General features: G+C 43.2%; 1 protein-coding gene across 2 annotated transcripts; it reads right to left on the bottom strand.

The window, feature by feature from the left end:
• Positions 1-21705: 21705 nt before the first annotated feature.
• On the bottom strand, positions 21706-66293 carry LOC306767020 (zinc finger E-box-binding homeobox 2-like). Of its 2 annotated transcripts, XM_079254915.1 has the most exons (8): positions 66101-66293; positions 65851-65919; positions 64054-64248; positions 53230-53444; positions 46374-46482; positions 31187-33039; positions 27366-27546; positions 21706-22572 (listed from the first exon to the last, which is right to left on the bottom strand). In XM_079254915.1, exons 4-8 carry the CDS (start codon positions 53257-53259, stop codon positions 21974-21976), a joined length of 2772 nt encoding a protein of 923 aa, XP_079111041.1. In that variant the 5' UTR covers positions 53260-53444; positions 64054-64248; positions 65851-65919; positions 66101-66293; the 3' UTR covers positions 21706-21973. The 2 variants fall into 2 exon arrangements, with proteins under 2 accessions (XP_079111041.1, XP_079111042.1); XM_079254916.1 differs by lacking the exons at positions 64054-64248; positions 65851-65919.
• Between the last annotated feature and the right edge of the window lie 5796 nt (positions 66294-72089).

Below are 72089 nucleotides of genomic sequence, written 5' to 3'. Positions count from 1 at the left end.
AGTCCTATAATTAGGGATCATTAGCTAACAAACTATCCCTTTGTTATGCTGCGATAGGTTTAGACTGCTGAGGGACATTTCCTGGTACACAAGGGCTGCTAACTTTCCAAAAACCTTGGAGTAAGATTTAATGAAGACAATCCAAATTTTTCTGTATACAGAACATACACACACACACACACATATATATATATGTATATATATATATATATATATATATATATATATATATATATATATATATATATATATATATATATATATATATATATGTATGTATATATATATAATTTGTGTGTGTATATATATGTGTATTAGTGTTAATTTAGGTTTATTTTATTCTTCATTCATTCTTTGTTAAATGTAATGTCTTCTCCCCACTTGTCTCATGATTGTCCTTTGTGCAGTACATTAAATCCTCCAGCGCTCTGCTTCGTTACTCATATATGAAGCTACGCTTTTTTTCTACTTCTACTTTTTAATCCTGTGTTGCCTCTACTGGGTTCTTGGTGTACAGGAATAATTCTAATAATAATATCATAATAATTCTAACAATTCACTTGCATTCAGGAGATTATTCACTGTGTTAATATTATTTATCAACCAATTATGCAGAAAAGTGGGGGTTTTTTTTAGTGTGTAATATATACGCGTTGTTCCACAAAAGAGTTTTGTGGGGAAACTACGTTGACGCTGCAACAAAACTCGACAGCGGAGACCCATCCAATATGGCGCTGGTTCACTCTCCAGCGCTCAATGAGGCGTCTACGTATATATGATGTCTATGCTGCTCCACTGGCAATGGGGCTTGGCAACGTGACATCACGATGCTGGCCCCGCAGTGGCTGATGGGAAAAGCTGCCATTGTTTGAGGCCATAGAGAAGGATTGCAGTAAATATGAGAATAACTTGCTGTGTAGTCGGCTGCATTGTCCGAGCACACGATCCATTGGGAATAAAATAGATCACGGCTCGTCTTTTAACTCGTTTCCTACATGGAAGAAGAACCAAGGGAGTCTTGTATCTGATGTAACCCGGAGGAGACGGATGGATATCTGCCGTTAGACGCACCGGCTTAAGTTTTACTAACATCCCAACATCTCTGAAAGTCTGCTCCCGACATTTTCATTAAGTGTGACTGTTTTATGTAATTCGATTATTTTGTTCTTATTTTGTTCTGATTTCAATCAAATAACCCGAAGCTACTGGAAGAGCATCTGTTGACATAGTGGCTAGCAAGCTAGCATGCTAAGTGAATGCTAACGCAAAGATCACATAATAATCGTGATAAATGATTAGATATATATGGCACCTTACAAGGCATTATAGCGCTTTACTTTTAATCCATCCCTCATTCATACTTGGTGACAGTAAGCAACATGTGTAGCTACAGCTGTCCTGCAGCGCACTGATGGAAACCAAGCAGCCGAGGTCCGCCAGCGGACTCTCTGGCTCTCACAGATAAATAAAACCCAAACAACACCCAGCCGTTAGTTGTTAGTTTTTAATTTGAAATAGTTTATTAATAAACTTTTATCTGACTTAACCAATAAATGATTAGTGGGACCTGAAGCTGAACGGTGTTTCGAGTCTGATGCATTCACAGCATACTTTGGATGTTAATATGTCCTCATGTGAATTCTTTTGCCCCCCCGAAGGTAAACCAGCAGATGAGATGGAGGAGTCACATCCAGACTGGGCTCCAACATCTGGGTCAGTCTGAGGTGAAAGCCTCAGTCTCAGACCGCCAGACCTGCAGACGGCGCAGATGTGGAGAATCCATAGGAAGAGGCAATAATAAACAAATGTGCATGAATGGAAATGAGAGAGGTGGAATCCAAGCGGATGCAGGAGCTGTAGGAGAGGAGCTACTTCAACATCAAGCTGATGCTAAAGATGTTAAAGATACTTGTGTTTTAGCCCACCTGAGGAGACATGTAGAAAGAGTGATAGGCAGCTTGTGCAACAAGTACACACCGTTACACAAAACACTACCAATAAGTTTGTTGTTTCCCTGTGAGGAGGAAGAATTTACTCTTCTGGATAAGATTGTTAATGTTTGTTGTATACTTGTAATCATGTGTCCAAGTGTTGTTGTAAGACCGGATGCAAGTGAGATGTGTGCATGTTGAAGAGTGTCTATAACGGTGTAAAACCACTTCTATAGATCATTTAAAACTCACAAGGGTCCTGTCTGATGTAGAACTAAAAGCCCTGAAATGTCTGATTCTTCTATAAAAAAATTAAACTTATTAAAACTTTCACAGAGTGAAACTCAGGTTCATTTAGTACTTATTACTGAATACTGATTCAACTAAAAAGAATGGATGTATGTGTGTGTACATATGTAGATATACATATAACAGTAAAACTACAGCAGTCAGTCTGTACACTGCCTGGAAATGATAAATAAGGTACACTTAGTGACAGTAGAAGTATTTATTAATACAAAGTATAATGTACAAAATGTAATAGTTGCAAAACAAAGTTAAAATCTTGTATTCAAGCTGACTTTACTCGATGGGCTCCACGGCCTTAGTGTAATATTTAGCAAGTAGCTCTGGAAGCACACCCTCCTAAAGAAGACTTGTGCTTCTGTAAGATAGTTTTCCAGAAGTCCCTGTCTGGGAAGATGCACCGCTACAAAGTCCTGTTCTGTCCAAACAACCAGGTCAGTCATCTGACTGAGTAACTAAAGTCTGATATATTCTGGTTGAATCTGTGTGTAGTTGCCGGGCAAAACCCAGTATGCTGCTCACAGTCTTCGTTCCACGGATGTGGACAGTTTCCTCCAGTTTAAACAGGAGTGCAGCTACATGCGTACAGGTGTCAGCTACTCCTGCCATGCAGGTGCAGCGGCCACATACTGCTCACCATCACCCAGGCAGAGAGGAGGCTCGTTCAGCCGCTGAGAGTGCAGAACTTGTGAGGACCCATGAACAGAGTTTATGAAAAAATAAATAAATAAAATAAAATAAATTTAAAAAAAAAAAAAAAAAAAAAAATATATATATATATATATATATATATATATATATATATATATATATATATATATATATATATATATATATATATATACATACATATATACATATATACATACATACATACATACATATATATACATACATATATATACATACATACATACATACATACATACATACATATATATACATACATACATACATACATATATATACATACATACATACATATATATACATACCTACATACATATATATATATATATATATATATATATATATACATACATATATATATATATATATATATATACACATACATATATATATATATATATATATACATACATATATATATATATATATATACATACATATATATATATATATATATACATACATACATACATACATACATACATATATATATATATATATATATATATATATATATATATATATATATATATATATATATATATATATGCATACATATATATTGGCATGCATTATTTTAGTCTGCATGCACACATAGTTCGCCTAATTATAACAACTTCATATCACTCGGTTGCGGTCGTCACCGTAGCAACACGTTAACCGGCTGGTTCAGACCCGCTGGCTTTCGTTAGGTGAATAAAAGAAACGCTTTAGCTTTTGGTTGACAGCAGTTGTTCAGCATAAAAATCACTGCTCTAATAACCTGCATCAATGATCATGTAATTCCTCAGGAATGGCCTCTAAAAATGGCACCGGTCTACTATTTACGTCACAGACCGCATTACGTCATCACGTCCGTTGCCAAGCCCTATGTATGGCATCTTACCCTGGGACAGTGGGGGACAGACCGGGTCTTTGGGATTCTGAGGAGGACCTGGTCCGAGGGCCATCTGTAACACGGAACCAGTCAGCAGAAAGTCAATCAGTAAGGGGACAGTAGATCCGTTGGAGGGACAAGGACACATTGAAGAACAGAGGATCGATTGGATGACAAAGAACCAGTTGGAGTGCGGTGGACCAGTTGGAGGACAGTGTACCAGTTAGAGTACAGAACCAGTTGGGGTTCAATGGACCAGTTGGAGGACAGGACTAGTTGGAGGACAGGACCAGTTGGAGAACACTGGACTAGTCGTAGGACAGGGGACCAGTTGGAGGACAGGACCAGTTGCAGGACAGAACCAGTTGGGGGACAGTGGACCAGTTGGAGGACAGTGGAACAGTTGGAGGATGTGACTAGTTGGAGGAAAGAACCAGTTGGAGGACAGTGGACCAGTTGGAAGACAGGACCAGTTGGAGAACAGGACTGGTTGGAAGAAAGTGGACCGATAGAGGACAAGACCAGTTGGAGGACAGGACCAGATGGAGAAAAGGACTAGTTGGAGAACAGAACTAGTTGGAGGACAGGACTAGTTGGAGTACACTGGACCAGTTGGAAGACAGGACCAGTTGGAGAACAGGACTGGTTGGAGGAAAGAGGACCAGATGGAGAACAGGACTAAGTGGAAGAAACAGTTGGAGGAAAGGACTTGTTGGAGGACAGTGGACCAGTTGGAGGTCAGGACTAGTTGGAGGACAGGGCCAGTTGGAGGACAGTGGACCAGTTGGAGAACAGTGGACTAGTTGTAGGACAGGGGACCAGTTGGAGGTCAGGACTAGTTGGAGGACAGGGCCAGTTGGAGAACAGTGGACTAGTTGTAGGACAGGGGACCAGTTTGAGGACAGGACTAGTTGGAGTACAGAACCAGTTGGGGGACAGTGGACCGGTTGGAGGACAGTGGACCAGTTGGAGAACAGTGGACTAGTTGTAGGACAGGGGACCAGTTTGAGGACAGGACTAGTTGGAGTACAGAACCAGTTGGGGGACAGTGGACCGGTTGGAGTACAGAACCAGTTGGGGTTCAATGGACCAGTTGGAGGACAGGACTAGTTGGAGGACAGGACCAGTTGGAGAACACTGGACTAGTCGTAGGACAGGGGACCAGTTGGAGGACAGGACCAGTTGCAGGACAGAACCAGTTGGGGGACAGTGGACCAGTTGGAGGACAGTGGAACAGTTGGAGGATGTGACTAGTTGGAGGAAAGAACCAGTTGGAGGACAGTGGACCAGTTGGAAGACAGGACCAGTTGGAGAACAGGACTGGTTGGAAGAAAGTGGACCGATAGAGGACAAGACCAGTTGGAGGACAGGACCAGATGGAGAAAAGGACTAGTTGGAGAACAGAACTAGTTGGAGGACAGGACTAGTTGGAGTACACTGGACCAGTTGGAAGACAGGACCAGTTGGAGAACAGGACTGGTTGGAGGAAAGAGGACCAGATGGAGAACAGGACTAAGTGGAAGAAACAGTTGGAGGAAAGGACTTGTTGGAGGACAGTGGACCAGTTGGAGGTCAGGACTAGTTGGAGGACAGGGCCAGTTGGAGGACAGTGGACCAGTTGGAGAACAGTGGACTAGTTGTAGGACAGGGGACCAGTTGGAGGTCAGGACTAGTTGGAGGACAGGGCCAGTTGGAGAACAGTGGACTAGTTGTAGGACAGGGGACCAGTTTGAGGACAGGACTAGTTGGAGTACAGAACCAGTTGGGGGACAGTGGACCGGTTGGAGGACAGTGGACCAGTTGGAGAACAGTGGACTAGTTGTAGGACAGGGGACCAGTTTGAGGACAGGACTAGTTGGAGTACAGAACCAGTTGGGGGACAGTGGACCGGTTGGAGTACAGAACCAGTTGGGGTTCAATGGACCAGTTGGAGGACAGGACTAGTTGGAGGACAGGACCAGTTGGAGAACATTGGACTAGTCGTAGGACAGGGGACCAGTTGGAGGACAGGACCAGTTGCAGGACAGAACCAGTTGGGGGACAGTGGACCAGTTGGAGGACAGTGGAACAGTTGGAGGATGTGACTAGTTGGAGGAAAGAACCAGTTGGAGGACAGTGGACCAGTTGGAAGACAGGACCAGTTGGAGAACAGGACTGGTTGGAAGAAAGTGGACCGATAGAGGACAAGACCAGTTGGAGGACAGGACCAGATGGAGAAAAGGACTAGTTGGAGAACAGAACTAGTTGGAGGACAGGACTAGTTGGAGTACACTGGACCAGTTGGAAGACAGGACCAGTTGGAGAACAGGACTGGTTGGAGGAAAGAGGACCAGATGGAGAACAGGACTAAGTGGAAGAAACAGTTGGAGGAAAGGACTTGTTGGAGGACAGTGGACCAGTTGGAGGTCAGGACTAGTTGGAGGACAGGGCCAGTTGGAGGACAGTGGACCAGTTGGAGAACAGTGGACTAGTTGTAGGACAGGGGACCAGTTGGAGGTCAGGACTAGTTGGAGGACAGGGCCAGTTGGAGAACAGTGGACTAGTTGTAGGACAGGGGACCAGTTTGAGGACAGGACTAGTTGGAGTACAGAACCAGTTGGGGGACAGTGGACCGGTTGGAGGACAGTGGACCAGTTGGAGAACAGTGGACTAGTTGTAGGACAGGGGACCAGTTTGAGGACAGGACTAGTTGGAGTACAGAACCAGTTGGGGGACAGTGGACCGGTTGGAGTACAGAACCAGTTGGGGTTCAATGGACCAGTTGGAGGACAGGACTAGTTGGAGGACAGGACCAGTTGGAGAACACTGGACTAGTCGTAGGACAGGGGACCAGTTGGAGGACAGGACCAGTTGCAGGACAGAACCAGTTGGGGGACAGTGGACCAGTTGGAGGACAGTGGAACAGTTGGAGGATGTGACTAGTTGGAGGAAAGAACCAGTTGGAGGACAGTGGACCAGTTGGAAGACAGGACCAGTTGGAGAACAGGACTGGTTGGAAGAAAGTGGACCGATAGAGGACAAGACCAGTTGGAGGACAGGACCAGATGGAGAAAAGGACTAGTTGGAGAACAGAACTAGTTGGAGGACAGGACTAGTTGGAGTACACTGGACCAGTTGGAAGACAGGACCAGTTGGAGAACAGGACTGGTTGGAGGAAAGAGGACCAGATGGAGAACAGGACTAAGTGGAAGAAACAGTTGGAGGAAAGGACTTGTTGGAGGACAGTGGACCAGTTGGAGGTCAGGACTAGTTGGAGGACAGGGCCAGTTGGAGGACAGTGGACCAGTTGGAGAACAGTGGACTAGTTGTAGGACAGGGGACCAGTTGGAGGTCAGGACTAGTTGGAGGACAGGGCCAGTTGGAGAACAGTGGACTAGTTGTAGGACAGGGGACCAGTTTGAGGACAGGACTAGTTGGAGTACAGAACCAGTTGGGGGACAGTGGACCGGTTGGAGGACAGTGGACCAGTTGGAGAACAGTGGACTAGTTGTAGGACAGGGGACCAGTTTGAGGACAGGACTAGTTGGAGTACAGAACCAGTTGGGGGACAGTGGACCGGTTGGAGGACAGTGGACCAGTTGGAGGACAGTGGACCAGTTGGAGGACGTGACTAGTTGGAGGAAAGAACCAGTTGGAGGACAGAGGACCAGATGGAGAAAATGACTAGTTGGAGAACAGAACTAGATGATAGACAGAACCAGTTGGAGGACTGTGGACCAGTTGGAGGACAGGACTAGTTGGAGTACAGAACCAGTTGGGGGACAGTGGACCGGTTGGAGGACGTGACTAGTTGGAGGAAAGAACCAGTTGGAGGACAGGACTGGTTGGAGGAAAGAACCAGTTGGAGGACAGGACTGGTTGGAGGAAAGAACCAGTTGGAGGACAGGACTGGTTGGAGGAAAGGACTACTTGCAGGACAGAGGACCAGATGGAGAAAATGACTAGTTGGAGAACAGAACTAGATGATAGACAGAACCAGTTGGAGGACAGTGGACCAGTTGGAGGGCAGGACTAGTTGGAGGACAGCAGACCAGTTGAAGGACAAGACCTGTTGGAGGAAAGATCCAGTTGGAGGACAGTGGCTGTACAAGGTATCGTTCTCTCCTCAGATGTAGCTGACTGAATGTGTGACTGCAGGGAACGAGGAAGAGTCTCTATCATCTTCATACTGCAGTACATAAATGGAGACAAAAGCTGCTTTATTAAAGGTTTATTTTGCTACATTTATTTAATGAATTCCAACCAAAATTAAAGTTTAAAATAATCATATTTCATTGTTGTGGTGGAATTATGCGTATAGAGTAGTTTTAATATGTTACTCATTTATTAAGTTATATTAAGATATATATTCTGCATAGTTAGAGTAGTTCAGTAAGCTTGCTTTAGTAGATTCATGCATAAAACTAAGTGTTCTGCTCAAGGCCTGTTTCAGCTTTGACTGTTGTTATCTCCAAGCTAGCAGTTGTTTTGACTAGTGCTGCCTGCAAGGGTTGTTTGTGTCTGCTTAAAGAACACTGTAGCACTCTGAGCGGGGGAGAGCTCTCGAGACCTCTCGCCCGCAACATCTGTACATGCCCAATAAATTGAACAGAAAACAGTTGATTTATAGATTTATTTCTCATTGGATAAATTCCACGACAATAAGGTGTCAGAAGTGGGATCCCATGTGTTTTTGCCGGGACCGGACTGAGGGGCAGGCTGCCAGAATCCAAACAGATTCATCTTCAAACCTCGAATAGGCCTTAAGAGTGACGAGGGCCACAGTCACCGGTTTCGGTCGATCACGAAGGGATCTCAACCCACGTGTGGATTTATCTGGTGAGAAGTATATTTTTCCAAATTATAATTTGATTGAAAGTCGTTTTTGATATAATATTATAGACTGAGTGATTCTTAATACTAATCAAACTGAAACAGTTTTGTTTATAAAATTGTCGACTGTTTTCATAATAATGGTGGTTGTGCTCCTTTTCCCCAGGACTGACTTTGACAATAAATAAAAATAAAGCAAAATTAAAACAAAAACAGAGATATAGACTCTACGAGATCAGGTTCCAAAAACGAAGCCCTGTGAGTACGAGATCAGGTTACTAAACGAAGCCCTGTGAGTAGAAATACGAGATCAGGTTCCAAAAAGAAGCCCTGTGAGTAGAAATACGAGATCAGGTTCCAAAACGAAGCCCTGTGAGTACAAGATCAGGTTACTAAACGAAGCCCTGTGAGTAGAAATACGAGATCAGGTTCCAAAAAGAAGCCCTGTGAGTAGAAATATAAGACCAGGTGACGATGGGGACTATAGGGGGAAAGGAGGAGCAACCTAAACCAAATTTTATGAAGGTGTTTTTAAAGCAGCAATATGTAAGTAAACTATTTAACGTTCTGCTGTGAAGAATGTGGGTTTCCAGAAGGAAGCTTTATGAGCATGCATCAGATGAAAAAGTTGGAACAGAAAAAAAAAAAAAAAAAAAAAAAAAGAGAAAAAGCAAAAATACATTAAAGTGTGGGCTGGTTCACTCTCCATAAGAGGAATTAAAAATAGAGGTCTGACCTGCTATTCTCTGGAGAGTTGTGTGGAAATATTGTAGGAGATTTTTGTTGTTTTTGGTGACTCTTTTCATGGGTGGATTAAAACTGTGATTGGCTGGCTTGGTTGACGTCACAGGGCCATAGCGGCCATTCACACAGAAATCAGTGTGTGTAAGTTTGCTTATATGGTGGCAAGTCCCGTGAAGGATCTGCAAATGGTAAAGAACAAGAATATATATATATATATATATATATATATATATATATATATATATATATATATATATATATATATATATATATATATATATATATATATATATATATATATATATATATATATATATATATTAAAGATTGAAAATCAGATCACGGGCATTTCTCCAAAAGATGACAGTAAAGCCTGGTTCAGGCAAAAAGAAAAGAGAGAATATTATCTTCCCTTAACAGTTTAGTGAAGAGGAGGTTAGAGATTAAATGAAAGACAAATATGTATTATTGCAAAGTTTAGCAAATTGTAAGAACTTCAGAAAGAACTGTTAGATGTAGAAGATGAGTTCAGAGCACATCTAACATGTTTACATGTATTTTACAAACAACTGAGTGAGGAAGGCAGAGCAAAGGAATGGAAAACATGAGAGAGGGGAGTGAGGAAGAAGAGTGTGTTCATTCAAGGCCTTATGCTCACTGAAGGGGATGATGTCATAGCATTTTTAGTTGTAACAACACATTGGATGAAGTAAAGAATAAACCGAAAGATGAGGGACGTGATGTGTGGCGTTGGGAGCTGATTCTGTTGGGTTGGTGTGCATTGCGTGGACTGGATGGGCTTGGGCTTCTATTTAATCCCTTTCAGACATTAAATGGTGACTTTTATTTCTTTAAGATTACAGTTATTTTTATGTTTGTTATGACTAAATAAACTGACGTTGACTGAAAATAAACGGAGAACGACTTTGGGCTGTGCTTGTTAAATACCCAGCTGAGAGAGATCTCAAGCTTTAAAACAGGAACGACACACCAACATCATCTTCATGTGTTAAAGCTGCGTTATCTTCTTGGCGAGGTCATGTTCAGCTTTCCCAGGGAAACACTGACTTATGGATCCACTGCCACTATAGTCTCACACAGATACAGTTATGATCCAAAGTCCAGGATTTTCACAGCACAGAACATGGTCCACATGATATGTTTAACAGTATTCAACAGAAGAACATTATAATTATGAGACTATAATCACACGACTAAATGATTCAGATGCAGCCTCAGAAGCTCATCTGCTGCACGGCGTCGACCACGGCAGCTCACCGCCCCTTTAACCCTTGTCAGCATGCACCATGGTCTCCACAGGGACCCCAACATGTTAACATGCCCGAGGGGGATTCAGGGGGTGGACTGGGGAAGGGGGAGTTCTTGGTCTGGACCACTGCAGAGTTCTGTTTGTCACACATGCTGTCAGTCAGGACACTGGAGCAGAAACGGTCCCTACAACATGCTGAAACACTCCACCTCCCTCCTGTGTCAGCTCTGAGTCCTGGAGCAGGACCTGATATGCAGATGTGACTGCAGGGACCCGGCCGCTGCTGATGGGGCCCGGGGATCCCAGAACCAGAGGGTCTGGCAGAGCCCTGCTGGTTGTGACTGTGAACAGTGTGGAAATGGATTTTATGGGGGACATGTGGGCTTGGTTTTCACCTTAGACCTCTGGAGGTGATGGATCCTCCTTGTCCTCAGACTGACTGTGGGATTTTCTGGAAGTAAGAGACTAACGGATGTGGCCGGCAGGCAGCACGAGTCCCACCCCGACTACAGAGTCAGATTATGTTTTCTGGAATAAGCTGCACCCTGATTCTGTCAGAAAGACGGTTGTGTTCACTCAGTTCTCTGTGGAAAACTTGGATCTGCTTCCTTGAACCTTTGGCCCCCTCCCTGATCCTTTACATGTCAGTCTTTATTAATTACACATATGAACCTGATTTATCAACCAGGAAGCTTTAATAGACATGTGTTGGGCACTTCCTGGCATAAATTTCTGCTTGTATGCTGATTGGTGGGGGGGGCGTGGTGACTGTAGTGGATCTGATTCCTGAGCAGACCGAGTGGTCCGAGCTGAATGATTACACCTACATATATTCCTGGCCTTGTATCCACATGACCAGGCCACACAATTAGGCCAAAGATCAAACATTTTCATTATTTCTGCTTAGCTTCATACTACACTTTGAACATGCATACAAAGTTCTGCAGTCCTGCAGACTTTTGCAACTGAACAAGGTCCCAGTATTTTCTCTGCTCTGCTGCTGTGAAGCAAAACATCAGTTCTTACAGACAAAACAACTTCTGGCACGCTCTACATCTCTAGCTGTGCCTTATCACAAAACATTTATCTTCAGTGTCTCTGACAAAACATGCACCAGGCAGCCGTTAAGGTGGCAAACCTGTTTAAAGACAGCACACAGATGATCTCTGAGTATTCCCGGCTCGTGTACATTTCTAAATTTTCAGCCCAGACAACATAAGGCTGCATTAACTGTATGACAATAAATAAGGTGGTAATTTCCTGGCTTCGGTGTACGCCACTCAGGTGCAATATGACCAATTGAAGAAGAATATTAGGGAGGGTTGGAATCCTCCATGTTTTTATTTGCTGACAGCCCGGTGTGTTAGTCCTGATCTGACTAAGTTAGTCCGATTAATTTCACATCAAGTGGTTTTATTTGACGAAGGGAAGCAACTCTTGTGAAGGCTGCCAGTAGACAGCCCGTTCTCTGGGTCAACATGCTCAACAAACAAATATTTGTACCCTGTAGGTCTTCAAAATACCATAAACGTGAGGCCGATCATCTGGGATAATATTGATCTTTCCAAGGTTAAGCTAGTTATGCTAGACCGTTAGCCTTGGCCTTTTCTGATACACACATTTGTGTTAAATCCAGTGGAGAAGTGTGTGTAACAGTGAAAAAACAACGTTCTCAAGAAGGAGGTGTTGCTGTGTGTGTGGGTGTGGGTGTGCACGTGTGTGTATGTGTGTGTGTGTGTGTGTGTGTGTGTGTGTGTGTGTGGGTCTTGTTGTAGTGGATGAAATCATCTTTAACATCAGTGTTGGATGTTTTATTCCTGATTTGACTGTCAATCGACACACAGTCCTACATCCAGCCTCTCTACTCCCGCTCCTGTCGATGACACGCTCCATGACTGTGTGGCTGGACTGGCCATCCTCTGCACCCCCAGACCTGACCTCTCTGACCGACCTCGAGTTGACCCTGACTTGATGGCTCCGCTCTCAGAACCCAGACTCAGGTGTGGGTTTTGGAGCGCTGTGGAAACACCGTGGTTTCCTGACATGTGATGGTGACCCAGTTCGTCACCGTCGCCTTATTGACTCCCTTCTTTCTGCCATTTTGCTCCCTTGACAGGTTGCTGTATGCACATGTGCACTGACTCTTCTGACCCTGTCTCTACAGGTGACTCTCCTGCAGATGAAGGCTGCGTCTCTGACCCACCCTCCTTTTGCAGCCTCTCACTTCCTCTTTTCTCTCACGGCCCACAGATGGAGAGATTTCCTCCTTGGTCTCTCTCAGGCCTTTTCAGGCCTCTTGGACCACAGCACTTCCTCTCGTGCTGTTGTCCATGCACATGCGTAAAAGGGGAGGACCAAATTGGTCCCCCCGTAAATTCTTTTTGCAGGTCCACCCGAATGGGCATGGGCCCCTCCGAGGCTCCCCCTCCTGGCACGACCCTGTGTGATAGTAATGTTTTAACATACTGTGCTGATCTCATGTGAACCTTTTCAGGCATTTGCTCTCAGGTTGCTGCAGACCTTCCTGAACCAGCGTCTAAGCAGCTCCGTTTACTTCAGCCTGGAGACTTTGTACTGATGAGAAGCTTCAAACGGAGGTTCCTGCACTGACCGTGGCTCCCCGGCTTGCTGCTGATCCTGACGCAGCAGTGTAACGCACCACCCGACAGAGGGCAGAATAATCCCTGTGGTAGCGTGGGTAGTGAGACAGTCTACTCTCACACCTGAAGACCAGCCACCGTTCTCAAGCAATCTCAGTGTGGAGTGTAATTAGCGTCCATCTGCAACAGTAGCGTGCCAAGCTCCAACGCAAGCTCCGCCCACCCGGCATCATGGAGAGAGATCGACCCTGGCGTCCATTTAGGGTTCATGTCTGATCATTAAAGAGCTCAATGTGTTGTTTGGTTATTTTAGCTATCATCATTGTGTTTCCTATTGTCTTCTTTAATCAATCTGCTTCACCCCCTGTTCACCCCGTCCATCTCTTTATACAGTCTGTGGTTCTAACAGGTAGACGCGCCGTCATGTATTTCCCTGCTAGCACTCTGAGGAGCCCCTGTGCGGTCTACTCTGTCATTATGATACATGCGCCATGTGTGTGCTCTGGTTCTTTGGATGGCATGGTGATCGGTGGACCAGTTGCCAGTCGTGTTTTTCTGATTCCACCTCTGCGTCTACTTGGGGGACCATTTTTTCCTAAACTGGAACTGACTGGTCTCCTTCCTCCTACGTGGATAATAAGAATTCTCGCAGGTGGTCTTGTGTGTTGAAATTAGACCTGACTAAGGCTACTTTGGTGTTCACGTTTAACACTACCTCTGAACCCCTTTTGTCACATCCTCCTCCTAGTCGATATCGGGGTGGTACTTTTAGTAACTCCTGTTGTCATGGGAGGTTATTTGTGTATGTTCTGGGCCCTCGCCGGGACCCGTTAGAAGATTTTCTCTTTGCAGTGATGTTGCGTTGTCGCCTCGTAGCTTGGCTGAGTCCTATGCTGATTTCCCTGTTGTAGGTCTTTTCCCGGGTCCCACGTCTGAACTTGAGAAGTAAGTGGATGATTGCTTTGAGATGATGACTGGCATGTCTGCTCAGAGTAATAATTGGATATTGCTGGCTGAGAAGGTAGACGTGTTTGTTGGAGTTGCCTGTGTGGTCTGCCTGGGGCCCAGACCTGTGCTGCATGTTGTTACCCCTCCACCTGAGTTTGACTCCACCTGTATGATTGTTTACTTTCTTCTGAAAACCCTATCCCTTTCAGATATGTATTTCCTTGGATGTTCCTTTCCTTGTTACCCGCACACAGTCCCCTCCTCTCTGGTTCAGGTGTGACGACGTGAGATTTTACTTGCTTCATGAGCTCCTCTCCGGGTTCTGGTTTTGTTGGGGTTTTGGTCCGTGCTTGGTGTGACAGTGTTTATGCTGTTAATTTTCTGTGGCCTGCGCCGGCCTTTGGTGGTGGTACGGTGGTCTGGTTCTTAGGGGCGTGCTGCCATCGAAGTGGGCTGGTATATATGCCCCTGTCACCCTTCTCTTGCCTACAGTTGTCTTCCTGGGTTTCCCATCTGCCCCCTTATCCGGTCACTCGGTCCAGAAACTCTGTTCATCCTGACGACTCAGCTGCTTCTGCCTACGTCAACGCTATTGGGGTTCCATTGCAGTATTTGCTGCCCTTTTTGTTCTGTGTTTGCTGTGTCGTCCCGTGTATCAGAGCCTTGTTGGTTGGGCTGATTGACTCTGCCTTAGGATGTCGCATTCCTCGGCTTGTTTATTACTCTCCCTGCTTCGGATCTCCCTCACTTTGATCCTTTTTCCTTCTTTTTTGATAGTGATGGCTTTTCTGATTCTGACTCTGACACATGAGTGTTTTTCCTTTCAGGATGATTTTCTTCAACCCTGCCAGGAGTGACCATTCTGATGTTTTAGTTTCCTGCATCTCTTTGGGTAGTTAGTGTTATTTTATGGGTTTGTTTTGTTGCTTTGTTATGTTCATAAATTGTGTTTCTTTTGTGTTGATCCTGAAAGGATCAAAAGGGGGGAATGTGGTGGAATTATGCGTATAGAGTAGTTTTAATATGTTACTCATTTATTAAGTTATATTAAGATATATATTCTGCATAGTTAGAGTAGTTCAGTAAGCTTGCTTTAGTAGATTCATGCATAAAACTAAGTGTTCTGCTCAAGGCCTGTTTCAGCTTTGACTGTTGTTATCTCCAAGCTAGCAGTTGTTTTGACTAGTGCTGCCTGCAAGGGTTGTTTGTGTATGCTTAAAGAACACTGTAGCACTCTGAGCGGGGGAGAGCTCTCGAGACCTCTCGCCCGCAACATCTGTACATGCCCAATAAATTGAACAGAAAACAGTTGATTTATAGATTTATTTCTCATCGGATAAATTCCACGACAATTGTCATCATCATCAGTCCTTCATACCTTTTTATTAGATTAATAGTTTAGTTTTTATTCCAAAAATACAGTTTACAGTCATATCAAAATTAAAAGTTAAATAAAATAAAAAATTAAAAAATAGAATAAAATAAACTTCCAAATTTTAAATTTCAGTAGTTTAAAAAAGAAAAAAATTGAAAAAAACAAAAACATTCAATCAAACATTTTATTTGTGCTCCAGTAATCCGGGACAGAAGTGTTTCCTACATTTATCTGAGAGGAGTGTCGACTACAGCAGGAATAAATAACAATACACACATAAATACAAGAAGTCTTCAGAGGTTTGCACTACGATGCTGGATGAGCCATCCCACAGATCTCCCTGTTAGCTGGTGGACTCACCCAGACATTCAGGATCTGGATAAGCAGTCCAACCAAGCTGCTCATCAACCCAGTCGTTCACGGGAAAAGGGGCAGAGCTTGCAGCCTCTGACCAATCGAGAACATGAAGAAACCCTGCAGGGCAGCTACGTCACCATGGACAAGCAGATATTCACAAATATGAAGAATTTAAACACATCATCATCCAGGCCCAAAGCAACCCTATTACCATAGCAACAGCTAGGAGAGAATGCTGGCAGAACATCATTTATGGGACAATATAAATGGACAGTATTCTCATTACTTTATTACAGGTTCTTCTTTGTATTTAAAATAATCCCGAGTCGTGACGACACAAGTAGCTGGTTGGTCTGCATGTGTGACATGATTATTATTATTAGGCCCGAGCAACAAAGGCGGTGCGAAGGCCTATTGAAATGCAAGCGTTTCTTCTTATTCTTATTCTTCCGTAAAATGAATGGCCTTTTTGGGTGCCTGAACATGCCCGAAAACTCACCAAATTTTGCGTACCCCCAATTAAAAAGTGAAAATTTACGTATTTTGACGTGCTCAGGACGATCCGGACAAAATTGAACAAGAGCGCCACCTATTCTTGGTGCCCCACCACTGCAGGTATTCAATCTTTATGAAAATATATAGACATGTCCTACATGAAAGGGCGAACAAAAAATCCTCTTAATGTCATCATGAAAAGTCGAAAGGAAGGCGGCTATTTTAGGTCAAAGTCGCCATTTTGGCGTTTGACTCACCTCGTATTTGAATGAACTCTTCCGAGGGCTTTTCATCCAACTGACACCAAAATTGGTCAGCATGCTCAGGAGGCATGTGGGATTAAAAACTGTGCTAATCGCCTTTGATCGCTACCAAACTTATGAATGTTTATGACAGTGATAGTGTCAACTGAGTCATGTAGCAAAATGCTGAAAAAGTCCCAATATGGTTGAATCGCGCCACCTAGAATATTTCAATCGATTAGCCCCGCCCACTCAAGTGACTGACATACATGAAATTTAATACACAAGTACTCTACATGAAGACCTACAAAAACCCCTCTTGGACCGATTGGCTAAATTAATCAGGAAGTCGGCCATTTTGAAAAAGATGCCATTTTGGCCTTATTCTTTGCCACGCATTTTAATGCACTCGTCCGAGGGCTTTAATTCCAACTGACACCAAAATTGCTCAGGATAGTCAGGAGGCATGTGTGATTAAAGTTGTGCTAATCGCTTACAGAATCCAAGGCATGTAGGAGGGGCGGGGCCTCAAAGTTTGAGGTCTTGCCATCAACAACAAATTCATATAACTTCCACATAAATCAACATATCTTCACCTAAGTTGATACATATGATGCCAGTCCCATCCTGAACACAACTGCATGTTATCAATTGGTTTACAAATAAGCCCCGCCCATCAGCAACAGGAAGTCTCCTATTTTAAGGGCATGGTCGCATTTTTTCTCTGATTTACAACACCAGATCTGACCCAAACAGGCCTTAGGTCAGTAAAGTGAAATGCTGACCACAAACATGTGTCTATATGACATCACCACCATGGCCACGCCCCCTGAAGACAGGAAGTCTCTGTTTTAAAGCCTAAATAAGCTGATGTGCAGTCTGGCTGCAGATGAGGGTGAGAAAAGCATCAAGTGAAGGATGTTACCAGGGGAGGCGGTGACAAAAGGCAGAGTGGCGCCGTAGGTACGAAGGCCTTAATCGCTGCTTGCGGCTTTCTAGTTATTATTATTATTCCAGATGCAGCCTTGTGGAGCGAAACAGAGCGCTAACAAGTCCAGAAGAACAAAAACATGCTTCAGAATTTTCTGACAAGACTTTCTTCATCAACAGGGTGAGTTTGTCTCCAATAACTCCTTCCATCCTCAGCGCCTCTCTGCACTACAATGTCGCAAGGATGGGCGGAATGATTTCCAGGGGATGTGACTGGTCAGAAGGTGGAGCTTTTATACTCACTGATCTCTTATCCAGAATGTAAACTGATCCGGTTAGCTGCTCAGCATAAGTTACCACTGTGATTTACTCTGGTGAGAAGTGAACCAACATTGTAGTTCGAAAACCCTGAAGTTTCCTCCATAAGAGGAAATCCAGCTTTGTAGTACATACCTCTGAAGAATACAAATATACAGGCCTAATACTGTCAACAACTATGTCAACAAGATACTGGCAAACAAACTGTCAACAAAATAATGTGAACAAAAGTTGCTGTCAACATAATTCTGTCATGGATTAAAGAGAATTTACAAGCAAACATGTAAACTAACAATCTATTGATGCTAAAACTGCTGAATTAAACAGGAAAGGATTTACTGGAACACTGCAGACCAACAGAGGACAGGTGAGACAGTTCAGGGATGGCACAGGTGAGCAGGTTTGCATATAAGGCTTCCTCTAATGAAAAACACTAAAAGAAGGTTCAGTTTTCTTCTTATATCATATTGCTATTTTCCACATCTTCTTTTTGAGACTGACATGGACATTCATGAGTAAAATCACACAGGTTTATCTTTATAAAAAGCAGGAGGCCTAAAATGAAAACAATAAGCAGGGAAAAAAGGTCACAGTAAGACAAAAATACAACCTGGACAGCAAGAGACAAGTGTCCAGGCTTAAGTCTCTTTTCACTTTTTTGTATTTAAATGTTTTCTTCATATCGGTTAAGGGATGCAAGTGCATTTTCCTGAAGTTGGTTTGATCCACAAGTCACAGCAGATGAGAACATTATAGCACCAGACAGTTTTTATAACATTGTACATTAAAAACAATAATTACTTCTGTGATTTCTTCTCACTTTTTTTCTTAATGTGAAATCTGAAATAATCCATCTTCAGGGACACTGTTGTCATCATGCTCCATCTCTGATGCAGAGACGTGTAATCCATGCAGCTAACAACTGATGGTGGCTAACAATATACCCTCCAAAACAACAAACATTTCTGACCTATGAATTAGCAGGTTCAAGCCAACAAACTAAAGTTAGACAACAAAGTTCCGGTTTATAAGAAATAACACCTTCACACTGCAGAAAAATTCCACCCTTAGAGACCACTTTGTGAGCAGATATCTTGGACAGGCTAGCTGCTAACAAGCTAACTGGTTACACTAAATTTAGTTGCTGACAGAAAATCCGGTTCATTAAGCTAACAGCTCCAGCTAGCATTAGCTGTGTAACAGATGCTCATGATGAGCAGTAAACCAAGATTTCTGATGCTTTGTTGTCACAACTGAACTTTAAGATGACAAAACTACAAACATAACCTGTTGTTTTTCCCCAACATGACTTAGCATAAATTCTGGAGTATGGTGACGATTAGCTTCCTGTCTGTTAACTGATGGCAAAGTTTGTTTTTGGAAATAATAAAAAAAGATGACTTCTCCTGGATTCTGGCTAACTTGCTACAACCACTAAAATCATGGACAGAGACGGGATGGACATGTCCCTGTCCAGCAACTCCTGAGTTGTCTCAACCATTTTCCTATCAGTTGAGAAAACAATGCTCTCCATTAGCGATGTCTCTACAATGAGCCTTGCATCAGACTTCTTGTCTATTTAAACTGTTCTGATTGGTTCTGCTAATTTGTTTCATTAAAATAAGATTGGCTGTCTTTGCCATAGACATATGTACGTAGACGCCTCATTGTATGCTGGGGAGTGAACCAACGTCACCGCTATATTGGACAGGTTGTCGCCTTATTGGATGGGTCTCTGCCATTTTGGATGGGTTGCCGCCATATTGGATGGGTCTCTGTTTTCGAGTCTTGCTGCAGAGCCAATGTGGTTTCCCCACATAACTGTTTTCTGTGGAACAACGCGTATATATTACACAGAAACAAAACACGTTTCTACATAACTGGTTTATAAATAATGTTAACACAGTGAAAAATCTACTAAGTGATCAATTTTACTCCTATGAGGTGTTTATGGAAAAACATGATATTGATGTTTCACAAAGAGAGTTTTACATGGTTTTACATGGTAGCAGGACCTCCACCAAGGAGGTCATGTTTTTACCGGCTTTGTCTGTTTGTGTTCAAGATAACTTAAAAAGTTATGAGCGGATTTTCATGAAATTTTCAGGACTTGTTGGAAACATAAAAAGGGAGAACTGATTTAATTTTGGTGGTGATCCGTATCACTGTTTGGATCCAGGAAGACTTAAAAGGTCTTGGCGGAGGTTTACGCTCTGAGTGTTTTTCTGGGTAACTTCTGGATTTCACAGTTTTGATACAATACTTTATTTTCAGACTTTGTACAACTGTATCTCTATACTAATAAATTAATAAATATAAATAAATGAAAGAGTCAACTGTAGTCAAGAGAAAGCCAGCAACAATTTCCGTAATTGGTTCAGCATACGGTTGCATTCATTCATTCATTCATTCATTTTCCTAACCGCTCAACCCAATTCAGTCTCGCGAGGAAACTGGAGCCTATCCCAGCAGTCTTTGGGTGAAAGGCAGGGAACACCCTGGACAGCTCACCAGTCCATCACAGGGCCATACGTTTGCAATAACCGGCGAAATATTGAAAGCAGATCGTGTGGAATTACATTTCACAAGGTTGAATAATAATGTATTAGACCAGATAAAAAGAGATAGATCCAAATACATCAATAAACAATCAAACATGTTAGTATCAAATTCATTAATACATTTATTTATGTTGTAGCTACCTTATGTCTTTGTTAAATAGCATTATAAAAATATTTTAGCACGTTTTTAATGTTTTACAGTGATCTGTATCATAGCAATATCTCTGCCCTTTGTAACAAACCAAACTGGGATAAAAATCAGGTAAAACTTGGTGAAGTTATTGTTGTGGTTGGACCTACACCTTACAGATAAATGCATTGGAGGCGCATGGAGACCCATCCAAGATGGCAGCACGATAAGACGTCAGCGCGTGTAGGCATCGTGATACAAGAGGTGTCTATGCATACATGATGTTGGTGTATATTGGTATATATGATGTCTATGGTCTCTGCTGCCACTTACTCTGTTGCACTAGCGCCTCTGGCTAGCACTTGCCCTTTTTGCTAGCAGTAGCTAGAATAGATTACTGTTAGTGTCGACATGATTAAAGTTTGATCAAGGTAATATATGATCATGAAGTGTTTACCAAATCTTCACATCCCATTTTACAGAATAAAAGAATGCTTTTGCTTGCTTTTTGCTTGCTTCCCTGAAAATTGACCATAATTAACATGTTTTTTAATTAAAATAAAAAAAAAATGTAAAAACAATCATTTTTTTTAATGTCACAGATTCTACATGAGTCAAAGTGACAACGTGTCTGTCATTATATCCTTTAGTGAACAAAATATTCTGCGTATAAACTTCTGGTATAACTTCTGGTATCGATTAAACCAGGTCTCACAACTTATAAACTTTCAACCAATCAAAATTAGAGCGAAAATAAAACAGATCTCCTGCACAAAATCGAGTAAAACATCAATGTTTAGGAGATACTCAAATACTGTGTACTCAGCATTTTTCTCTTCTGACTCATCTGTTTGAACAGTTTTCTACTCTGACTCTTTTGTTCTGACTCAGCTGTTTTTGTTCTGACTCAGCTGTTTTTGTTCTGACTCAGCAGTTTTCTTTTTTATTCAGCTGTTTTTGTTCTGACTCAGCTGTTTTTGTTCTGACTCAGCAGTTTTCTTTTTTATTCAGCTGTTTTTGTTCTGACTCAGCAGTTTTTGTTCTGACTCAGCAGTTTTCTTTTTTATTCAGCTGTTTTTGTTCTGACTCAGCTGTTTTTGTTCTGACTCAGCTGTTTGTGTTCTGACTCAGCAGTTTTTTTCTGATTCAGCAGTTTTTGTTCTGACTCAGCTGTTTTCTGATTTCCGTCCATGAAAAGTAAATTTGATGTCCTCTGAACATGGTGCAGCTAAATTTTTAGGAGACAGGACACGTATGAAAGTTTACACGGGGAGCTCGGTGTGAATTATGAATTCGGTGTCAGATCCACCACATGGACTACGTCCCCTCCGGATTTCAGTCTGCAAAAAAGTCTGGGCCAATGTCACAAACAAATCTTCCTGCTGGATCAGGCCTCCTGGTCTGACTTGCCGCTTGTCTTCCCTTCTTGTAAAATCTCGTCCATCATACCTAAGAAGTCTGCGCCCTCCTCATCCTTTATGGAGTTCACCTGCCTTCTGCTGTCTTCGTCTTCCTCCTCTTCTTGTTCCTTTTCTTCCCTGAAATGTTTCACCTCTCTGTCCTTCCCCTCCTGGCAAGTTTTGCTGCCCACTTCCCTCTCCTCCTGTCCTCCTTCCTCGCTGCCTTCCCTCCAGATCATGCCTCCTCTGTCCTCCTGCTGGTCCTCCAGGTGTCTGAGGGGCCCCAGACTCTGCAGGTAAGCCCTGCTCATCAGCAGCTCGGTAGACTCCAAACCTCCGGATCTTGTATCTCCGCCTCCCCTGTCCCTGGCCCCCTTCTGGGCTGCCTCCCGCTCCTCGGCCTCCCTCTTGCAGTAGGAGTATCGGTGGTTCATGTGCTGTGAGTATGAACCTGAGTGGGAAAAGCGTTTGCCGCACTTGTCACACTGGTAGGGTTTCTCTCCGGAGTGGAGGCGCGAGTGTTCGATCAGGTGGTGCTTGTGTTTAAAAGCTTTCTGACAGATCTGACACTGATGTGGTCGTTTACCTGCGGACACAGAGGACACATCAGACAACATCAGGACCAAGATCAGGACTACAGGGTCGAGACACAGAGAGGACAAACAATATGGAGAAGAGACAAGGAAGACAAACAACAAAACAATCAGCCAAATACCTTTAAATTAGCTGATAATGAAGTCGACTTCTACGTGTTGTTTAAAAGTATTGTGAATCAAAGTGTTTTTTCTAGTTTTTATCTGAATGTTTGAAGCATATCAATATTTTTTAAATATTTGCACTTTTTAAAAAAATCAAATTTAAAACATAAATTCTCTGTTTTTGCTCTGACTGAAACATAATTAAGTGATCAATATTATTAAAATAATTCAGTAGATTTTATGGGTAAAAGGACAGATGGTGGATTTTTTTTTTCAGAAATTTACTGAAACAGATCATTTGAAGCTCCATTTTGCTAAAATTGATGTAGAACATGTCCTCCATGTTGTTTGTCCTCCAGTCGTTGGTCCTCCATGTTGTTGGTCCTTTAAACAACATGGAAGACAAACAACGCAAAGGACCAACAACATGGAGGACCAACAACATGACGGACAAACAACATGGAGGACAAACAACATGGAGGACCAACAACATGACGGACAAACAACATGAAGGACAAACAACATGAAGGACAAACAATATGGGGGACCAACAACATGAAGGACAAACAACATGAAGGACAAACAACATGGGGGACCAACAACATAAAGGACAAACAACATGGAGGACCAACAACATGGAGGACCAACAACATGGGGGACAAACAACATGGAGGACAAACAACATGAAGGACAAACAACATGGGGGACCAACAACATGAAGGACAAACAACATGGAGGACAAACAACATGGGGGACCAACAACATGAAGGACAAACAACATGGAGGCCCAAGAACATGAAGGACAAACAACATGGAGGACAAACAACATGGGGGACCAACAACATGAAGGACAAACAACATGGAGGACAAACAACATGGGGGACAAACAACATGAAGGACAAACAACATGGAGGACCAACAACATGAAGGACAAACAACATGAAGGACAAACAACATGGGGGACCAACAACATGAAGGACAAACAACATGGAGGACAAACAACATGGGGGACCAACAACATGAAGGACAAAAAACATGGAGGACCAACAACATGAAGGACAAACAACATGGAGGACAAACAACACGGAGGACAAACAACATGAAGGACAAACAACATGGGGGACCAACAACATGAAGGACAAACAACATAGAGGGCAAACAACATGGGGGACCAACAACATGAAGGACAAACAACATGGAGGACCAACAACATGAAGGACAAACAACATGGAGGACAAACAACATGGAGGACAAACAACATGGGGGACCAACAACATGAAGGACAAACAACATGGAGGACCAACAACATGAAGGACAAACAACATGGAGGACCAACAACATGGAGGACCAACAACATGAAGGACAAACAACATGGAGGACAAACAACATGGGGGACCAACAACATGAAGGACAAACAACATGGAGGACCAACAACATGGAGGACCAACAACATGGGGGACCAACAACATGGAGGACAAACAACATGGAGGACAAACAACATGGGGGACAAACAACATGGGGGACCAACAACATGAAGGACAAACAACATGGAGGACCAACAACATGAAGGACAAACAACATGAAGGACCAACAACATGACGGACAAACAACATGGAGGACAAACAACATGGAGGACAAACAACATGGGGGACCAACAACATGAAGGACAAACAACATGGAGGACCAACAACATGAAGGACAAACAACATGGAGGACAAACAACATGGGGGACCAACAACATGAAGGACAAACAACATGGAGGACCAACAACATGAAGGACAAACAACATGGAGGACAAACAACATGGGGGACCAACAACATGAAGGACAAACAACATGAAGGACAAACAACATGGGGGACCAACAACATGAAGGACAAACAACATGGAGGACAAACAACATGGGGGACCAACAACATGAAGGACAAACAACATGGAGGACCAAAAACATGAAGGACAAACAACATGAAGGACAAACAACATGGGGGACCAACAACATGAAGGACAAACAACATGGAGGACAAACAACATGGAGGACAAACAACATGGGGGACCAACAACATGAAGGACAAACAACATGGAGGACCAACAACATGAAGGACAAACAACATGGAGGACAAACAACATGGGGGACCAACAACATGAAGGACAAACAACATGGAGGACAAACAACATGGGGGACCAACAACATGAAGGACAAACAACATGGAGGACCAAAAACATGAAGGACAAACAACATGAAGGACAAACAACATGGGGGACCAACAACATGAAGGACAAACAACATGGAGGACAAACAACATGGAGGACAAACAACATGGGGGACCAACAACATGAAGGACAAACAACATGGAGGACCAACAACATGAAGGACAAACAACATGGAGGACAAACAACATGGGGGACCAACAACATGAAGGACAAACAACATGAAGGACAAACAACATGGAGGACCAACAACATGAAGGACAAACAACATGGAGGACAAACAACATGGGGGACCAACAACATGAAGGACAAACAACATGAAGGACAAACAACATGGGGGACCAACAACATGAAGGACAAACAACATGGAGGACAAACAACATGGGGGACCAACAACATGGAGGACTAACAACATGGAGGACAAACAACATGGGTGACCAACAACATGAAGGACAAACAACATGGAGGACAAACAACATGGGGGACCAACAACATGGGGGACAAACAACATGGAGGACCAACAACATGAAGGACAAACAACATGGAGGACCAACAACATGAAGGACAAACAACATGGAGGACCAACAACATGAAGGACAAACAACATGAAGGACAAACAACATGGGGGACCAACAACATGAAGGACAAACAACATGGAGGACAAACAACATGGGGGACCAACAACATGAAGGACAAACAACATGGAGGACCAAAAACATGAAGGACAAACAACATGAAGGACAAACAACATGGGGGACCAACAACATGAAGGACAAACAACATGGAGGACAAACAACATGGGGGACCAACAACATGAAGGACAAACAACATGGAGGACCAAAAACATGAAGGACAAACAACATGAAGGACAAACAACATGGGGGACCAACAACATGAAGGACAAACAACATGGAGGACAAACAACATGGGGGACCAACAACATGAAGGACAAACAACATGGAGGACCAACAACATGAAGGACAAACAACATGGAGGACAAACAACATGGGGGACCAACAACATGAAGGACAAACAACATGAAGGACAAACAACATGGAGGACCAACAACATGAAGGACAAACAACATGGAGGACAAACAACATGGGGGACCAACAACATGAAGGACAAACAACATGAAGGACAAACAACATGGGGGACCAACAACATGAAGGACAAACAACATGGAGGACAAACAACATGGGGGACCAACAACATGGAGGACAAACAACATGGAGGACAAACAACATGGGTGACCAACAACATGAAGGACAAACAACATGGAGGACAAACAACATGGGGGACCAACAACATGGGGGACAAACAACATGGAGGACCAACAACATGAAGGACAAACAACATGGAGGACCAACAACATGAAGGACAAACAACATGGAGGACAAACAACATCCAGGATGCTTTTATGATGCTGATTTATGTGCGTTACTAACATGTTCTGGTCACATGACAAATTGGATCCTGGACTCGCTAGAAACCCGGATCTTGGATGGCTAAAAACCCAGATCCTGAACTTATTAGAAACCCGGATCCAGGACTCACTGGAAACCCGGATCCTGAACTTGCTAGAAACCCGGATCCTGGATTCACTAGAAATCTGTATCCTGGACTTGCTAAAAAAAAAAAACCTGGATGTTGGTTTGCGGATAAATCTGGATCCTGGTCTAACTCCAGTTGACCTCGACCACCCAGGTAGGCCACTGAGACACAAACACACACAGTCTCCATGTTTCCACACATCTTCCTGCTACTATCTACCTGCTGTCCTCACTGCAGCACCTCCACCTCAGCTGCATCCCAAACATCTTCCTGGCTTTATTCCAGCCATAGAGGATCATTATTTTCCTGCTTTTCTCATCACTTGTTGATCTTTGGCTGCTCCTGATTGGACGTTACCGTCAGTTTAAGCTCTGATTGGTGGAAAGTCTGACAGGAAGTGTCTTCATCATCATGTCCAGGTGAAAATAGAGGTCTCTTAGCAACATGGTAGTGATGGTGATGAAGATGTGATAAATAATGGTGGATTTACCATCTAGAGTCTCTGAATAAACACTACATGTTGTGTCTGGATTGTAAACCTCCTGGATGGATAGAAACGCTGGAAAACCTCCTTAGACCAGCTGGAGGGTCACATGACCATCCCAGTATGATGGAAGTGATCTAGATTTCCACCAGAACTCAGAAGATCCAGTCAGGCAGGGTTCTGGTCGTAGGTCAGCAGCTGGACTCGAGTCCAGAGGAAAATCGACTTATGACAAGTTAATGGATGTAAAAGTGAAATGTAACTTTATAAACAGAAACTACTTGGTCATATCTGAACCCCCCCCACCCCCACCCACCGCTGAAAAGAAAGGGACATGTTAGAGACCACCACTTTCAGCAGGACAACTGAGACACATCAGAAGAAGACACAAAAATGGGGGGGGGGGTAAAAAAGAAGTGTCCAAATGTGATATATACCTGTGTGTTCATATTTGTGTCTGAGGAGGGAACTGGTCTTCTGGAATGTTTTGTCGCACAAGTCACAGGCGTACATACCACTTTCAGTCTTCTTCATCTTCTTCCTGGACAGCAGAGAGTCGCTGTCCACCAGCTCGTCCAGGCTGGACAGATAGTCCGGCGTCCTGTCCAGCAGCCCCCCCTGAGAAACAGAGATCCAGTCATAATCCCACACCTGTCTGCTTCAGACCCCCACACACCTGGGACACGGGGGGGGGCGAGCCCACAGCTTTGTAGAGGAATCTCTGCACCAACGCAGAAGAAAATGTTTTTTATTTAACCTTTCTAGTCTGTCCTGCTCCTTTTTTAGATTTCTGTATGACACCAAAAGCTCATCTTGAAAGGGAAGTGACCTTTGCAACATGATTAGCCTTCATGTGTCATTTATTCAGGGATATTGGCTCAATAACCCAGTTTAATTCAACGCTTTAAATGTCATATATTCATCCTTTCTGGATAGTCGGACATCATGCCTGCAGACATATCTGTGTATCTACCTGTGTACTGTGTATCTATATCTACCATAAATCTACAATATTAAGATTATAAAAACATTTTATTTCCAGAGGAAATCATGGAAATGCAGCATTCAGACTAAATCACTTTATTAAAAATAAATGTTGCAGAATTTATATCAGGAAGCCTGGAAGCCCCCAACTGGATCCTAGCAGTCTGACCAGTAGTCTGACCAGTACTCCCAGCAGTCTGACCAGTACTCCCAGCAGTCTGACCAGCAGTCTGACCAGCAGTCTGACCAGTACTCCCAGCAGTCTGACCAGCAGTCTGACCAGTACTCCCAGCAGTCTGACCAGTACTCCCAGCAGTCTGACCAGCAGTCTGACCAGCAGTCTGACCAGCAGTCTGACCAGTACTCCCAGCAGTCTGACCAGCAGTCTGACCAGTAGTCTGACCAGTACTCCCAGCAGTCTGACCAGTAGTCTGACCAGCAGTCTGACCAGTACTCCCAGCAGTCTGACCAGCAGTCTGACCAGTACTCCCAGCAGTCTGACCAGTACTCCCAGCAGTCTGACCAGCAGTCTGACCAGTACTCCCAGCAGTCTGACCAGTACTCCCAGCAGTCTGACCAGCAGTCTGACCAGTACTCCCAGCAGTCTGACCAGCAGTCTGACCAGCAGTCTGACCAGTACTCCCAGCAGTCTGACCAGCAGTCTGACCAGTACTCCCAGCAGTCTGACCAGTAGTCTGACCAGTAGTCTGACCAGCAGTCTGACCAGTACTCCCAGCAGTCTGACCAGCAGTCTGACCAGCAGTCTGACCAGTACTCCCAGCAGTCTGACCAGCAGTCTGACCAGCAGTCTGACCAGTAGTCTGACCAGTAGTCTGACCAGTACTCCCAGCAGTCTGACCAGCAGTCTGACCAGTACTCCCAGCAGTCTGACCAGCAGTCTGACCAGCAGTCTGACCAGTACTCCCAGCAGTCTGACCAGTAGTCTGACCAGCAGTCTGACCAGTACTCCCAGCAGTCTGACCAGCAGTCTGACCAGCAGTCTGACCAGTACTCCCAGCAGTCTGACCAGTAGTCTGACCAGTAGTCTGACCAGCAGTCTGACCAGTACTCCCAGCAGTCTGACCAGCAGTCTGACCAGTACTCCCAGCAGTCTGACCAGCAGTCTGACCAGCAGTCTGACCAGTACTCCCAGCAGTCTGACCAGTACTTATCCACACCGGACCATCCTGTCTGACTGACTGCTTGCGTTGTTTGTCATGTCTGCTAAACGACAGCAGCAGTAGAGGAAAGAATCACACTGACAAATCTCTACATGAATCATGAAACACGTCAATCAGAATAAACTACAAGTGTTGGTCTAACCAGTAACATAACCTAGTTTAGTCTACTGGTCTGCTCTGTCCCTCCCAGTCTCCAACAGCAACCACCAAAAAAAACCAAAACAAAACAAAAAAAAACCCCAACAGGGATGCTGAAGCTGTTTTTATCTACAACACGACGCATACAGGTAGACTTGTCACAGTAGCAAACTCTGCCAGGCGATTAATTTTCTCAGAAATGACTGCGATAGATGATAATATAGATGATAATAGACGATAGACGATAATATTGCACTAAGCGATTATTGTTGTCATTTTGAAACAATTGCCAACTAAAATGACAATAATTCCATAATAATGCAAGTACATCCTTTCAAAGATCAACATACTTTTAATTTCTACAGAACATTTATCTGGATGTGCAGACTAGACTCTGCTGAAACAGATCTGGATTTCTCCTGAGGTTTTGGCAACGTGGTTACCTGGAACATCTGGTTTCTAAACACCTGAAAAATCCTTCGAGGCTTGACGAGAAACGTTCAGGGCTCGAGCCGGGAATGGCCAGGCCAGGAGACACCACTGGTCTGGGCCAACATCAGTCCCCTCGTACACAGTGATTATACTTCGTCATGGTTACTGCATGTACTTTTGTTGTTCACCGGCTGCAGTATTCTAACAGCCAGTCGGGGGGATTGTAGGGACCAGTTAGACCAGTAGAGGAAGGTATAAAGACCAGTTAGATCAATTGGAAGGTCACAGGGTAAAAATGTTGGACAGTTTACAGTTTAGAAGACCAGCCATAGCATGTCTTGTTTATGGACTTCGCATCCCTTCTCCGACACTGCTGTTATCTGTAGACCAACCAATCACTGCAGACTATTGTCTCCATGGTTACTGTCTTGTTTCCATCCTACAGATTCAGCATCTCTGGCTGGTCTGAGGTCTCTAATGCGCTCCCAGTGGAATCCACTGTTAATAACTGTAGCTAACAAGCAGGGAAGGGGACAGTTCAAGCAGCAACTTTCAGTTCCCCCATCATCCACTAGGGGCTCCAAAACAGAGCAAATCCCAATAGCCTCCCGTGTCAAAAAGGCCAACTTCACAGCAGAAATAAACATGTTTACAGCAGAAATAAACATGTAGCCTGGTATAAAAAACATTTTTGGTTTAATAGGTCAGGTTTATCTTCATAATAACGGTGGGGGGGAGTGAATTTTTTCTAACTCCTCCATTTAGTAATGTCACATCAAAATTCAGCATGATTAGGGGGCGTGTCCTTTTGACTGACAGGTACATAGTATCCCACTTCAAGAAGGCTGAGTGCAAAACAACCGCGGTTTTTAGCCAGCTAACAGCGTGATTTAGCCTTAACTCGCCTACCTCCATTAGCTTGATAGCTCTCGTTAGCTTTGGGTTAGTTCAGTTATCTCTTAGCTACAGGCAGGTTGGAGTTTGATAGATGACTATCATTCACCCATATGCTCTACTGCTCTAGCGCTTTGCTCATTTTTGTATCTTCTGGGATAATATATTAAAAGTTGAAAAGGAAAACTTTCTGTGTCAGAGGCTGAAATAAAATATTTGACTGTCGTATCTCTTCCTTTCTGAGGTCAAAGCCTCTTAAAGACAGTTATAAGAATGGTGATCATCCTGAGTTTGTTCTTCCATCTGAACCTAAAGGTCCTTTCAGGCCAATCCGTTAGCAGACTGACAACACAAAAAAGTAATCAAAGTCCTCTTGTGGATATTTGTCCCCATGTCCAGCTTGATAAAGTCTAATCATCATCATTGTGATGATGGTCAGATGTTCATAACCCTGATACTTCCTGAACCTTCAAAATAATGACCAGTAGAAACTACACCTCCTGCAGCGTCAGTAGAAATCCGTTTATCATTTCCATAACTGACATTATCTCCACTTCTCAACCAGAAGTAAGAGCCATGGTGAACCAGCAGAAGCAGTATCATGGTTAGAGGAAAAACACTAGTCTTACCTGGAAACCTGCTTTCTGCTGGTATTTTTTCCTCTGCTGCATTTCAGCAAATGTTGCAGCCCCAGTGGCATAGGTGTAAGCCATGGGGGGCAGGAAGCCCATGGGGTCAAGGCTTGGGTATGGTCTGAGGCCTGGGATGGTGGCCTGGGCAGGGGTCATGAAGGTTGGTGGTGGAAACGTCCCATGAGGTGGCAGGGAGGTGTAGATGGGGCCTCCAGCAAATGGATTAAACCCAAAGATGGGACTGGTGCTTTTCTCCAATGGGTGGCTTGAGTTCCCTTCACCATCAGAGCCCAGGACTTCGTTCTTGATGTTGACCAGGTCTACATCGGAACCTTGTTCCCGGAGCAAAACACCCCCTTTGCATTCAGTAGTGAATCCATTGGGTCTGGGTCGCTTCAGCGCCATATGTTTTGGCAGCGACAGATCCAGCGGGCTATCCCTGTGGGCATCTTCAGACGTGAGACTGTTCGGAGTGTAAGAGCTAGTCTGAGAGTTTTTGGAGGAGATGGAGGTAAGGTTGAGGGGGGATGAGGTGTTGCTTCTCAAGTGGTCCAGCAGTTCTAGTGGTTTATCTCCTGATGTTTGCCTATTGGCTGTTAATTGGGAGGTCTGGGGGAGTGTGTGGAAGGTGTCACCATTGGTGAAGTCACCTTGTAAATCAACAGCAGAAATCAACATTGGAGACGGACTGTGATCTAGTTCACTGTGGCCAGGAAGGGGAGACTTCTCTCTTCCTGTGTGGTGTCCTTGAATCTTCCACTGGGAAAACCACTCCTTGACAAACTCTTGAGGAAGACCAACAGCGAGGGAAATCTTGAGCAGCTCCTCTGAATTAGGCTCAGTATTCATGGCAAAGTAAGGCTTCAGCACTGATACATGGTCCTCAAAGAGGTTGGGGGGGGTATTTGGAGCCTTATTAAAGTCCAGTTCATCAGTTTCTGACCTCCGACAGCTGCCAGGACTGTTCTCTGCTGGCTGCAAGATGGCTTTAATGTCCTCGTTCATTTTGCACAGGTATCGCTCATGTTGATGCAACAGGATTGGCCCGGGGAAGGTTTCCTCGCAGTACTGGCAGGAGAAGGTTGGGAATTGGTTCTGACCACTGAGAGACTTTCCCTCACTGATATCAGCTGAGTGGTTTGGTTTTTCCCTCTTGATATCCACTGGTATATTAGACTCATTAATAAGACTCTTGGCTTCATTGACCTTCTCCAGCGTGTAGTCAATGATGCTTTTGGTGGAGCTGCTGTGATCAATCACCTGGAAGCTGGCCTGGGCCTCCATCTGGGACACCAGCTCCTTCACGTACACTCTCAGTTTGTTCATCTCCTCTGGACTTTGGTTGGTTTTCTGCCTGCACATTATGTTGCTCACAATCTGAAGCGCCTGATGCACCTTGCTCATGTTGTTCCCAACAGACCCCATGTAGCTCAGCAAGGGGAGATCTAACCCCATACCTCCAAGGGATTGAAGGGGACTCAGGGAAGAACTGTGAAGGCCCAGTGGACTTCTTCCATTTAGGTAGACCCCTGGACTCCCAAACCCGTGCTGCGAGGCCATAAGCTGTTGGTACTCATGAAAGTCCATTTGCTCAGCTTTGATGTCCACTTGACCATGGGGGTCTTGTGTGATGAGTGGACACTCATTTTCAAGTTTATTGCGGAGATGGGTAAAGGCGGGGCTTCCTGGCGATGAGGTGGTCGAGTTAGGGGAAGAGCCAGGTTTTCCGTTGCGGATTCGACCATTTAGGGCAATCATGCCAATGCATTTCTTGCTGCTGATGTGGGAACTGTAGGATCCGGAGTGAGAGAAGCGCTTCTTACAGTTGGAGCATTCATATGGTTTCTCACCTGCAACACATGACAACAATTACTCTATAACAAAGATTACTCTCACCCAGAAAAGATTGCCCTCAACCAAAACACTGATGCAAGTAATGCATTACTGAGTAATGCAGTGCAGCAATCTAATTACATTTTTAAATACAGTAATTAGTAATCTAATGCATTAGCATTTTCTATCCTGTATTTGGATTGGTTTTACATTACTCCTTATGTACTTTACTTATGTGTGTTGCTATCAGTTTGAAAGGACAAACGAAAACTCCAGCGTAAATGTGAAGAAGACTTCTCATTACGGCATGAGCTCGCAAACATGAATGCAAGACATGATTTAACTAAGCAAACCTCACTCATGATGCAAAAGACACTGTAGAATCAGAAGGATGCAGTTAGTTTTCTTCACTGAAACTAGACCTGCTGAGGAAAAGTTAATATAAACATGAATCATTCACTGCTCATAAGTTTATAAAAAAACAGTACTGAAAAGAAAGTAACCTGATGCATTCTGGTTGCTAAACCTAAATATGATAAATCTAGCTTGTTCATTTTTCATTTACATGAATTCATGAATGATGGCTAAGCAGAAGCACGAGATGAGTGATTTACAAAAAGAAGACTGAAAAGTAAAGTTTACCACAAAATAATTGCTTTTCTTTTTTAATTGTTGTTGGACGATTTGAAAAATAAACCAAAAATCTAACTTTAACTTGGTAATCAGTGAAATCATGAGACTCATTTTGAAAGCCTGTACCAGTAATCTGATTAATTTTTCAAGTAGATTGTGGCAACACTGCCACAGATTATCCTCCACCATATAACTCAGATTATCCTCCACCATATAACTCAGATTATCCTCCACACTGTAATACAGATTATCCTCCACCCTGTCATCCAGAGTATCCTCCACCCTACAACACAGTTTATCCTCAACCCTGTAATACAGATTATCCTCCACCCTATAACACAGATTATCCTCCATCATATAACACAGATTATCCTCCACCATGTAACTCAGATTATCCTCCACACTGTAACACAGATTATCCTCCACCCTACAACACAGTTTATCCTCAACCCTGTAATACAGATTATCCTCCACCCTATAACACAGATTATCCTCCATCATATAACACAGATTATCCTCCACCATGTAACTCAGATTATCCTCCACACTGTAACACAGATTATCCTCCACCATATATTGCAGATTATCCTCCACCCTACAACACAGTTTATCCTCAACCCTGTAATACAGATTATCCTCCACCCCATAACACAGATTATCCTCCACACTGTAATACAGATTATCCTCCACCATATAACTCAGATTATCCTCCACACTGTAATACAGATTATCCTCCACCCTGTCATCCAGATTATCCTCCACCCTATAACACAGATTATCCTCCACCCGATAACACAGATTATCCTCCACCCTATGACACATATTATCCTTCATCCCATAACACAGATTATCCTCCACCCTATAACACAGATTATCCTTCATCCCATAAAACAGATTATCCTCTACCCTATAACAGATTGCCATCCACCCTGTAATACAGATTATCCTCCACCATATAACAGATTATCCTCCACCCTATAACGCAGATTATCGTCCACCATATAACTCAGATTATCCTCCACCCTGTAATACAGATTATCCTCCACCATATAACTCAGATTATCCTCCACCCTATAACACAGATTATCCTCCACCCTATGACACAGATTATCCTCCACCCTATAACAGATTATCCTCCACCCTGTAATACAGATTATCCTCCACCCTATGACACTGATTATCCTCCACCATATAACTCAGATTATCCCCCACTCTGTATTACAGATTACCCTCCACCATATAACTCAGATTATCCTCCACCCTGTAATACAGATTACCCTCCACCATATAACGCAGATTATCCTCCACCCTATAATGCAGATTATCCTCCACCCTGTCATACAGATTATCCTCCACCATATAACTCAGATTATCCTCCACCCTGTAATACAGATTACCCTCCACCATATAACTCAGATTATCCTCCACCCTGTCATACAGATTATCCTCCACCATATAACTCAGATTATCCTCCACCCTGTAATACAGATTACCCTCCACCATATAACTCAGATTATCCTCCACCCTGTAATACAGATTATCCTCCACTATATAACTCAGATTATCCTCCACCCTATAACACAGATTATCCTGCACCCTATGACACAGATTATCCTCCACCCTATAACAGATTATCCCCCACCCTGTATTACAGATTATCCTCCACCATATAACTCAGATTATCCTCCACCCTGTAATACAGATTATCCTCCACCATATAACACAGATTAACCTCCACCCCGTAATACAGATTATCCTCCACCCTAAAACTCATAATATTCTCCACCCTTTCATGAAGATTATCCTCCACCATATAACAGATTATCCTCCACCCCATAACACAGATTATCCTCCACCCCATAACACAGATTATCCTCCACCCTGTATTACAGATTATCCTCCACCATATAACTCAGATTATCCTCCACCCTGTAATACAGATTACCCTCCACCATATAACTCAGATTATCCTCCACCCTGTAATACAGATTACCCTCCACCATATAACGCAGATTATCCTCCACCCTATAATGCAGATTATCCTCCACCCTGTCATACAGATTATCCTCCACCATATAACTCAGATTATCCTCCACCCTGTAATACAGATTACCCTCCACCATATAACTCAGATTATCCTCCACCCTGTAATACAGATTATCCTCCACTATATAACTCAGATTATCCTCCACCCTATAACACAGATTATCCTCCACCCTATGACACAGATTATCCTCCACCCGATAACATATTATCCTCCACCCTGTAATACAGATTATCCTCCACCCTATGACACAGATTATCCTCCACCATATAACTCTGATTATCCCCCACCCTGTATTACAGACTATCCTCCACCATATAACTCAGATTATTCTCCACCCTTTCATGAAGATTATCCTCCACCATATAACAGATTATCCTCCACCCCATAACACAGATTATCCTCCACCCCATAACACAGATTATCCTCCACCCTGTATTACAGATTATCCTCCACCATATAACTCAGATTATCCTCCACCCTGTAATACAGATTACCCTCCACCATATAACTCAGATTATCCTCCACCCTGTAATACAGATTACCCTCCACCATATAACTCAGATTATCCTCCACCCTGTAATACAGATTACCCTCCACCATATAACGCAGATTATCCTCCACCCTATAATGCAGATTATCCTCCACCCTGTCATGCAGATTATCCTCCACCATATAACTCAGATTATCCTCCACCCTGTAATACAGATTACCCTCCACCATATAACTCAGATCATCCTCCACCCTGTAATACAGATTATCCTCCACTATATAACACAGATTAACCTCCACCCCGTAATACAGATTATCCTCCACCCTAAAACTCAGAATATCCTCCACCCTTTCATGCAGATTATCCTCCACCATATAACACAGAGCATCCTCCACCCCATAACACAGATTAACCTCCAACCTGTTATGCAGATTATCCTCCACCCTATAAAACAGATTATCCTCCACCCTATGACACAGATTATCCTCCACCCTATAACAAGGTTTATCCGCCACCCTATGACACAGATTATCCTCCACCCTGTGATACAGATTACCCTCAACCATATAACTCAGATTATCCTCCACCCTGTAATACAGATTATCCTCCACTATATAACACAGATTAACCTCCACCCCGTAATACAGATTATCCTCCACCCTAAAACTCAGAATATCCTCCACCCTTTCATGCAGATTATCCTCCACCATATAACACAGAGTATCCTCCACCCCATAACACAGATTAACCTCCAACCTGTTATGCAGATTATCCTCCACCCTATAAAACAGATTATCCTCCACCCTATGACACAGATTATCCTCCACCCTATAACAAGGTTTATCCGCCACCCTATGACACAGATTATCCTCCACCCTGTAATACAGATTATCCTCCACCCTAAAACTCAGAATATCCTCCACCCTATAAAACAGATTATCCTCCACCCTATGACACAGATTATCCTCCACCCCATAACACATATTATCCTCCACCCTATAACACAGATTATCCTTCATCCCATAACACAGATCATCCTCCACCCTGTAATACATATTATCCTCCACCCTATAACACAGATTATCCTCCACCCTATAACACAAATTATCCTCCACCCCATAACACATATTATCCTCCACCCTATAACATAGATTATCCTCCACCCTATGACACAGACTATCCTCCACCCTATAACACAGATCATCCTCCACCCTGTAATACAGATTATCCTCCACCCTAAAACTCAGAATATCCTCCACCCTATAATACAGATTATGCTCCACCCTGTAATACAGATTATCCTCCACCCTGTAATACAGATTATCCTCCACCCTGTAACACAGATTATCCTCCACCCTGTAACACAGATCATCCTCCACCCTGTAACACAGAATATCCTCCACCCTGTAATACAGATTATCCTCTACCCTGTAATACAGATTATCCTCCACCCTTTAACACAGATTATCCTCCACCCTGTACTACAGATTATCCTCCACCCTATAACACAGATTATCCTCCACCCTGTAATACAGTTTATCCTCCACCATATAAAACAGATTATCCTAAATTCCTATGACACAGATTTTCCTCCACCCTATAACAAGGTTTATCCGCCACCCTATGACACAGATTATCCTCCACCCTGTAATACAGATTATCCTCCACCCTAAAACTCAGAATATCCTCCACCCTATAAAACAGATTATCCTCCACCCTATGACACAGATTATCCTCAACCCCACAACACATATTATCCTCCACCCTATAACACGGATTATCCTTCATCCCATAACACAGATCATCCTCCACCCTGTAATACAGATTATCCTCCACCCTGTAATACAGATTATCCTCCACCCTGTAACACAGATTATCCTACACCCTGTAATCTAGATTATCCTCCACCCTGTAATACAGATTATCCTCCACCCTGTAATACATATTATCCTCCACCCTGTAACACAGATTATCCTCCACCCTGTAATACAGATTATCCTCCACCCTGTAACACAGATTATCCTCCACCCTGTAATACAGATTATCCTCCACCCTGTAATACAGATTATCCTCCACCCTTTAACACAGATTATCCTCCAACCTGTAATACAGATTATCCTCCACCCTGTACTACAGATTATCCTCCACCCTGTAACACAGACTATCCTCCACCCTGTAACACAGATTATCCTCCACCCTGTAACACAGAATATCCTCCACCCTGTAATACAGATTATCCTCTACCCTGTAATACAGTTTATCCTCCACCCTTTAACACAGATTATCCTCCACCCTGTAATACAGATTATCCTCCACCATATAACGCAGATTATCCTCCACCCTGTAACACAGATTATCCTTCATCCCATAACACAGATCATCCTCCACCCTGTAATACATATTATCCTCCACCCTATAACACAGATTTTCCTCCACCCTATAACAAGGTTTATCCGCCACCCTATGACACAGATTATCCTCAACCCCACAACACATATTATCCTCCACCCTATAACACGGATTATCCTTCATCCCATAACACAGATCATCCTCCACCCTGTAATACAGATTACCCTCCACCATATAACTCAGATCATCCTCCACCCTGTGATACAGATTACCCTCAACCATATAACTCAGATTATCCTCCACCCTGTAATACAGATTATCCTCCACTATATAACACAGATTAACCTCCACCCCGTAATACAGATTATCCTCCACTATATAACACAGATTAACCTCCACCCCGTAATACAGATTATCCTCCACCCTAAAACTCAGAATATCCTCCACCCTTTCATGCAGATTATCCTCCACCATATAACACAGAGTATCCTCCACCCCATAACACAGATTAACCTCCAACCTGTTATGCAGATTATCCTCCACCCTATAAAACAGATTATCCTCCACCCTATGACACAGATTATCCTCCACCCTATAACAAGGTTTATCCGCCACCCTATGACACAGATTATCCTCCACCCTGTAATACAGATTATCCTCCACCCTATAAAACAGATTATCCTCCACCCTATGACACAGATTATCCTCCACCCCATAACACATATTATCCTCCACCCTATAACACAGATTATCCTTCATCCCATAACACAGATCATCCTCCACCCTGTAATACATATTATCCTCCACCCTATAACACAGATTATCCTCCACCCTATAACACAAATTATCCTCCACCCCATAACACATATTATCCTCCACCCTATAACATAGATTATCCTCCACCCTATGACACAGACTATCCTCCACCCTATAACACAGATCATCCTCCACCCTGTAATACAGATTATCCTCCACCCTAAAACTCAGAATATCCTCCACCCTATAATACAGATTATCCTCCACCCTGTAATACAGATTATCCTCCACCCTGTAATACAGATTATCCTCCACCCTGTAACACAGATTATCCTCCACCCTGTAACACAGATTATCCTCCACCCTGTAACACAGAATATCCTCCACCCTGTAATACAGATTATCCTCTACCCTGTAATACAGATTATCCTCCACCCTTTAACACAGATTATCCTCCACCCTGTACTACAGATTATCCTCCACCCTATAACACAGATTATCCTCCACCCTGTAATACAGTTTATCCTCCACCATATAAAACTGATTATCCTAAATTCCTATGACACAGATTTTCCTCCACCCTATAACAAGGTTTATCCGCCACCCTATGACACAGATTATCCTCCACCCTGTAATACAGATTATCCTCCACCCTAAAACTCAGAATATCCTCCACCCTATAAAACAGATTATCCTCCACCCTATGACACAGATTATCCTCAACCCCACAACACATATTATCCTCCACCCTATAACACGGATTATCCTTCATCCCATAACACAGATCATCCTCCACCCTGTAATACAGATTATCCTCCACCCTGTAATACAGATTATCCTCCACCCTGTAACACAGATTATCCTACACCCTGTAATCTAGATTATCCTCCACCCTGTAATACAGATTATCCTCCACCCTGTAATACATATTATCCTCCACCCTGTAACACAGATTATCCTCCACCCTGTAATACAGATTATCCTCCACCCTGTAACACAGATTATCCTCCACCCTGTAATACAGATTATCCTCCACCCTGTAATACAGATTATCCTCCACCCTTTAACACAGATTATCCTCCAACCTGTAATACAGATTATCCTCCACCCTGTACTACAGATTATCCTCCACCCTGTAACACAGACTATCCTCCACCCTGTAACACAGATTATCCTCCACCCTGTAACACAGCATATCCTCCACCCTGTAATACAGACTATCCTCTACCCTGTAATACAGTTTATCCTCCACCCTTTAACACAGATTATCCTCCACCCTGTAATACAGATTATCCTCCACCATATAACGCAGATTATCCTCCACCCTGTAACACAGGTTATCCTTCATCCCATAACACAGATCATCCTCCACCCTGTAATACATATTATCCTCCACCCTATAACACAGATTTTCCTCCACCCTATAACAAGGTTTATCCGCCACCCTATGACACAGATTATCCTCAACCCCACAACACATATTATCCTCCACCCTATAACACGGATTATACTTCATCCCATAACACAGATCATCCTCCACCCTGTAATACAGATTATCCTCCACCCTGTAATACAGATTATCCTCCACCCTGTAATACATATTATCCTCCACCCTGTAACACAGATTATCCTCCACCCTGTAATACAGATTATACTCCACCCTGTAACATAGATTATCCTCCACCCTGTAATACAGATTATCCTCCACCCTGTAATACAGATTATCCTCCACCCTTTAACACAGATTATCCTCCACCCTGTAATCTAGATTATCCTCCACCCTGTACTACAGATTATCCTCCACCCTGTAACACAGACTATCCTCCACCCTGTAACACAGATTATCCTCCACCCTGTAACACAGAATATCCTCAACCCTGTAATACAGATTATCCTCTACCCTGTAATACAGTTTATCCTCCACCCTTTAACACAGATTATCCTCCACCCTGTACTACAGATTATCCTCCACCCTGTAATACAGATTATCCTCCACCATATAACTCAGATTATCCTCCACCCTATAACACAGATTATCCTCCACCCTATGACACAGACTATCCTCCACCCTGTAACACAGAATATCCTCCATCCTGTAATACAGATTATCCTCTACCCTGTAATACAGTTTATCCTCCACCGTTTAACACAGATTATCCTCCACCCTGTACTACAGATTATCCTCCACCCTGTAACACAGATTATCCTCCACCCTGTAATACAGATTATCCTCCACCACATAACTCAGATTATCCTCCACCCTATGACACAGATTATCCACCACCCTATAACGCAGATTATCCTCCACCCTGTATTACAGATTATCCTCCACCCTATAACGCAGATTATCCTCCACCCTGTAACACAGATTATCCTTCGTCCCATAACACAGATCATCCTCCACCCTGTAATACATATTATCCTCCACCCTATAACACAGATTATCCTCCACCCTATAACACAGATTATCCTCCACCCTTTAACACAGATTATCCTCCACCCCAAAACACATATTATCCTCCACCCTATAACACAGATTGTCCTCAACCCTATGACACAGACTATCCTCCACCCTATAACACAGATTATCCTCCACCCTGTAATACAGTTTATCCTCCACCATATAAAACAGATTATCCTCCATCCTATGACACAGATTTTCCTCCACCCTATAACAAGGTTTATCCGCCACCTTATGACACAGATTATCCTCCACCCTGTAATACAGATTATCCTCCACCCTAAAACTCAGAATATCCTCCACCCTATAAAACAGATTATCCTCCACCCTATGACACAGATTATCCTCAATCCCACAACACATATTATCCTCCACCCTATAACACGGATTATCCTTCATCCCATAACACAGATCATCCTCCACCCTGTAATACATATTATCCTCCACCCTATAACACAGATTATCCTCCACCCTATAACACAGATTATCCTCCACCTCATAACACATATCCTCCACCCTATAACATAGATTATCCTAAACCCTATGACACAGACTATCCTCCACCCTATAACACAGAACATCCTCCACCCTGTAATACAGATTATCCTCCACCCTAAAACTCAGAATATCCTCCACCCTATAACACAGATTATCCTCCACCCTGTAATACAGTTTATCCTCCACCCTATAACACAGATTATCCTCCACCCTGTCATACAGATTATCCTCCACCTTGTAATACAGATTATCCTTCGCCCTTTAATACAGATTATCCTCCACCATATTACAGAGATTATCATCCACCCTGTAATACAGATTATCCTCCACCCTATAACACAGATTATACTCCACCCTGTCATACAGATTATCCTCCACCCTGTAATACAGATTATCCTCCGCCCTTTAATACAGATTATCCTCCACCATATTACAGAGATTATCATCCACCCTGTAATACAGATTATCCTCTACCCTGTAATACAGATTATCCTCCACCCTGTAATACAGATTATCCTCCACCCTGTAATACAGATTATCCTCCACCCTGTAACACAGATTATCCTCCACCCTGTAATCTAGATTATCCTCCACCCTGTAATCTAGATTATCCTCCACCCTGTAATACAGATTATCATCCACCCTGTAATACAGATTATCCTCTACCCTGTAATACAGATTATCCTCCACCCTGTAATACAGATTATCCTCCACCCTGTAATACAGATTATCCTCCACCCTGTAACACAGATTATCCTCCACCCTGTAATACAGATTATCCTCCACCCTGTAATACAGATTATCCTCCACCCTGTAATACAGATTATCCTCCAACCTGTAATACAGATTATCCTCCACCCTGTAATACAGATTATCCTCCACCCTGTAATACAGATTATCCTCCAACCTGTAATACAGATTATCCTCCACCCTGTACTACAGATTATCCTCCACCCTGTAATACAGATTATCCTCCACCCTTTTACACAGATTATCCTCCAACCTGTAATACAGATTATCCTGTACCAGAGATTATCCTCCACCCTGTAACGCAGATTATCCTCCACCCTGTAACACAGATTATCCTCCACCCTGTAACACAGATTATCCTCCACCCTGTAATACAGATTATCCTCTACCCTGTAATACAGTTTATCCTCCACCCTTTAACACAGATTATCCTCCACCCTGTACTACAGATTATCCTCCACCCTGTAACACAGATTATCCTCCACCCTGTAATACAGATTATCCTCCACCATATAACTCAGATTATCCTCCACCCTATAACACAGATTATCCTCCACCCTATGACACAGATTATCCACCACCCTATAACGCAGATTATCCTCCACCCTGTAATACAGATTATCCTCCACCCTGTAATACAGATTATCCTCCACCCTTTAACACAGATTATCCTCCAACCTGTAATACAGATTATCCTCCACCCTGTACTACAGATTATCCTCCACCCTGTAACACAGACTATCCTCCACCCTGTAACACAGATTATCCTCCACCCTGTAACACAGAATATCCTCCACCCTGTAATACAGATTATCCTCTACCCTGTAATACAGTTTATCCTCCACCCTGTAACACAGATTATCCTCCACCCTGTAATACAGATTATCCTCCACCCTGTAACATAGATTATCCTCCACCCTGTAATACAGATTATCCTCCACCCTGTAATACAGATTATCCTCCACCCTTTAACACAGATTATCCTCCACCCTGTAATCTAGATTATCCTCCACCCTGTACTACAGATTATCCTCCACCCTGTAACACAGACTATCCTCCACCCTGTAACACAGATTATCCTCCACCCTGTAACACAGAATATCCTCCACCCTGTAATACAGATTATCCTCTACCCTGTAATACAGTTTATCCTCCACCCTTTAACACAGATTATCCTCCACCCTGTACTACAGATTATCCTCCACCCTGTAACACAGATTATCCTCCACCCTGTAATACAGATTATCCTCCACCATATAACTCAGATTATCCTCCACCCTATAACACAGATTATCCTCCACCCTATGACACAGATTATCCACCACCCTATAACGCAGATTATCCTCCACCCTGTATTACAGATTATCCTCCACCCTATAACGCAGATTATCCTCCACCCTGTAACACAGATTATCCTTCATCCCATAACACAGATCATCCTCCACCCTGTAATACATATTATCCTCCACCCTATAACACAGATTATCCTCCACCCTATAACACAGATTATCCTCCACCCTATAACACAGATTATCCTCCACCCCATAACACATATTATCCTCCACCCTATAACACAGATTGTCCTCAACCCTATGACACAGACTATCCTCCACCCTATAACAGATTATCCTCCACCCTGTAACACAGATTATCCTCCACCCTTTAATACAGATTATCCTCCACCATATTACAGAGATTATCATTCACCCTGTAATACAGATTATCCTCCACCCTTTAATACAGATTATCCTCCACCATATTACAGAGATTATCCTCCACCCTGTAACAGATTATCCTCCACCCTGTAATACAGATCATCCTCTACCGTTTAATACAGATTATCCTCCACCCTGTAATACAGATTATCCTCCACCCTGTAATACAGATTATCCTCCACCCTGTAACACAGATTATCCTCTACCCTGTAATACAGATTATCCTCTACCCTTTAATACAGATTATCCTCCACCCTGTAATACAGATTATCCTCTACCCTATAATACAGATTATCCTCTACCCTTTAATACAGATTATCCTCCACCCTGTAATACAGATTATCCTCCACCCTGTAATACAGATTATCCTCCACCCTGTAATACAGATTATCCTCCACCCTGTAATACAGATTATCCTCCACCCTGTAACACAGATTATCCTCTACCCTGTAATACAGATTATCCTCTACCCTTTAATACAGATTATCCTCCACCCTGTAATACAGATTATCCTCTACCCTATAATACAGATTATCCTCTACCCTTTAATACAGATCATCCTCCACCCTTTAATACAGATTATCCTCCACCCTGTAATACAGATTATCATTCACCCTGTAATACAGATTATCCTCTACCCTTTAATACAGATTATCCTCTACCCTGTAATACAGATTATCCTCTACCCTGTAATACAGATTATCATTCACCCTGTAATACAGATTATCCTCCACCCTGTAATACAGATTATCCTCCACCCTGTAATACAGATTATCCTCTACCCTTTAATACAGATTATCCTCCACCCTGTAATACAGATTATCCTCTACCCTTTAATACAGATTATCCTCTACCCTGTAATACAGATTATCCTCTACCCTATAATACAGATTATCCTCCATCCCTGATATCAGTTTATTTTGTGCAGTTAGAAGTTTTTTTTAACTTTCTGTTGTTGATATTGGAGTCTGGTGGTTCTTTTCTTCATTGTATAATTTAGTTTTTTATATTTTATTTTATGAACGCAGCTACTATACACTGAAATAACTTCTTTTTTTATTTTACTAAGTTTTTTAAATACATTTCTGGTCATGTTACTTGAATACCCTGAAAACTTGTCAAACTTCCTGCTTCTTAAACTTTTCCTGGTAATTTTAATCCTTGAGCTGGAATCAGATTAATCAGTGTGTAAATGATGAATCATCAGCACCTGTGTCAGCTGACAGATCGCTTCATCACCTTTTGGGTTGATGTCCTGATGAACTGCTTTGTTGTATTCACCTCTGCTAACATGCTAACACATGGTGTGCTTAGACTCTAAACATGTTGTAGTTGAGTTTGCAACAGGAGTCCTCAGCTCTGGTCCTCGATGGCCACAATCCTGCAGCTTTTCAATACTTCCCTGCTCCAACACATCTAACTTAAACTAATCAGTCTTTACTGGCTGTTGGATCCGTTTCATGGAAGCCAGGTGTGTTGGAGCAGCGATACATGGGAAGCCTACAGGACAGCGGCCCTCAGTTCTGACTTTGGTTACCCCTGGTTTACAACATGTACATCATGCTGAAGTTGTAGTCATCAAAGCCACAGTCAGATGTTGGTAGCAAGTTTTCTGACTGGCATGGAGAACGTCTGAGTCCAGCTCCACTCACCACTGTGGATGCGAAGATGCTCCTTCAGGTGATGCTTGTACTTGAAGGCTTTTCCACACTCGTTGCATTTGAACTTGCGGTTTCCAGATGTGTCACTGAGCAGTGCCGGCTGAAAAGATAAAAGCAGATGGAGCAGAGAGGTTTTCTGAGAAACTGTGTGGGCCCACATTTTTCAGAGGAAACACTTTCTGGTGGAGGTCCATTCCCAACAAACAACAAACACAACATGGAGAACCATGACTACATGAGAACGATCAAACATCTGATCAATCAGCACCATTTGATCAATTGTCCCATTTAATTTACCATCAAGATCAGATTACTCTGATAACCAGATTATTCCGGAGTGATTTAACTTCCTGTTATTCTGTCGCAGCAGTGTTAGTGTTAGCTGCTAATTTAAGGATCTGTTCACTGATCAATACTCATAGGGCATTCACATTATTGAGTCCCTGTTCTTTCTATCTTCTTATTATTATATATTATTCCGCCGATTTTTGCTGTGCTACTAGTCCTGCACCGTTCAGATCACTTCAATCATTCAGATCTTAAACCCTGCAGCTCCTTCGGGACATGTATGTTACGACTTTTGTTGTTTCAAATCTTTGTAGTTTTTGAGATATTCAGCATTTTGTAAAAATGAATTCAGCCTTGTGATTGGATGAAAGTCTTTCAAACCTGCTGTGTATTGGACCTTACAAAGTTCCGGTCTGCGATTGGTCAGTTTTTGCATAATGAGCTGAAAACTCCTTCAACAGAGTTTCAGAGGTGAGTTAAATTTTTGCTTTCTTTTTTTTTTTTGTCTTGTCCAGCATTTAAGCAGGCAAAATGGATTTTCTGGATGCTCTACTCTGCTGTGCAAGTTTACTTTGCCAAGGGAAGCATCACAGATATAATGCTCACCTTGGTATTCAGATTTTTTTAAAATTTATTTTGTTTTTCAAAGTTTGTACCGCTGGACCGGACCGGAGAGGACAGAAGAGGGACAGAAAAAGAATTGAAAAGAAGAGAAAACAGAAAAACACCTTGTAGAGAGAAAAAGAGAGAAAGAAAAAAAAAAGAATGTTTGTTTGTCTGCCTGCCTGGATGGGGCGGGAGGAAGCCCACCGAGCTAGAGGGGGTGGGGGTATGACTGTGGGCAGCTTCCACATCTGGGAAGCTCCATCAATGCTGAGACATCTGCTCCCATCCAGACAACGTCCTGCCTTTCCTTTCATAAATCACTAGTAACTGGTCTCCTCACTTTGCTGATGCTAACAATGCTAAACGTCACCCTGGAACTACTTCTCCTAAATGCTAACAGCTGCTAACGATGCTAAGCAGCACGCTAGAACTACTTTTTCCACCTGATTATTAGATTAGAATGTAAAGATTAGATGAGATAAAACTCTAAAATCACCAACATGAGATGAACATGCCTGCAAAAGGTCGTTTATCGCTTCATAAAAAGGTACTTTTACCATGATTACATTATTACAATTACTATCATTACTCCCATTAACCCCATTACCACATTTAACTCCACCATTACCATTACAACCACAACCAGCATAAATACCATTACTACCATTACCAGCATTAACAAATAAAATCAAATGTTGTTAATAAAGCACTTTTCATGCAAGGGACAACCAACGGGCTTTACATGACAAAACCAATTCAGGCATTTTAAAATAAAACAAGCCTTTACCTACAAAAATGAATTACAAAGTAATTTAAAACACACTCATGTTCACTTTCACACATACGTTTACACACAAAGACAGCCTCCTGCCCCACACGCGATCATGACCACCTAACTTCTGTCTCTTAACTGAGTGTAGGTACAAATAAACAAGAAGAAAAAAAATTAAAATAAAATAGAAAAGTAATCTGGCTTGATGCTGAGGTGAAGAAACAATGGTTTTGGGATCCAGTCCTCCCACTTCCACAGCTACCACCCCGGTGAAAGCAGGCTGGGGTCCCCCCTTCAGCAGTAAGGCTGGAGCCCTGCCATCCAGACAGGGGATCACCATGGAAACAATCCCCCCACTGAGCCGGCAAAGCCCCCAGGATGGAGGATCGGTGTGTGAAGGTTACATAAGTAACCTTCGGAAACAACAAGAAAAAAAGAGCAACAATAATAAAATACGATAAATAATGAAGGACTTCATTAAATAATGTGCTAAAAAGAAGTAAAACTGAATAAAATTAAATTAAACAACATGAAATAAAATTATGGGCTGCACGGTGGTGTAGTGGTTAGCACTGTGGCCTCAGTTGTGGCTGGGAAGGGGTCTGGTCAGCGGCTTTTCTGTGTGGAGTTTGCATGTTCTCCCCATGTATACGTGGGTTCTCTCTGGGTTCTCTGGGTTCCTCCCACCGTCCAAAGACATGATGTTAGGTTAACTGGTTACTCTACATCGCCCCTAGGAGTGAGTGTGAGTGGTTGTTTGTCTCTGTGTGGCCGTGATGGACTGGCGATCTGTCTAGTGTGTACCCTGCCTTTACCCAAGAGACAGCTGGGATAGGCTCCAGCTTCCCCACGACCCTGAATTGGATAAAGCGGTTTAGAAAATGAATGAATGAAAATAAAATTATAACTGATGAAATTCAGTTAAAAGGTAAACTAAAAAAGTGTTGAAAAAACATCTACAGTGCCCTGAGATTCTCCGGCGGGTTGTTCCACAGTCGAGAGCCGTAATAATGGAACGAAGTCCCGCCTTACGTTTAAGTTCTGACCAGAGGAACATGCAAAAGGCGGGACCAGAGGACCTCAGCGTCCGAAAGGACTCATAACTAAAAAGCATGTCTCGTAAAAAAGAAGCCCAAAGACCATAAGGACATTTATAAATTATTTCAAAATTCTTACAATCAATTCTAGAATCCACAAGGAGCCAAAGCAGCCATTTTAAAACAGGTGTTATGTGTTCCCGCCCTCTGGTCCTTGTGAGGACTCGTACCGCTGAGTTCTGCAGTAACTGCAGGCTGGAAATGGACTTTTTAGGAAGACCAGAGAGCAGGGAGTTTCAGTAATCTGTTTTACTAGAAATAAAAGCGTCAGCACCTCCATACCGGACCATGTCATCCGCAAAAAGCAGGGACCCAATCCTGAGGCCACCAAGCCGGATCCCCTCAACACCTCGGCTGCACCTAGAAATTCTGTCCATATAAGTTATGAACAGAATCGGTGATAAAGCGCAGCCTTGGCGGAGTCCAACCCTCACTGGAAACGGATCCGACTTACTACCGGCAATGTGGACCAAGCTCTGACACCTGTCGTACAGGGACCGGACAGCCCTTACAAGGGGGTCCGGTACCCCATACTCCCGGAGTACCCCCCACAGGAGCCCCCGGGGGACACGGTCGAACGCCTTCTCCAGGTCCACAAAGAACATGTAGACTGGTTGGGCAAACTCCCATGCCCCCTCCAGGACCCCAAAGAGGGTATAGAGCTGGTCCACTGTTCCGCGACCAGGACAAAAACCACACTGTAGTGTGATTCCCCTGTAATTGGAACACACCCTCCGGTCCCCCTTCTTAAAAAGGGGGACCACCACCCCAGTCTGCCAATCCAGCGGCACTGCCCCCGATGTCCACGTGATGCTGCAGAGGCGTGTCAGCCAGGGCAGCCCCACAGCATCCAGAGCCTTAAGGAACTCCGGGCGGATCTCATCCACCCCCGGGGCCTTGCTGCCAAGGAGCTTTTTGACCACCTCAGCGACTTCAGCCCCAGAGATAGGAGAGTCCACCCCTGAGTCCACCAGCTCTGCTCCCTCATTGGAAGACGTGTTGGTAGGATTGAGGAGGTCTTTGAAGTATTCCTTCCACCGACCCACAACGTCCCGAGTTGAGGTCAGCAGCTCCCCACCTCCACTGTACAGAGTATTGATGGAGCACTGCTTCCCCCTCCTGAGCCGCCGGATGGTGGACCAGAATCTCCTCGAAGCCGTCCGGAAGTCTTTGTCCATGGCCTCGCCGAACCTCTCATGTTTCAGTCTTTGCCTTGGTGACAGCATCCTGCTTTGCCTCCTTCTTCATCTTGACGGCATCCCTCACTGTTGGTGTCCACCAACGAGTCCTGGGATTACCACCACGACAGGCACCAACAACCTTACAGCCACAGCTCCGGCCGGCCGCCTCAGCAATAGAGGCACGGAACACAGCCCATTCAGACTCAATGTCCCCCACCTCACTCGGGACATGGTTGAAGCTCTGCTGAAGGTGGGAGTTGAAGCTCGCTCTGACGGGGGACTCAGCCAGACGTTCCCAGCAGACCCTCACAACACGTTTGGGTCTGCCAGATCTGACCGGCTTCCTCCCCCACCATCTGAGCCAACTCACCACCAGGTGGTGATCAGTTGAAGCTCCGCCCCCCTCTTCACCCGAGTGTCCAAGGCATGTGGCCGCAAGCTAGACAATACAATTACAAAGCCAATAATCGAATTGCGGCCCCAACTCCAGAGTGGAAGATGGTCCAGCCCCTCTCGAGGGTTCTGGTTCCAGAGCCCAAGCCATGCGTCGAGGTGAGTCCAACTATATCTAGTCGGAACCGCTCAACCTCGCGCACAATCTCAGGCTCCTTCCCCACCAGAGAGGTGACGTTCCACGTCCCTAGAGCCAGCTTCTGCAGCCGGGGATCGGACCGCCAGGGTCCCCGCCCCTTGCTGCCGCCCAGCTCACACTGCACCCGACCCCTACGGCTCCTCCTGCAGATGGTGAGCCCGCGGGAGGTGGGGCCCATGTAACCCTTTCGGGCTGAGCCCGACCGGGCCCCATGGGTAAAGGCCCGGCCACCAGACGCTCGCTCTCGTACCCCGCCTCCAGGCCTGGCTCCAGAGGTGACCTGCGTTCGCCCATGGTCATCATCATCATGAGGGTCTTTGAGCCGTGCTTGGTCTGGTCCCTCCCCTAGACCCCTGTTTGCAATGGGTGACCCTACCAGGGGCATAAAGCCCCCGACAACATAGCTGCTAGGATCTTTGGGACACACAAACCCCTCCACCATGATAAGGTGACGGCTCTGGGAGGAGGTTTTTCTAAAATGGTGCTTATTCAAAACTCCATGTAATTAAATAAAAACAGCTTTTTCTATCATTTTGCTAAAAAACCGTAAGTTGGATACAGGTCAAAATTTATGTTTGGATCTAAACCAGTCTTCTTCAGAAGGAGCCTCACCCCTACCGTTTTACAGGCAGATGGAAAGACACCCGTCTGAAGAGAGTAGTTCACCTTGACTAAAAGCTCTGACTCAAAGAAACCATGAAACCTTTTTAACTGTGGATGTGGGAATGGGGTCTAAAAGCAGGCTGTTGGGTTTGACTGGGCGAAAACTCCACCAAGCATGTTTGCATCAACCAGGACAAAACTCTCCAGTGTTTCCTCTGATAAAAACGATGTTTCAGATCCCTTAAGGTCAACATTACCCAGAATAAAAGACTGGATCTAATAGCATGGATCTTACTTCTGAAGGGGTCTGCACAGTCCTCCATGCAGCCATCAGACGCTGCATGGAGGACTTGTTAATATCTGTGTTTATTAAAATATTAATGGTGTTAAAAAGAAATGTTGGATAATTTTTATTTGTGATGAGGTTGGAGAAATAGCATGTTCTTGCCTGTTTGATTTTGTTATGATAAATTTTGAGTTGTTCCTTTAAAATGTCATGATGGAGTGTTAGTTTTGTTTTCTTCCATGTCCTCTCTGCTCTCCTGTAGCTTATTCCTAACTCTTATTTCCTCGCTTTTCCATGGTGTTCTGAATTTTTTCAAAATATTTTTGTTTTAAACAGAGCTGCTGAGTCAGCTGCCGACTTTACTTTGTTGTTGAAATAAAATCACACGATGCAGGAAAAATCTGAGCAGGAGTTTCACATAAAATATCAATAAAATCTGCATCCACTTCAGAAGTAATATATTGTTTCCTCACAGTCCTCACTGAGGCGTCTCGCTGAATGAAAGTGGTAATGTTTGTCTGATACAGCCAGGTGAACAACAGAGGACACACCAGTGGACAGCCCATCAGTTCTGACCTGGTCCAGGGAGTGTCCTCTGTTCTGGACAGGCTGTGTAACATCGCTGCTGTAACCTTCAGTTATCAATGTAATGGTTAATAAAATCAGTTATTAAAATCTTGTTATATTTAATGTGTATGGCAGCTATAAACTCTGAAAATTCTTTAATAAAAACAAGATGGAGGGTGTGGTGGTTTTTTAAGTTGTGCTGGTAAAAACAGGGTTGCTGAAAATGAGTGATGCTCCAATGAGAAATAGCTTTGTAATGATAATATCTGTGCTGATGATTGTTGAGCAACTGAAGCTGTTCAATCACTTTTTTTGGCCTCTAAAACTACCATTAACTCCATTCTTACCAGTACTACCATTACCAGCATTAACACCATTAATACCACAAGCGGCATTTTCATTGGTGGCTGTAGCTCAGGAGGAAGAGCAGTCGTCCTCAACGGGAATGTTAGGGGATCGATTCCAGGCTGCATGCAGAAGTGTCCTTGGGCAAGACACTGAATCCCAAGCTGCCTCCCGTATCTGGGTATGGGTGAATTTGACAAGTTGTATGATGTGCTTCGAATGGTCAATATGACCGGAAAGATGGTAAGTAACCACCATTCGTACCACTAACTGCATTATTACCATCACTTACATTACCAACATGAATACTTACACACACTCCATTATTACAAACATGAGTTCCATTTCTACCATCATACCTATGGTTACTACTATTATAACCTTTACCACCATTACTTTTGAGCACCATCATTACAGCAATTCCTATTATTACTACCATTTCTACCGCTACTGCTGTTACTATCATGGCCACCACTACAAAATAAATAAAAACATGGTGTATTTGCCTACCTGGTCCCTGGTGGGCTTGTGTGTGGTCATGTGACGCTCCAGGTGAGAGCGCTGGGTGAAGGTTTCAGCACACAGAATGCAGGAAAAGCTCTCATCATTCTTCTTGTGCCGATACTTGATGTGTTCTTTCAGGGATGTCAGTCGCTTGTAGCCGCGCTCGCAGTAGGGACACGTTAGCAGCTGAGCGAATTCATCGGCAGTGCCATGCGCCAGGTCTGTGGGCAGGGTCAGAGTTCACCATGAACATGTCATGCTGTTTCAGTTCAACATCATGCACATTCTGAAAAGAGTTCAATCTAAGGGCAGGCCATAGGAAAACTCAAATCAAGAAATCTAACTGCACACTAGAAGCAGCTCCCAGTGTGATCCATTCTCCAGCAGTAAAAAGGAGGTTTCAGGCCGAGACCCTTCATCAGACTTAAGGAACGTGTGTTTAGCAATGTTAGAAACTCATTATTTTTATATTACACTCCAGTAAATTATGCATTTTATTTTGTCAAATTGTTATGTTGTCACTTGTGGTCATGTTGTCATGTTGTTGTCATGTTGTCATGTTGTTGTCATGTTGTCATGCTGTTGTCATGTTGTCATGCTGTTGTCATGTTGTCATGCTGTTGCCATATTGTTGTCATGTTGTTGTCATGTTGTCATGCTGTTGTCATGTTGTCATGTTGTTGTCATGTTGTCATGCTGTTGTCATGTTGTTGCCATATTGTCATGTTGTTGTCATGTTGTCATGTTGTCATGCTGTTGCCATATTGTTGTCATGTTGTTGTCATGTTGTCATGCTGTTGCCATATTGTCATGTTGTTGTCATGTTGTCATGCTGTTGTCATGTTGTCATGTTGTCATGCTGTTGTCATGTTGTCATGCTGTTGCCATATTGTCATGTTGTTGTCATGTTGTTGTCATGTTGTCATGCTGTTGTCATGTTGTCATGTTGTTGTCATGTTGTCATGCTGTTGTCATGTTGTCATGCTGTTGTCATGTTGTCATGCTGTTGCCATATTGTTGTCATGTTGTTGTCATGTTGTCATGCTGTTGTCATGTTGTCATGTTGTTGTCATGTTGTCATGCTGTTGTCATGTTGTTGCCATATTGTCATGTTGTTGTCATGTTGTCATGTTGTCATGCTGTTGTCATGTTGTCATGCTGTTGTCATGTTGTCATGCTGTTGCCATATTGTTGTCATGTTGTTGTCATGTTGTCATGCTGTTGCCATATTGTCATGCTGTTGCCATATTGTTGTCATGTTGTTGTCATGTTGTCATGCTGTTGTCATGTTGTCATGTTGTTGTCATGTTGTCATGCTGTTGTCATGTTGTTGCCATATTGTCATGTTGTTGTCATGTTGTCATGTTGTCATGCTGTTGTCATGTTGTCATGCTGTTGTCATGTTGTCATGCTGTTGCCATATTGTTGTCATGTTGTTGTCATGTTGTCATGTTGTTGTCATGTTGTCATGCTGTTGTCATGTTGTCATGCTGTTGCCATATTGTCATGTTGTTGCCATATTGTCATGTTGTTGTCATGTTGTCATGTTGTTGTCATGTTGTCATGCTGTTGTCATGTTGTCATGCTGTTGCCATATTGTCATGCTGTTGTCATGTTGTCATGCTGTTGTCATGTTGTTGTCATGTTGTCATGCTGTTGTCATGTTGTCATGCTGTTGCCATATTGTCATGTTGTTGTCATGTTGTCATGTTGTTGTCATGTTGTCATGCTGTTGTCATGTTGTCATGCTGTTGCCATATTGTCATGCTGTTGCCATATTGTCATGTTGTTGTCATGTTGTCATGTTGTTGTCATGTTGTCATGCTGTTGTCATGTTGTCATGCTGTTGCCATATTGTCATGCTGTTGTCATGTTGTCATGCTGTTGTCATGTTGTCATGCTGTTGCCATATTGTCATGTTGTTGTCATGTTGTTGTCATGTTGTCATGCTGTTGTCATGTTGTTGTTATGTTGTCATGCTGTTGCCATATTGTCATGTTGTTGTCATGTTGTTGTCATGTTGTCATGTTGTTGTCATGTTGTCATGCTGTTGTCATGTTGTCATGCTGTTGTCATGTTGTCATGCTGTTGCCATATTGTCATGTTGTTGTCATGTTGTCATGTTGTTGTCATGTTGTCATGCTGTTGTCATGTTGTTGTCATGTTGTCATGCTGTTGCCATATTGTCATGTTGTTGTCATGTTGTCATGTTGTTGTCATGTTGTCATGCTGTTGTCATGTTATCATGTTGTTGTCATGTTGTTGTCATGCTGTTGTCATGTTGTCATGCTGTTGCCATATTGTCATGTTGTTGTCATGCTGTTGTCATGTTGTCATGCTGTTGCCATATTGTCATGTTGTTGTCATGTCATGCTGTTGCCATATTGTCATGTTGTTGTCATGTTGTCATGCTGTTGTCATGTTGTCATGCTGTTGCCATATTGTTGTCATGTTGTCATGCTGTTGCCATATTGTCATGTTGTTGTCATGTTGTTGTCATGTTGTCATGCTGTTGTCATGTTGTCATGCTGTTGTCATGCTGTTGTCATGTTGTCATGCTGTTGTCATGTTGTCATGCTGTTGCCATATTGTCATGCTGTTGTCATGTTGTCATGTTGTTGTCATGTTGTCATGCTGTTGTCATGTTGTCATGTTGTTGTCATGTTGTTGTCATGTTGTCATGTTGTCATGTTGTTGTCATGTTGTCATGCTGTTGTCATGTTGTCATGCTGTTGCCATATTGTCATGTTGTTGTCATGTTGTTGTCATGTTGTCATGCTGTTGTCATGTTGTCATGTTGTTGTCATGTTGTCATGTTGTTGTCATGTTGTCATGTTGTTGTCATGTTGTCATGTTGTTGTCATGTTGTCATGCTGTTGTCATGTTGTCATGTTGTTGTCATGTTGTTGTCATGTTGTCATGCTGTTGTCATGTTATGTTGTTGTCATGCTGTTGTCATGTTGTCATGCTGTTGCCATATTGTCATGTTGTTGTCATGCTGTTGTCATGTTGTCATGCTGTTGCCATATTGTCATGTTGTTGTCATGTTGTCATGCTGTTGCCATATTGTCATGTTGTTGTCATGTTGTCATGTTGTTGTCATGTTGTCGTCATGCTGTTGCCATATTGTCATGTTGTTGTCATGTTGTCATGCTGTTGTCATGTTGTCATGCTGTTGCCATATTGTCATGTTGTTGTCATGTTGTCATGTTGTCATGTTGTTGTCATGTTGTTGTCATGCTGTTGCCATATTGTCATGTTGTTGTCATGTTGTCATGTTGTCATGCTGTTGTCATGTTGTCATGTTGTTGTCATGTTGTCATGCTGTTGTCATGTTATCATGTTGTTGTCATGTTGTCATGCTGTTGTCATGCTGTTGCCATATTGTCATGTTGTTGTCATGCTGTTGTCATGTTGTCATGCTGTTGCCATATTGTCATGTTGTTGTCATGTTGTCATGCTGTTGTCATGTTGTCATGCTGTTGCCATATTGTCATGTTGTTGTCATGTTGTCATGTTGTTGTCATGTTGTTGTCATGCTGTTGTCATGTTGTTGTCATGCTGTTGCCATGTTGTCATGCTGTTGTCATTCTGTTGTCATGTTGTTGTCATGTTGTTGTCATGCTGTTGTCATGTTGTTGTCATGTTGTTGTCATGTTGTCATGCTGTTGTCATGTTGTCATGCTGTTGCCATGTTGTCATGTTGTCATGCTGTTGTCATTCTGTTGTCATGTTGTTGTCATGTTGTTGTCATGCTGTTGTCATGTTGTTGTCATGTTGTCATGCTGTTGTCATGTTGTTGTCATGTTGTCATGCTGTTGTCATGTTGTCATGCTGTTGCCATGTTGTCATGTTGTCATGTCATGTTGTTGTCATGTTGTCATGCTGTTGCCATATTGTCATGTTGTTGTCATGTTGTCATGTTGTCATGCTGTTGCCATATTGTCATGTTGTTGTCATGTTGTCATGTTGTTGTCATGTTGTCATGCTGTTGCCATATTGTCATGTTGTTGTCATGTTGTCATGTTGTCATGCTGTTGCCATATTGTCATGTTGTTGTCATGTTGTCATGTTGTTGTCATGCTGTTGTCATGTTGTCATGCTGTTGCCATATTGTCATGTTGTTGTCATGTTGTCATGTTGTCATGCTGTTGCCATATTGTCATGTTGTTGTCATGTTGTCATGCTGTTGCCATATTGTCATGTTGTTGTCATGTTGTCATGCTGTTGCCATATTGTCATGTTGTTGTCATGTTGTCATGTTGTTGTCATGTTGTTGTCATGTTGTCATGTTGTTGTCATGTTGTTGCCATATTGTCATGTTGTTGTCATGTTGTCATGTTGTTGTCATGTTGTCATGCTGTTGCCATATTGTCATGTTGTTGTCATGTTGTCATGTTATGTTGTCATGCTGTTGCCATATTGTCATGTTGTTGTCATGTTGTCATGTTGTTGTAATGTTGTCATGTTGTTGTCATGTTGTCATGCTGTTGCCATATTGTCATGTTGTTGTCATGTTGTTGTCATGTTGTCATGCTGTTGCCATATTGTCATGTTGTTGTCATGTTGTCATGTTGTTGTCATGTTGTCATGCTGTTGCCATATTGTCATGTTGTTGTCATGTTGTCATGTTGTTATGTTGTCATGCTGTTGCCATATTGTCATGTTGTTGTCATGCTGTCATGTTGTTGTAATGTTGTCATGTTGTTGTCATGTTGTCATGCTGTTGCCATATTGTCATGTTGTTGTCATGTTGTCATGTTGTTGTCATGTTGTTGTCATGCTGTTGTCATGTTGTTGTCATGCTGTTGCCATGTTGTCATGCTGTTGTCATGCTGTTGTCATGTTGTTGTCATGTTGTTGTCATGCTGTTGTCATGTTGTTGTCATGTTGTTGTCATGTTGTCATGCTGTTGTCATGCTGTTGTCATGTTGTTGTCATGTTGTTGTCATGTTGTCATGTTGTCATGCTGTTGCCATGTTGTCATGTTGTCATGTCATGTTGTTGTCATGTTGTCATGCTGTTGCCATATTGTCATGTTGTTGTCATGTTGTCATGTTGTCATGCTGTTGCCATATTGTCATGTTGTTGTCATGTTGTCATGTTGTCATGTTGTTGTCATGTTGTCATGCTGTTGCCATATTGTCATGTTGTTGTCATGTTGTCATGTTGTTGTCATGTTGTCATGCTGTTGCCATATTGTCATGTTGTTGTCATGTTGTCATGTTGTTGTCATGCTGTTGTCATGTTGTCATGCTGTTGCCATATTGTCATGTTGTTGTCATGTTGTCATGTTGTCATGCTGTTGCCATATTGTCATGTTGTTGTCATGTTGTCATGCTGTTGCCATATTGTCATGTTGTTGTCATGTTGTCATGCTGTTGCCATATTGTCATGTTGTTGTCATGTTGTCATGTTGTTGTCATGTTGTTGTCATGTTGTTGCCATATTGTCATGTTGTTGTCATGTTGTCATGTTGTTGTCATGTTGTCATGCTGTTGCCATATTGTCATGTTGTCATGTTGTTGTCATGTTGTTGTCATGTTGTCATGCTGTTGCCATATTGTCATGTTGTTGTCATGTTGTCATGTTGTTATGTTGTCATGCTGTTGCCATATTGTCATGTTGTTGTCATGTTGTCATGTTGTTGTAATGTTGTCATGTTGTTGTCATGTTGTCATGCTGTTGCCATGTTGTCATGCTGTTGTCATGCTGTTGTCATGTTGTTGTCATGCTGTTGTCATGTTGTTGTCATGTTGTTGTCATGTTGTCATGCTGTTGTCATGCTGTTGTCATGTTGTTGTCATGTTGTTGTCATGTTGTCATGCTGTTGTCATGTTGTCATGCTGTTGCCATGTTGTCATGTTGTCATGTCATGTTGTTGTCATGTTGTCATGCTGTTGCCATATTGTCATGTTGTTGTCATGTTGTCATGTTGTCATGCTGTTGCCATATTGTCATGTTGTTGTCATGTTGTCATGTTGTCATGTTGTTGTCATGTTGTCATGCTGTTGCCATATTGTCATGTTGTTGTCATGTTGTCATGTTGTTGTCATGTTGTCATGCTGTTGCCATATTGTCATGTTGTTGTCATGTTGTCATGTTGTTGTCATGCTGTTGTCATGTTGTCATGCTGTTGCCATATTGTCATGTTGTTGTCATGTTGTCATGTTGTCATGCTGTTGCCATATTGTCATGTTGTTGTCATGTTGTCATGCTGTTGCCATATTGTCATGTTGTTGTCATGTTGTCATGCTGTTGCCATATTGTCATGTTGTTGTCATGTTGTCATGTTGTTGTCATGTTGTTGTCATGTTGTCATGTTGTTGTCATGTTGTTGCCATATTGTCATGTTGTTGTCATGTTGTCATGTTGTTGTCATGTTGTCATGCTGTTGCCATATTGTCATGTTGTCATGTTGTTGTCATGTTGTTGTCATGTTGTCATGCTGTTGCCATATTGTCATGTTGTTGTCATGTTGTCATGTTGTTATGTTGTCATGCTGTTGCCATATTGTCATGTTGTTGTCATGTTGTCATGTTGTTGTAATGTTGTCATGTTGTTGTCATGTTGTCATGCTGTTGCCATGTTGTCATGCTGTTGTCATGCTGTTGTCATGTTGTTGTCATGCTGTTGTCATGTTGTTGTCATGTTGTTGTCATGTTGTCATGCTGTTGTCATGCTGTTGTCATGTTGTTGTCATGTTGTTGTCATGTTGTCATGCTGTTATGTTGTCATGCTGTTGCCATGTTGTCATGTCATGTTGTTGTCATGTTGTCATGCTGTTGCCATATTGTCATGTTGTTGTCATGTTGTCATGCTGTTGCCATATTGTCATGTTGTTGTCATGTTGTCATGTTGTCATGTTGTTGTCATGTTGTCATGCTGTTGCCATATTGTCATGTTGTTGTCATGTTGTTGTCATGCTGTTGTCATGTTGTCATGCTGTTGACATATTGTCATGTTGTTGTCATGTTGTCATGTTGTCATGCTGTTGCCATATTGTCATGTTGTTGTCATGTTGTCATGCTGTTGCCATATTGTCATGTTGTTGTCATGTTGTCATGCTGTTGCCATATTGTCATGTTGTTGTCATGTTGTCATGTTGTTGTCATGTTGTCATGTTGTTGTCATGTTGTCATGTTGTTGTCATGTTGTTGCCATATTGTCATGTTGTTGTCATGTTGTCATGTTGTTGTCATGTTGTCATGCTGTTGCCATATTGTCATGTTGTCATGTTGTTGTCATGTTGTTGTCATGTTGTCATGCTGTTGCCATATTGTCATGTTGTTGTCATGTTGTCATGTTGTTATGTTGTCATGCTGTTGCCATATTGTCATGTTGTCATGTTGTTGTAATGTTGTCATGTTGTTGTCATGTTGTCATGCTGTTGCCATATTGTCATGTTGTTGTCATGTTGTTGTCATGTTGTCATGCTGTTGCCATATTGTCATGTTGTTGTCATGTTGTCATGTTGTTGTCATGTTGTCATGCTGTTGCCATATTGTCATGTTGTTGTCATGTTGTCATGTTGTTATGTTGTCATGCTGTTGCCATATTGTCATGTTGTTGTCATGCTGTCATGTTGTTGTAATGTTGTCATGTTGTTGTCATGTTGTTGTCATGCTGTTGCCATATTGTCGTGTTGTTGTCATGTTGTTGTCATGTTGTCATGCTGTTGCGATATTGTCATGTTGTTGTCATGTTGTCATGTTGTTGTCATGTTGTCATGCTGTTGCCATATTGTCATGTTGTTGTCATGTTGTCATGCTGTTGTCATGTTGTCATGCTGTTGCCATATTGTCATGTTGTTGTCATGTTGTCATGCTGTTGCCATATTGTCATGTTGTTGTCATGTTGTCATGCTGTTATGTTGTCATGCTGTTGCCATATTGTCATGTTGTTGTCATGTTGTTGTCATGTTGTCATGCTGTTGTCATGCTGTTGCCATATTGTCATGCTGTTGCCATATTGTCATGTTGTTGTCATGTTGTCATGCTGTTGTCATGTTGTCATGCTGTTGCCATATTGTCATGTTGTTGTCATGTTGTCATGCTGTTGCCATATTGTCATGTTGTTGTCATGTTGTCATGCTGTTGTCATGTTGTCATGCTGTTGTCATGTTGTCATGCTGTTGCCATATTGTCATGTTGTTGTCATGTTGTCATGCTGTTGTCATGCTGTTGTCATGTTGTCATGCTGTTGTCATGTTGTTGTCATGTTGTCATGCTGTTGTCATGTTGTCATGCTGTTGCCATGTTGTCATGCTGTTGTCATATTGTCATGCTGTTGCCATATTGTCATGTTGTCATGCTGTTGTCATGTTGTTGTCATGTTGTCATGCTGTTGTCATGTTGTCATGCTGTTGCCATATTGTCATGTTGTTGTAATGTCATGTTGTCATGCTGTTGCCATATTGTCATGTTGTTGTCATGTTGTCATGTTGTCATGCTGTTGTCATGCTGTTGTCATGTTGTCATGCTGTTGCCATATTGTCATGTTGTTGTCATGTTGTCATGTTGTCATGTTGTCATGCTGTTGTCATGTTGTCATGCTGTTGCCATATTGTCATGTTGTTGTCATGTTGTCATGCTGTTGTCATGTTGTCATGTTGTTGTTGTCACAGTATTGTTTCCATGTTGTCATGTTGTTGTTGTCACAGTATTGTTTCCATGTTGTCATGTTGTCATGCTGTTGTCATGTTGTCATGTTGTTGTCATGTTGTCATGTTGTTGTAATGTTGTCATGTTGTTGTCATGTTGTCATGCTGTTGCCATATTGTCATGTTGTTGCCATATTGTCATGTTGTTGTCATGTTGTCATGCTGTTGTCATGTTGTCATGCTGTTGCCATATTGTCATGTTGTTGTCATGTTGTCATGCTGTTGTCATGTTGTTGTTGTCACAGTATTGTTTCCATGTTGTCATGTTGTCATGCTGTTGTCATGTTGTCATGTTGTTGTTGTCATGTTGTTGTCATGTTGTCATGCTGTTGTCATGTTGTCATGTTGTTGTCATGTTGTCATGTGCTTGTTGTCATGTTGTCATGTTGTTGTCATGTTGTCAAGTGCTTGTTGTCATGTTGTTGTCATGTGCTTGTTGTCATGTTGTCAAGTGCTTGTTGTCATGTTGTCAAGTGCTTGTTGTCATGTTGTTGTCATGTTGTTGTCATGTCACGTGCTTGTTGTCATGTTGTCATGTTTTTGTCATGTCATGTTGTTGTCATGTTGTCATGTTGTTGTCATGTTGTTGTCATGTTGTCATGTTGTCATGTGCTTGTTGTCATGTTGTTGTCATGTTGTCATGTGCTTGTTGTCATGTTGTCATGTTGTCATGTGCTTGTTGTCATGTTGTTGTCATGTTGTCATGTGCTTGTTGTCATGTTGTCATGTTGTTGTCATGTTATGTTCTTGTCATGTTATGTTGTTGTCATGTTGTCATGTGCTTGTTGTCATGTTGTCATGTTGTCATGTTGTCAAGTGCTTGTCATGTTTTTGTCATGTCGTGTTGTTGTCATGTTGTCAAGTGCTTGTTGTCATGTTGTTGTCATGTTTTTGTCATGTTGTCATGTTTTTGTCATGTTGTCGTGTTGTTGTCATGTTGTTGTCATGTTGTCAAGTGCTTGTTGTCATGTTGTCATGTTTTTGTCATGTTGTCATGTTGTTGTCATGTTGTTGTCATGTTGCCCTGTTGTCAATTTGTTGTCATGTTCTTGGTGTTGTCATGTTGTTGTTCTGTACTGTTGTTACTCTGGGCCTGTTCCAGAAAGCAGGGTTTTGTATTTTTAACCCAGAGTTGGGAAAACTGGGCTTTGTGTTCCAGAAAGTGAGGTACTGTCTCACCCGAATCTGTTACCACAGTAACTGATTCTGTCAATACACAATTGTTTATGTAAAATAAGATTTTTCACAACTGGAACACATTTCGATGACTCATCAAACAACACGGTGTTGCAGTTATTTTGATTCTCTGTCCGTAGATATCCAACATTACGCAACGCTTATGTGCGATGACATCACAGCAGGACGCCGCCATGCTTCTGGAAACGGGACTTTTCCTTCGAACGTCGGGAGCAGAACATGAGAAGGACGAAGGTCGCTGGAGTCGTCAGGAAAGTCATGCATGTCTGAAATCATCATTTCATCACCGTCGTCTCTCTGGACCCCAGCAGACGGCGTCTCCTCGCCATCGTCTTCCTCCTCCCGCCATGAAGGACGCCGTTCCGCTGCAGCAGATGTCCCACCATGATCCAGTCCAACAGGTTTATTTCCAGTTCCCTGCAGCGGGACTGGACCTGGATGGTTCAGATGTTTCCAGTTCAACGTCTGATCGGAGATCAAACTTCCACGTCCACAGCAGTTTTCTCCCATCATGCAGCAGTTTCCCTTTTTACTAAAACCTCCTGCTGGAATAAAAACTTCTCCCTCCAATCAACTGGTTGCCATGGTGACGCCAGGTACTCAGAGCTGATAGGACCGACTCAAAGCAGCTGATCTGGAAGCCAAAACTCAGTTACTCAGCTCAGAGTCCAGAGTTTCATTGTAGACCAGGGGTAAAGTCAGTCCTCGAGGACCACTGTCCTGCAAGTTTTCCATGTATCCCTGCTCCAACACACCTGACTTCCAATAAATGGCTTCAACAGCCTGCACAATGATTGATTTGAGTCAGGTGTGTTGGAGCAGGGATACATGGAAAACCTGCAGGATTGTGGCCCTCAAGGTCCGGAGCTGGACCCCCCAGAGTCGACTCAGAGTTTGCTGAACCTCTTTTCTGGAACAGGCCCCTGTTTGTTGCCATATTATCAGTTTCTTGTTATGTTGTTTGTTCTCACTGTGATCGCTCTCGTCCTGACCGAAAGCCTCAGGCGTGCTAAGTCGTGTCACCTCCTCTGGGGCTTCTGGGTAAATGATGGCGGTGTCACTACGCTGCAGGTACTCGGCGATGGTTGCTGTGTGATCAATACTATCCTCCAGTTTACGTTTCAGGAAGTACTCATCCAGCTCTGCGACGCCGTCCGAAGGTCTCACTGATCACAGGATACAGTCAATTCAGCAAGAAAACACCAAGAAAGAAAAGACTGTCATCAGCATAAAGACGGAACAGACAGCAGAGACACAGGGTCCCCCGGTGCGGTCCTGCATAATGACTGATGGATGCAAGACAGTCCGGCTGCAGCTTCCATCCGCCTCCACCATCAGGCCGGAGGAAACAAACTCCAGACAACGCCTCTACATGAAGGTTTACAAACCGCCAATAAAACAGCAGAAGAAGAGGAAAAGAGCTGAGATGCGTAAAGCCGTCACCAAAATGAAAAGATGGACCTTATTATAACGGGTCAAGTTTTTTTATATTTTTACGATTAAACGTTACATCATGATAACGTGATCGGTGTTATTTGAGTGACCGCTCTACGCTTCAGTAACGCTGAATGCAATACAGACGAAACTACAATCAGCAGAACGTCACCATGGTAACTGAAATCAAACAAAAGAAACAATAATAAAAACAGGAAACTCTACGTGTCGGGTTGTCAGTAAAACGTGAGTCAGATTGCTGAATTACTGGGTTAACACGATGCGTTAAACCGTGCAATGATCCGACTTACAGCGCGCAGTCGATCAGGTATCGTATAAACACAAAGATCTCCAGTCTTACTGCTCCATGACACTCGTACCGGGTTATCAATATGTTCCACACTGAAGTCACCAGACTGATAGAAACATTCAGATACTACTCTTAAAAAAGCTAAAATGTTTCATGAGAACGATAGGAAACCGAACGCTTGTTTGATCCGTGTGTTATTGATCCAGATGGCGAAACGGTGATTATAACACGCTATCAGCTGATTTGCTGATGCATTTTATATAGAAAAATCTTCCATGCAGTTCCATAAGGCAACTTATTTTGAAAAGTGTTTGTTTCTTCCTGCCGTATGGTGGAGGTGGTCTGAGAACGGAGCCTGCCAGAACCCCTCCATAAACCACGTAAAATCAGTTGAGTGTTTTAATGAAATTATTTGATGAATTTCATTAGCTGTTGTTCCTGACTATGACATAATGCTAATTGTATATAAAGATGAGCAGAGCCTCCGTGACGTCACCCGTAGGTTTCTGAAGAGCTGAATTGAAGTTCGGTGGGCGGTTCCTACCATCACCATCTTGGCAGGGACATGTGTGTCGTCTCGCCCGGAAAATACAAATATCGGCAAAGAGGTGGAGCTGAGAGGGTGAGGGTGGATCTAGTAAACTCAGAGCTGCCTGTAGCTAAAAAGCTAACCAGCTAACAGAGGTGAGTGGGCTAAAGCTAGCTCACGCTGTGAACTGATTTACTGCCATTGTTCTACATTCCTAATGTTCAACAGCATGCTTATTTCTGCTGTAAACATGTTTATTTCTGCTGTAAACGTGTTTATTTCTGCTGTTAACGTGTTTATTTCTGCTGTAATTTCTGCTGTGAAGTTGGTCTTTTTAACATGGGAGTCTATGGGGATTTGCTCTGTTCTGGAGCCCCTAGTGGATGAAGGGGGAACTGCAGGCTCTGGCTCTAAAATTGCCGCAGGTTGCCGCTTGTGCTGGCCTCATTCAGCTCCTCCCCTGTGATTGGTTTGAATATTTGGTTTTTATCTCACCTGCTTCGCTTCCTGCTGCCTTCAGAGAAGATTTTGGACTTTGAATATCAAAGTCGCCCCGTCGGACATCTGTTCACATAAACACACATTTATCCTCTGAACCTCAAACACTTCATGCAGAGTCTGGAATCTAATGCTAATGAAGATGAGCTGTTGCCATGACAACAAATTATGTGGATGTGGATGAAGAAAATGTTCACTTCCTTTTAGATGTGTGTTTGAATTTCTGGTTCCCATCAGGGACACCCACCAAGACGTCCATTGTCCTCCCGTCTCCAGCTCTGTGTCTCCGCCTGGTCCGCCTGGTCCTCCTGGTCCTCCTGGTCCCTCTGGTCCCCCTGGTCCCTCTGGGCCCCCTGGTCCCCCTGGGATAGTGGGACGTGGCCGATCTGCGGCAATGCCTCCAGGTTGGGAATACCTGCTGGGTTGCCTGCATCTTCATCCTTCACTCCTCCTCCACTGTTCGCCACGGCGCTGTCTTCATCGGTTTCTGAGGTCGTTTCCACCACAAAGTTCAGGACTGAAATGGAGAGGAAGAGGAGGAGGAAGACAGAGAACAGAGGTCCACAGTTAATTTATTTGAAGAGTTTCAGTCAGGATTTAGAGCTCATCATAGTACTGAGACAGCATTGGTGAAAGTTACTAATGACCTTCTTATGGCCTCAGACAAAGGACTTGTGTCCGTACTTATCTTGCTTGATCTTAGTGCTGCATTTGATACAGTCGATCATAACATTCTGTTACAGAGACTAGAACAGGTGGTTGGAATTACAGGTACAGCGTTAAGCTGGTTTAAATCATATTTATCTGATAGACTTCAGTTTGTTCATGTAAATGACAAGTCCTCCTCCCAAACTACAGTAAGTCATGGAGTTCCTCAAGGTTCTGTACTTGGACCAGTACTCTTCACACTATATATGCTCCCTTTAGGCAAAATTATTAGACAGCATGGAATAAACTTTCATTGTTATGCAGATGATACTCAGATATACTTATCCTTTAAACCAGATGAAACAAATCAGCCCAATAGGCTACAAAATTGTCTCATAGACATAAAGACTTGGATGTCTAGAAATTTTCTCCTCTTAAACTCAGATAAGACTGAAGTAATTCTCGTTGGATCTGAAAAACTCAGAGCTAAATTTTCCGGTTTTGTAATGAACCTGGATGGCATTACTTTAGCTTCCAGTGCTACAGTGAGAAACCTTGGAGTAATATTTGACCCTGACCTGTCCTTTGGCCCACATATTAAGCAGGTTACTAAAACAGCCTTCTTTCATTTACGTAATATAGCCAAAATTAGGGACATTCTGTCTCAGAGTGATGCAGAAAAACTGGTTCACGCTTTTGTTACTTCGAGACTAGATTACTGTAACTCTCTATTACTGGGCTGTCCTAAATATGCCCTGAAAAGCCTTCAGCTGATCCAGAATTCTGCAGCCAGAGTCCTGACCAGAACCAGCAGGAGAGATCATATTTCTCCAGTTTTAGCCTCTCTTCACTGGCTGCCTGTTGAATCTACAATAGAATTTAAAATCCTTCTCCTTACATATAAAGCCCTCCACAACCAGACACCACTATATATCAAAGACCTCATTGTTCCTTATATACCAAGTAGAGTACTTCGTTCGCAGACTGCAGGCTTACTTGTGGTTCCTAGAGTCTCAAAGAGCCGAGCAGGAGGCAGAGCCTTTGGTTATCAGGCCCCTCTCTTATGGAATAAGCTCCCAGTTAGTGTTAGGGAAGCAGACACCCTCCCCACCTTTAAGACTAGGCTGAAGACTTATCTTTTTGATAAGTCCTATAGCTAGGGATGGTTAGCATCCCTTAGTTATGCTGCTATAGGTTTAGACTGCTGAGGGACATTTCCTGATACACTGAGCTTCTTTCTTTTTCTCTTTATCTCTTTCTTTTACCCCCCCCCCATAACAGTGTTGCATCATTAACATGTATGTCTCCTGTCTCAGCAGGTCTCCCTGGCCGGGAGTAGCAGTTCCTGTTGTCTGTTGTCTTTCTTATATAGGCTGTTATGAATTGGCCTTCATTATGTTTTCCCCTCTGTCTGTAAAGCGTCTTGAGATGGCATTGCCGTGATTTGACGCTATATAAATAAAGATGAATTGAATTGATTCAGCAGGCAGACAGTGTTTGGCTTTCAAGACAACGTGTGGGGATGAAGGTGGGGGTAGGACACTTGGTGGTGGGGGGGAGGTGGAGGTATGATGACATCACGGGAACCGCCAGCCGGCCGGCGTTGAGCCAGAAAAGACCATTTTCAGCGTATTCTGTCTTAGATGCTGTTTCCCGCTGCAGACCAGCAGCTCCTGCAGGAGGTACTCGAACCAGTACCAGAACCAGGACCGGTTCCAGCACCAGGACCAGAACCAGGACCGGTTCTAGCACCAGGACCAGTGCTAAGTGTTCCACACTGCTGCAGATCTTCACAACAAACACGATGCTCGCTTGTCTTTTTGCTCTTGCAGTCATTTCAGAGCTGAAATCTAGTTTCTGGTTGAATCCAGTCGGGTTCTCCTCTCCACCTACAGTCCAATCTACTGTTTGGGATTATTTTATTTATTTCATATATTATTTATTATGCTTTCTGGTCCATTGTCAGGTTTCAGACGGCGGTTTCCTCTGTGTGCTGCGGCGCTGTAAACCTCGCCACCATGTGACCAGATGATCAGTCTGTACCTGAAAACCATCATTATAACCTAGTCTGACTGATCTAACTTTTTAACTAGTCTGACATGCTTAAGTAATCTAACTTCAGAACTAGTCACAAACAACTAGTCATAAATAACTAGTCTGAATACATAGCTAGTCTGACTGCATAGTTAGTTGGGTGGAAGTTAAACCAGTGTTGATCCAGACTAACTGTAATAAGATTTTCTCTTAATCCTGATTCATGGCACCTCCATGGACCACTATCCAGTCCTGGACCCACAGACCCTGATCCAGTACCCAATCCAGATCAGCTGCTTTCATGTTTGTGTTGTTACACACACACACACACACATGTGCTGCGCTCTGATTGGTCAGCAGTAGTGTGTGGGAGTGCAGGGGGCTCTGACCTCCAAACAAAAGCTTTTCAAGCTGCCATTTATCTGCCTGGTCACATGACCCGGCAGAGTGACACATGTCACTGGGGCAACACTGATGTTGTTCACACACACCTGCAGCGAGTAAGGCGTCGCTGCAAGGCGAACATCTTTGTTTCCATCCAGATTTCAGGACAAATGAGGAGAGAGATACTGCTGGAGGATCTCATATTCGCCCTTCTCCTCATCTTCATCTTCTGCCTGCTCATCATTATTTTAATCTTCCTCAGAGATTTTCTCCCAGAATTAAGAACCTGTTTCCTGTTCACGGTCTGTGACGGCTCACGTGACCTGGTCAGAATAATCACAGATGAAGGCTGAGCTTTGTGTCACCAGCGTCATCCTCAAAACTTCAGCCGTGTTCCATTCCCCAAGCATCAGTATTGAGGAGGCGGGGCTTCAGTCCTGCTCTAAATCAAACAACTGTCACCGCAGACGTGTTTAAAGCCACAGGCTTCCGTCCTCCAAGGATCGTCCAGGCTACCTTCAGACGTTAGTCCTCATCCGGATGCTGCTTCCATATCTGTGTCTCAGTGAGCTAAGCTAACACCTTTCTACACCTACAGTCTTTGTTTGAAATTAGTTTTTACTGGACCTTAAATAGGACCTAGATCTGAATGTAGATCTGGACGTAGACTTGGACCTTAATCTGGACATGGAGCAAGACCTGGACCTGATCCAGGATTTGGATTGGTGTGGTGGAAGGAAGCTTTATGAGCATATATTAGATGGAAAAGTTAGAATAGAAAAAAACAAAACAAAACAAACAGAAAAATGAATGTGTGAGTTGGTTCACTCCATAAGAGGAATTAAAAATAGAGCTCTGACCTGCTATTCTCTGGAGAGTTGTGTGGAAATATTGTAGGAGGTTTTACAAGATCATGTAAATCTTGCTCCAAGATCATGTAACTCCGAGCCGCGCCAAAATGATGCAGTCCGAACATACAGAGAAAAACAAAAAACCTCATACACTGAAGCACAAACTAAAACAAGACACACAAAGTCCAGGGAGGCGGTGAGTCATGTGGGAGGGGACTGGGGGTGGATGAGGAGGGGGACAGAGCGTCTATGAGCATGTCTTCTTCCATTTTCAGGGGGGGTTGCGCCGGCCCAAGGCCGTTGGGAAGCTGAATCCAGATATGATTGTTGTTTGGGTTCCAGGCAAGGAAAATAATTTGCCCTCGGCCTTGAGTCCATAGCTGATCTCAGACAGGCAGCTCCAGACCGCCGAATGGGGGTTCAATTTCCACCAATTCTTTTTTTTTTTTTTTGTGTCTTGTCCAGCATTTAGGCAGCAGAATGATGGTCTGGATGTTCTGCTGAGCAAATTTTCTCTGCCAAGGGAAGCTTTATAGATATAATGATCCCCTTGATTTTCTGAATTTTTATTTTATTTCTATATTTATTTTGTATTATTGTTTGAATTATAGAGTTTGTACTGCTGGACCAGAGAGGACAGACGAAAGACAGAAAGAGAAAGAAGAGAAAAAACCTCATAGGAAAAGTGAAAGAGATAAAGGGAGAGGAAAGAAAAAAAAAACAAAAAGCAAAAAAAAAAAACTAAAAAATAACCCAAAAACAAAAAGAAAAAACAACCTACAGATGTATAGTTCAGTTCGGTTCAAGATCAATGGCAACATACCAGACATACCATACCAACATAACAGACTGGCCTCCTGCTTACGGTCGAGTCCGGTCAACACAAGAGTCTGTGCACTGCTAGCCCGACACATACCGTTACAGAATTCTGGCAGCCTGAAGTTGTTGCCAGAATCTCATGGGTCTTCAGGTAGATCAGGACTCCACCAGCGCCAATCAGCAGAAGTCCGATCATCAATAATCCAAAGATGTAAACATCCTCCATGTCCTCAGTGGACAGAACCGCCAGACACATCGGTCTCCACCTGGCCCATGAGTCCTGAACGTATCCAGTCAGAAGCGTCCCCTCAGGACATGCAGGCTCCCCTCTGCCCGATCTTCGGGTTGAGAAAATATGATCAATTGCGTTGAGAGACCAGCCGATCAAATCCATGATGCAAATTTGAGTTACAAGTAAAGAGATGTAAAAAGACGCTCAGAGTTAGAAAGGACAAAGTCACAGGCCAGAGTGGGAGGGAGGGGGTTTGGATCTGAAACAGGATCTTAATCTGGATGTGAACCTGGACCTGGAAGTTTGTGTGAGAGAGGAGTTTTATATATATATATATACACTATTCACAAAAAGTTAGGGATATTCAGCTTTTGGGTGAAATTTCACAACAAGCCTAAAATGCATTCAAACCTGTACAGGTGAACTTAATGTGATCTTCTCTAAGCTTTTAAATGCACATGTCCAACTGTTAAATGTTTCAATAAATTTTGCACAAGTTGCTGTTCTCTAACAAGGAGCTTAACGGCAAAAATCACGGCAGGTGTGTGATCCTTGAATTGACCAATAAATGTCCTGGTTCAATTAGAGCTGGTGTTTAAACAGTTGTCCTCATCATGCTGTTCACATTTTGACATCATGAGACCAAGACGACACCTAACAATGGAACAACAGTCCCTTGCCATTGCCATGCTTCAAACAGGACGTTCTCAGACAGAAGTGGCCACTGAGCTTGGAGTGTCACAGAGTGTCATCAGCAGGTTGCAACAGAGATATGAAGAGACTGGAAGAGTCACAGAAAGGCCTAGAAGTGGACGTCCTTTGGCCACATCCCGTGCTGATGACCGCTACATTGTGAACACTGCCCTGAGAAACCGGATGATGAATGCCACTCAACTCCAGGCACGTTTAAGAGAGGTGAGAGGCGCCCAAGTGTCACGTCAGACCATTCCAAACCGTTTCCATCAGCGTGGTCTGCGTGCTAGACGACCTGCACGGGTACCTGACCACACCACCAGGCACAGGCATCATCGTCTTGCATGGGCCAGGGAGCATTTACGCTGGACGAGGAACCAGTGGGCCTCAGTGCTGTTCTCTGATGAAAGTCGATTCACACTGAGCAGAAATGATGGCCGGCAACGATGTTGGAGACGTCAGGGAGAGCGCTATGCATCAGCCACTGTTGTCACCAGGCCAGCTTTTGGTGGTGGCGGTGTTACAGTGTGGGCAGGGGTGTCCACTTGGTACAGAACTGCCCTACACTTTGTGAA

The sequence above is a fragment of the Telmatherina bonti genome, assembly GCF_933228915.1.
Source record: "Telmatherina bonti genome assembly, chromosome: 15".
Taxonomy (NCBI): Eukaryota; Metazoa; Chordata; class Actinopteri; order Atheriniformes; family Telmatherinidae; genus Telmatherina; species Telmatherina bonti.
Note: the sequence above shows the minus strand (reverse complement) of the source record. Positions and strands in the feature narration are given on the sequence as shown.

Coding starts and splice junctions, on each gene's coding strand:
- LOC306767020 (XM_079254915.1), bottom strand. CDS start 53,259: ATGACCACACACAAGCCCACCAGGGACCAG. Junction 46,483..53,229: donor ACAAGCCCACCAGGGACCAG/GTAGGCAAATAC, acceptor TTATCTTTTCAG/CCGGCACTGCTCAGTGACAC. Junction 27,547..31,186: donor AGCAGAAAGCAGGTTTCCAG/GTAAGACTAGTG, acceptor TCTGTTTCTCAG/GGGGGGCTGCTGGACAGGAC.